Source organism: Hemibagrus wyckioides, linkage group LG15 (genome assembly GCF_019097595.1).
Source record: "Hemibagrus wyckioides isolate EC202008001 linkage group LG15, SWU_Hwy_1.0, whole genome shotgun sequence".
Classification (NCBI taxonomy): Eukaryota; Metazoa; Chordata; class Actinopteri; order Siluriformes; family Bagridae; genus Hemibagrus; species Hemibagrus wyckioides.
In genome coordinates, this window is record NC_080724.1 from 23,574,622 (window position 1) to 23,646,710 (window position 72,089).

Below are 72,089 nucleotides of genomic sequence, written 5' to 3' on the forward strand. Positions count from 1 at the left end.
ATATGTCTGATGTGTGTGATATGTCTGATGTGTCTGATGTGTCTGATATGTCTGATGTGTGTGATATGTCTGATGTGTGTGATATGTCTGATGTGTGTGATATGTCTGATGTGTCTGATATGTCTGATGTGTGTGATATGTCTGATGTGTGTGATATGTCTGATGTGTGTGATATGTCTGATGTGTGTGATATGTCTGGTGTGTCTGATGTGTGTGATATGTCTGATGTGTGTGATATGTCTGATGTGTGTGATATGTCTGATGTGTCTGATATGTCTGATGTGTCTGATATGTCTGATGTGTGTGATATGTCTGGTGTGTCTGATGTGTGTGATGTGTCTGATATGTCTGATGTGTGTGATATGTCTGATGTGTGTGATATGTCTGATGTGTGTGATATGTCTGGTGTGTCTGATGTGTGTGATATGTCTGATGTGTGTGATATGTCTGATGTGTGTGATATGTCTGGTGTGTCTGATGTGTGTGATATGTCTGATATGTGTGATATGTCTGATGTGTCTGATATGTCTGATGTGTGTGATATGTCTGATGTGTGTGATATGTCTGATGTGTCTGATATGTCTGATGTGTGTGATATGTCTGATATGTGTGATATGTCTGATGTGTGTGATATGTCTGATGTGTCTGATATGTCTGATGTGTGTGATATGTCTGATGTGTGTGATATGTCTGATGTGTCTGATATGTCTGATGTGTGTGATATGTCTGATGTGTCTGATGTGTCTGATGTGTCTGATGTGTGTGATATGTCTGATGTGTCTGATGTGTCTGATGTGTGTGATATGTCTGATATGTGTGATATGTCTGATGTGTCTGATATGTCTGATGTGTCTGATGTGTCTGATGTGTGTGATATGTCTGGTGTGTCTGATCTGTGTGATATGTCTGATGTGTGTGATATGTCTGATGTGTCTGATATGTCTGATGTGTCTGATATGTCTGATGTGTCTGATGTGTCTGATGTGTGTGATATGTGTGATGTGTCTGATATGTCTGATATGTCTGATATGTCTGATGTGTCTGATGTGTCTGATATGTCTGATGTGTCTGATGTGTCTGATATGTCTGATATGTCTGATGTGTCTGATGTGTGTGATATGTCTGGTGTGTCTGATATGTGTGATATGTCTGATGTGTGTGATATGTCTGATGTGTCTGATATGTCTGATGTGTGTGATATGTCTGATGTGTCTGATGTGTGTGATATGTCTGATGTGTGTGATATGTCTGATGTGTCTGATGTGTGTGATATGTCTGATGTGTCTGATATGTCTGATGTGTCTGATATGTCTGATGTGTGTGATATGTCTGGTGTGTCTGATGTGTGTGATATGTCTGATATGTGTGATATGTCTGATGTGTCTGATGTGTGTGATATGTCTGATGTGTCTGATATGTGTGATATGTCTGATGTGTCTGATGTGTCTGATATGTCTGATGTGTGTGATATGTCTGATGTGTGTGATATGTCTGATGTATCTGATGTGTGTGATATGTCTGATGTGTGTGATATGTCTGGTGTGTCTGATGTGTGTGATGTGTCTGATATGTCTGATGTGTGTGATATGTCTGATGTGTGTGATATGTCTGATGTGTCTGATATGTCTGATGTGTGTGATATGTCTGATATGTGTGACATGTCTGATGTGTGTGATATGTCTGATGTGTCTGATATGTCTGATATGTCTGATGTGTCTGATATGTCTGATGTGTGTGATATGTCTGGTGTGTCTGATGTGTGTGATATGTCTGATATGTGTGATATGTCTGATGTGTGTGATATGTCTGATGTGTGTGATATGTCTGATGTGTGTGATATGTCTGATGTATCTGATGTGTGTGATATGTCTGACATGTCTGATGTGTCTGATATGTCTGATATGTCTGATGTGTCTGATATGTCTGATGTGTGTGATATGTCTGATGTGTCTGATGTGTCTGATGTGTCTGATATGTCTGATGTGTGTGATATGTCTGATGTGTTTGATATGTATGATATGTCTGATGTGTGTGATATGTCTGGTGTGTCTGATGTGTGTGATATGTCTGATGTATCTGATGTGTCTGATGTGTGTGATATGCCTGATGTGTGTGATATGTCTGATGTATCTGATGTGTCTGATGTGTGTGATATGTCTGATGTGTGTGATATGTCTGATGTGTGTGATATGTCTGATGTGTGTGATATGTCTGGTGTGTCTGATGTGTGTGATATGTCTGATGTGTGTGATATGTCTGATGTGTCTGATATGTCTGATGTGTGTGATATGTCTGGTGTGTCTGATAGGTGTGATATGTCTGATGTGTGTGATATGTCTGATGTGTCTGATGTGTGTGATATGTCTGGTGTGTCTGATAGGTGTGATATGTCTGATGTGTGTGATATGTCTGATGTGTCTGATATGTCTGATGTGTCTGATGTGTCTGATATGTCTGATATGTCTGATGTGTCTGATGTGTCTGATGTGTGTGATATGTCTGATATGTGTGATATGTCTGACGTGTCTGATGTGTGTGATATGTCTGGTGTGTCTGATATGTGTGATATGTCTGATGTGTGTGATATGTCTGATGTGTCTGATGTGTGTGATATGTCTGATGTGTCTGATGTGTGTGATATGTCTGATGTGTCTGATGTGTGTGATATGTCTGATGTGTCTGATAGGTGTGATATGTCTGATGTGTGTGATATGTCTGATGTGTCTGATGTGTGTGATATGTCTGGTGTGTCTGATGTGTGTGATATGTCTGATATGTGTGATATGTCTGACGTGTCTGATGTGTCTGATATGTCTGATATGTCTGATGTGTCTGATGTGTGTGATATGCCTGATATGTGTGATATGTCTGACGTGTCTGATGTGTGTGATATGTCTGATGTGTCTGATGTGTGTGATATGTCTGATATGTGTGATATGTCTGACGTGTCTGATGTGTCTGATATGTCTGATATGTCTGATGTGTCTGATGTGTGTGATATGCCTGATATGTGTGATATGTCTGACGTGTCTGATGTGTGTGATATGTCTGATGTGTGTGATATGTCTGATGTGTCTGATGTGTGTGATATGTCTGGTGTGTCTGATAGGTGTGATATGTCTGATGTGTCTGATATGTCTGATGTGTGTGATATGTCTGATATGTGTGATATGTCTGACGTGTCTGATGTGTGTGATATGTCTGATGTGTCTGATGTGTGTGATATGTCTGATGTGTGTGATATGTCTGATGTGTCTAATGTGTGTGATATGTCTGATATGTGTGATATGTCTGACGTGTCTGATGTGTCTGATATGTCTGATATGTCTGATGTGTCTGATATGTCTGATGTGTGTGATATGTCTGATATGTCTGATGTGTCTGATGTGTGTGATATGTCTGATGTGTGTGATATGTCTGATGTGTCTGATGTGTCTGATGTGTGTGATATGTCTGATGTGTCTGATATGTCTGATGTGTCTGATATGTCTGATGTATCTGATGTGTCTGATATGTCTGATGTGTCTGATGTGTCTGATGTGTGTGATATGTCTGATGTGTCTGATGTGTGTGATATGTCTGATGTGTCTGATATGTCTGATGTGTCTGATGTGTGTGATATGTCTGATGTGTCTGATGTGTGTGATATGTCTGATGTGTCTGATGTGTGTGATATGTCTGATGTGTGTGATATGTCTGATGTGTCTGATATGTCTGATGTGTCTGATATGTCTGATGTGTGTGATATGTCTGATGTGTCTGATGTGTGTGATATGTCTGATGTGTGTGATATGTCTGATGTGTCTGATGTGTGTGATATGTCTGATGTGTCTGATGTGTGTGATATGTCTGATGTGTGTGATATGTCTGATGTGTCTGATGTGTGTGATATGTCTGATGTGTCTGATGTGTCTGATGTGTGTGATATGTCTGATGTGTGTGATATGTCTGATGTGTCTGATGTGTGTGATATGTCTGATGTGTGTGATATGTCTGATGTGTGTGATATGTCTGGTGTGTCTGATATGTCTGATGTGTCTGATGTGTGTGATATGTCTGATATGTGTGATATGTCTGACGTGTCTGATGTGTGTGATATGTCTGATGTGTGTGATATGTCTGATGTGTCTGATGTGTGTGATATGTCTGATATGTGTGATATGTCTGACGTGTCTGATGTGTGTGATATGTCTGATGTGTGTGATATGTCTGATGTGTCTGATGTGTGTGATATGTCTGATGTGTCTGATGTGTGTGATATGTCTGATGTGTCTGATGTGTGTGATATGTCTGGTGTGTCTGATGTGTCTGATATGTCTGATGTGTGTGATATGTCTGATGTGTCTGATGTGTGTGATATGTCTGATGTGTCTGATGTGTGTGATATGTCTGATGTGTCTGATGTGTGTGATATGTCTGATGTGTCTGATATGTCTGATGTGTGTGATATGTCTGATGTGTCTGATGTGTGTGATATGTCTGATGTGTCTGATGTGTGTGATATGTCTGATGTGTCTGATGTGTGTGATATGTCTGATGTGTGTGATATGTCTGATGTGTCTGATGTGTGTGATATGTCTGATGTGTCTGATGTGTGTGATATGTCTGATGTGTCTGATGTGTGTGATATGTCTGATGTGTCTGATGTGTGTGATATGTCTGATGTGTCTGATGTGTGTGATATGTCTGATGTGTCTGATGTGTGTGATATGTCTGATGTGTCTGATATGTCTGATGTGTGTGATATGTCTGATGTGTCTGATGTGTGTGATATGTCTGATGTGTCTGATTTGTGTGATATGTCTGATGTGTCTGATGTGTGTGATATGTCTGATGTGTGTGATATGTCTGATGTGTGTGATATGTCTGATGTGTCTGATGTGTGTGATATGTCTGGTGTGTCTGATGTGTGTGATATGTCTGATGTGTGTGATATGTCTGATGTGTCTGATGTGTGTGATATGTCTGATGTGTCTGATGTGTCTGATGTGTCTGATATGTCTGATGTGTCTGATGTGTGTGATATGTCTGATGTGTCTGATATGTCTGATGTGTGTGATATGTCTGATGTGTCTGATATGTATGATGTGTCTGATGTGTGTGATATGTCTGGTGTGTCTGATGTGTGTGATATGTCTGATGTGTCTGATGTGTGTGATATGTCTGATATGTCTGATATGTGTGATATGTCTGATGTGTGTGATATGTCTGATATGTCTGATGTGTCTGATGTGTCTGATGGGTCTGATGTGTGTGATATGTCTGATGTGTCTGATATGTCTGATGTGTGTGATATGTCTGATGTGTCTGATGTGTGTGATATGTCTGATGTGTCTGATGTGTGTGATGTGTCTGATGTGTGTGATATGTCTGATGTGTGTGATATGTCTGATGTGTCTGATGTGTGTGATATGTCTGATGTGTCTGATGTGTGTGATATGTCTGATGTGTGTGATATGTCTGATGTGTCTGATGTGTGTGATGTGTCTGATGTGTGTGATATGTCTGGTGTGTCTGATGTGTGTGATATGTCTGATGTGTCTGATATGTATGATGTGTCTGATGTGTGTGATATGTCTGGTGTGTCTGATGTGTGTGATATGTCTGATGTGTCTGATATGTCTGATGTGTGTGATATGTCTGATGTGTCTGATGTGTGTGATATGTCTGATGTGTGTGATATGTCTGTGTGTGATATGTCTGATATGTCTGATGTGTCTGATGTGTGTGATATGTCTGATGTGTCTGATGTGTCTGATATGTCTGATGTGTGTGATATGTCTGATGTGTCTGATGTGTCTGATATGTCTGATGTGTGTGATATGTCTGGTGTGTCTGATGTGTGTGATGTGTCTGATGTGTGTGATATGTCTGATGTGTCTGATATGTCTGATGTGTGTGATATGTCTGATGTGTCTGATGTGTGTTTTATGTCTGATGTGTCTGATGTGTGTGATATGTCTGGTGTGTCTGATGTGTGTGATGTGTCTGATGTGTGTGATATGTCTGATGTGTGTGATATGTCTGGTGTGTCTGATGTGTGTGATATGTCTGATGTATCTGATGTGTCTGATGTGTGTGATATGTCTGATGTGTGTGATATGTCTGATGTATCTGATGTGTCTGATGTGTGTGATATGTCTGATGTGTGTGATATGTCTGATGTATCTGATGTGTCTGATGTGTGTGATATGTCTGATGTATCTGATGTTTCTGATGTGTGTGATATGTCTGGTATGTCTGATGTGTGTGATATGTCTGATGTGTGTGATATGTCTGATGTATCTGATGTGTCTGGTGTGTCTGATGTATCTGATGTGTCTGGTGTGTCTGATGTGTATGATGTGTCTGATGTGTGTGATATGTCTGATGTGTGTGATATGTTTGATGTGTCTGATATGTATGATGTGTCTGATGTGTGTGATATGTCTGATGTATCTGATATGTCTGATGTGTGATATGTTTGATGTGTCTGATGTGTGTGATATGTCTGATGTATCTGATGTGTGTGATATGTCTGATGTATCTGATATGTCTGATGTGTCTGATATGTGTGATGTGTATGATGTGTCTGATGTGTGTGATATGTCTGATGTATCTGATGTGTTTGATGTGTGTGATATGTCTGATGTATCTGATGTGTGTGATATGTCTGATGTGTCTGATTAACACTCCTCTATCCTCAGGCAGTGGGACGGTGGATTTTGAGGAGTTCCTGGTGATGATGGTGAGATGTATGAGAGACGACAGTAAAGGGAAGTCAGAGGAGGAGCTGGCTGAACTCTTCCGCATGTTCGACAGGTTGGACTGGACCGGGTCAGAGACTGATACAGGACCTCATCTAAACAGCTTTAACACTCACTGTGTGTGTGTGTGTGTGTGTGTGTGTGTGTGTATTATGTGCAGGAATGAGGATGGTTATATAGACCTGGAGGAGCTGAAGATGATGCTGGAGGAAACAGGAGAGAGCATCACTGAGGATGACATCGAGGAGCTGATGAACGACGGAGACAAGAACAACGACGGGAAAATCGACTATGACGGTAAGAGTGTGTGTGTGTGTGTGAGAGTCATTAACTCAACCCTCAATGACATCACAGATAAATTATTTGCATAAATGAAAATAGTGTATAAAATATAAAAGCACAATAATATGTGTAATCTGTTTATATTTATTTGTTTGTTTGTTTGTTTATTTCTTCCTTCCTCTGGGTTTCAGAGTTTATGGACTTCATGAAAGGTGTGGAATAGGAGCCTCTGGATTTCATCCTGCGTCACTCAAAAAAATCGAATCATGTGGCTTTTGTTCCTAGTGAAATTTCATGTCTGTAAATAAAATGATTGAATCCTCTGAGCGTGTGTGTGAGTGTGAAATGCTCTGTGTGCATTCACGTCAGTGTGTGTTCAGGTCAGTGTGTGTTCAGGTCAGTGTGTGTTCAGGTCAGTGTACTTGAACACACACTGTAAGGAGTCTCCAATGTCATTGCTGAGTTTTAGTGTGTGTGTGTGTGAAGAGAGAAAGAATAAAGAGAGACTGCTGAGGGGATAAGTGTTTATAGCTGATAGAGAGAAAGAATAAAGAGAGACTGCTGAGGGGACGAGTGTTTATAGCTGATAGAGAGAAAATAAAGAGAGACTGCTGAGGGGACGAGTGTTTATAGCTGATAGAGAGAGAGAATAAAGAGAGACTGCTGAGGGGATGAGTGTTCATAGCTGAAGAGAGATAGAATAAAGAGAGACTTCTGAGGGGATGAGTGTTTATAGCTGAAGAGACAGAGAATAAAGAGAGACTGCTGAGGGGATGAGTGTTTATAGCTGATAGAGAGAGAGAATAAAGAGAGACTGCTGAGGGGACGAGTGTTTATAGCTGATAGAGAGAGAGAATAAAGAGAGACTGCTGAGGGGATGAGTGCTTATAGCTGATAGGGAGAATAAAGAGAGACTGCTGAGGGGATGAGTGTTTATAGCTGATAGAGAGAGAGAATAAAGAGAGACTGCTGAGGGGATGAGTGTTTATAGCCAAAAAAGAGAGAGAATAAAGAGAGACTTTTGAAGGGGTGAGTGTTTATAGCTGATAGAGAGAGAGAATAAAGAGAGACTGCTGAGGGGACAAGTGTTTATAGCTGAAGAGAGAAAGAGAATAAAGAGAGACTGCTGAGGGGACAAGTGTTTATAGCTGAAGAGAGAGAGAATAAAGAGAGACTGCTGAGGGGATGAGTGTTTATAGCTGAAGAGAGAGAATAATGAGAGACTGCTAAGCGGACAAGTGTTTATAGCTGAAGAGAGAGAAGAAAGAGAGACTGCTGAGGGGATGAGTGTTTATAGCTGAAGAGACAGAGAATAAAGAGAGACTGCTGAGGGGATGAGTGTTTATAGCTGATAGAGAGAGAGAATAAAGAGAGACTGCTGAAGGGATGAGTGTTTATAGCTGAAGAGAGAGAGAATAAAGAGAGACTGCTGAGGGGATGAGTGTTTATAGCTGATAGAGAGAGAGAATAAAGAGAGAGACTGCTGAGGGGACGAGTGTTTATAGCTGAAGAGAGAGAATAAAGAGAGACTGCTAAGCGGACAAGTGTTTATAGCTGAAGAGAGTGAAGAAAGAGAGACTGCTGAGGGGATGAGTGTTTATAGCTGATAGAGAGAGAGAATAAAGAGAGACTGCTGAAGGGACGAGTGTTTATAACTGATAGAGAGAGAATAAAGAGAGACTGCTGAGGGGACAAGTGTTTATAGCTGAAGAGAGAGATAATAAAGAGAGACTGCTGAGGGGACAAGTGTTTATAGCTGAAGAGAGAGAGAATAAAGAGAGACTGCTGAGGGGATGAGTGTTTATAGCTGGAGAGAGAGAGAATAAAGAGAGACTGCTGAGGGGACGAGTGTTTATAGCTGATAGAGAGAGAGAATAAAGAGAGACTGCTGAGGGGACGAGTGTTTATAGCTGGAGAGAGAGAGAGTAACGAGAGACTGCTGAGGGGACGAGTGTTTATAGCTGGAGAGAGAGAGAATAAAGAGAGACTGCTGAGGGGATGAGTGTTTATAGCTGGAGAGAGAGAGAGTAAAGAGAGACTGCTGAGGGGATGAGTGTTTATAGCTGATAGAACATAGGAGACTTTATAACATGCACAAAACAAAAAGCCCATTGCTAGTGTGTGTGTGTGTGTGTGTAGTTACACAACACACAGATTCAGTAGTTATTTACGTCTAATCTCCCGCCTCCTGTTTGATGGCTAATCTGATGACGGACACGTGGATGTTCTCCTCGTCTCATGAAACTCCACATGCTCACGTCCTGAAAGTCCGATCTGGTTAGACTCAGACCACACTTTACACGTCACACACATTAACGTCAAAATCAAACTCTTCAGGCCCCGTGTCCACACCATGACCCACACGAGGACAAAGGCATGTTTATTTCCTCTACGACCCACACTGTGACAGATCAGGATTAAAAACCTAATGACTTCATTAAAACACAGGTACACACACACACACACACACACACACACACACACACACACACACTAAAATCTAAATCTAAACGCCACCTGCGAGGATTTCTGAAGCCCCTCAGGGATGATGAAGCCACACTGCAGGTATTATATGAAGTTATTGGGATTATTTCTGCTGCATTGGATAAAAATAAAAGTCCTCAGTCCTTCAGCTCTGGGTCTCTTCACCCACTCACATCATCTCTCAAACTTCTCATCCTGCTCTTACTTCTCACTAAACTACAGCAGAGGATTACTGCACTGAGCTAAAGTTTACATCCCCCATCTTTCTGGAGGGAGAAACAGGAAACTGCAGTTCTATTTTAGCTCTGTTTTATTTATTATTTTAAAATCTACAAAAAATACCAATAAATGTGAAACCCTGACCCTGATCTGACTAAATAAAATTACTAAACAAAACAACACAAAAACAGAACTTTTAGTATTTAGTTTTAAGGGCGTCAAAACTTTTGCACCTGAACTCATGAGATGTGACGGGGTTTAGAGAAGAGAATCACGGGACAGGGGGAAGATAATCAGAGGGCAGGGGAGAGAATCAGGGGGCAGGGGGGAGAGAATCAGAGGGCAGGGGAGAGAGAATCAGGGGGCAGGGGGGAGAGAATCAGAGGGCAGGGGAGAGAGAATCAGAGGGCAGGGGAGAGAGAATCAGGGGGCAGAGGGGAGAGAATCAGAGGGCAGGGGAGAGAGAATCAGGGGGCAGGGGAGAGAATCAGGGGGCAGGGGGGAGAGAATCAGAGGGCAGGGGAGAGACAATCAGGGGGCAGAGGGGAGAGAATCAGGGGGCAGGGGTGAGAGACTCAGGGGGCAGGGAAGAGAGAATCGGGGGGCAGGGGAGAGAGAATCAGGGGGCAGGGGAGAGAGAATCAGGGGGCAGAGGGGAGAGAATCAGAGGGCAGGGGAGAGAGGATCAGGGGGCAGAGGGGAGAGAATCAGGGGGCAGAGGGGAGAGAATCAGAGGGCAGGGGAGAGAGAATCAGGGGGCAGAGGGGAGAGAATCAGGGGGCAGGGGAGAGAGAATCAGGGGGCAGAGGGGAGAGAATCAGAGGGCGGGGGGGAGAGAATCAGAGGGCAGGGGGGAGAGAATCAGAGGGCAGGGGGGTTGGTTATGTAAGCTTGGCTGTGTGATTCATTTCACTCTGCAGCCTCATTCTTTTCTCAAACTGCTTTGCATCTGAAGCCTGCATGTGACCTGCTTTAAATAAAAACCCTAACACTCAGATGTGACCTTGACTGAAGCTTCTCCCTCACACACACACACAAAATAAGAACAGAAGGAAAAGAGCTCTGTAAGAGCATTCTGGGGGTTCCTGGTGTGTGTTAGTGTGTGATGGTGTTTTGTGGTATGTGTTGTGTGGTGTGTGATAGTGTGTGTGTTGGTGGTGTGTGATAGTGTGTGTGATGGTGTTGTGTGGTGTGTGTAGGTAGTGTCTGTATTTGGATTGTAATGGTGAGCTGATGATGAAGATCTGATTAAGCTGATAATCTCTACAGTGTTCCTGGTTATCCAGACAATAAAATCACACTGAATAAACACTGACCACTCTCCACCCAATAAACTGCTCATATCTCCAGAGTGCTCCAGGAATCAGGTTAGAGATCAGATGCACACAGAGCGAAGAAGAAGAAGAAGAAAATTATTATTATTACTTTCCTCCTGGTCTTTCTTTGTCCTTATCTGTCCAGTTGAAGTGAGATTGTCTCCACTGTGTCCACAGATTCCTGTTCCTGTTCTGATTCATGTCTATCAGGAGAGGAACCTGAGGTGTTCGGAAGATTTTCTGCTCCTCTCGGTCATACAGAATAGTTATTTGAGTTACTATCGACTTGCGGTCAGCTCAGAGCAGCCTGCTCATCCTCCTGTCATCTACAAGACGTTTCAAAATCCCTGGAGATCATCTGTTTCTAAAGTCCTCAAAGCAGCAGCCGTGCCATACTCATGGGTCATGGAGATGCATGAGTTTATACTGACACCTGATTGGACGAGCAAGGTGTTCCTAATAAAGTGAACAGTTACACACTCACACAGTAACATGAAATCAGCAGAACCTTTCAGAAGCTTTGGTGAACAGTGAAACCGTCTGGATGATCATCACACTGTACTTTTATTCCACGGTTATTAGCTCATGTGCTTCTCATGTTTCTGTTGGTGAATGTCTCTGGAGTTTGGTGACTCTTCCTCGTCTTATTTCTCCTCCACTTCTTGCTCGTGTTTTTGTGCCTGTGTCACTAAACACTCTTCATTTCCATCTCCAGCTCTGGGATGTTCTCAGCTTTAGATGTCGAGAGAGCTGTTCTCATGCTGCTCAGGATCTTCAGTGTTTTAGTGACCAGTTTTATACGCTTCAATGAGACGCAAATCTAAACCAACTAGAGCTGGTCAAAGGGGGTGTAAACCTTTGAGTGTGTTTATAACAGAGACTCTCATATTTAAACTGTAGCTAAATCAGGAAGAAATACAAGACAAGAATTAACACAAATTTCTGTTGTGTAGATAAACCCAGAGCAGATCTGAGGGGGCACAAACTTTTGCACTACACTCAGTCTGGGTATGAATTATTAAACTGACTTCAATTCTTTTATTTTCTTTCAGCTGTTTTCTGAATGAGTGTCACGTCCTCACTGTGTTCACTCTCCAATCACACGTTAAACACGTGAGACACCAACACATCGTCTGATTGGCTGATGGTTCCTTAGCGACCGGAGAGAGAGAGAGAGAGAGAGAGAGAGAGAAAGGGAGAGAGAGACACGACACCTGTATTCATTCTCAGCTACAGAATTACAAAAATGTGTGTAAAAATTATTTACAAATATTATTATTAATTAATATTATATATTATTTTAAAGTTATTTTAATTATTTTTGTCATAAATTTGTTTTTAATTTTTTTTAAGAAGAAAACATTTTTATGAATATTTTAGCAACTGCTTCAGAAATCAAACCCAGACTTTGTGTGTTTTATATAGATTTATTTCACACTGTAAAGATTCACAACCCCGACTTTAGTGTTATTTTATTCACCAATCTTTCCTGCAGATCACACACACTCCACACTCAGGTGAAATGTACCTTCCTGACCACAATCACTGACCTGCCTTTAATACAAACCTCCTTTATATCTCACATTACATTAATAATGAAATGAGATGAAGAAAAAAAAAAGATTCACAGCAAAAATGTTGATGTAAATAAATAAAGTCTAAAGTTTGTCCCTTTAATGCCACCGTGATGACGAGGGTGAATCCACACATTTCTTTTTGACATTAAGATGTAGATCAGTTCAATTCCCCGAGTGATTACAGCTTAAACAACACAAAATATCTTCAATCCTGTTAATACACACTCCACAAAAATCAACAACAACACACTCATGCTACAAATAAATAAGTTCATCTAGCTCTACTCGACTGCACTCACTTTATCTTATTATATACACCTTTATTCTAAACCACCTGCTTAAATTTCCAATTAAATAAATATCACCATCTTGAGGAAAATGATGAGTATCTTAGAGTCAGGACACTGATCAATGAAGTGACAGAAGCTTTTTTCCTCTTTTCAGTCATTTATCATGTGTAGGAATATATTTCAATCAGATCTGACCTCTAGTGGCAGAACCTGGAATTACCTCTGTGTTTTACTAGTTATTCTCTATACACACAAACGTCTGACACCAAACACGCCTGAACACATCACGGCTGATGACATTTGGGGAAAAAGGGACACAAACCTCATGAGTCCCTTCACTTTAACTTCAGCCACTAACACTGAAATAAAATTCATATCAGATAACACACACACACACATTTTGTTGAGAGCAGAACAAATAGGTGGAATGATTTACTCATATTGCACTGATGAAGACAAAGTCTGTGGCAAGAGGAAGGGCGGAGTTTGTTACTGTGGGATTGAGGGGGGAAAGGCTTGTTACTTTGCCTGGGAGATGGAGAGGGGCAGGGCTTTTTTCACTGCCTGGAAGATGGAGAGGGGCGGGGTTTGTTAGTGTGGGACTGAGGGGGAAGGGCTTGTCACTTGGTCTGTGGGACTGAGGAAGCGGGGCTTGTTACTTTGCCTGGGAGACAGAAAGGGGCGTGGCTTTTTACACTGCCTGGAAGATGGAGAGGGGCGGGGTTTGTTAGTGTGGGACTGAGGGGGAAGGGCTTGTCACTTGGTCTGTGGGACTGAGGAAGCGGGGCTTGTTACTTTGCCTGGGAGACAGAAAGGGGCGTGGCTTGTTACACTGCCTGGAAGATGCAGAGGGGCAGGGTTTGTCACTTTTTCTGTGGGATTGAGGGTGGCGGGGCTTTTTACTTTGCCTGAGAGATGGTGAGGGGTGGGGCTTGTCAATTTGTCTGGGTAAGGAGAGGGGCAGGGCTTTTCACTTGGTCTGGGAGATGGAGAGGGGCGGGGCTTGTTACTCAGTCTGTGGGACGGAGATGGCGTGGCCTTTGGGGTCGTCGAAGCGGTCCATGGTGTGCAGCTGCATGATCATGTGCAGGCCGTAGGTCAGGAGCAGAACCATGAGAGCTGAGGTCACCAGCCCCATCCAGATCCCGGGGGTGAAGAACCCGGCGCAGTCGCTGGCGTAAGAGAACTCCTTCCCGGTCACGTTAAAGCCCTGGATCTGTCCGGAAAACAAAACATGGAAGAGATGAGCAACTGACCTTAATCTGCAGATCTTCATCACTTTAACATCACTGCAGCCTCCGAGTTCAGGACATCATTAGAGAAAATGCTAATTAACAAGGTGTGTCTTCATTCTGTAAAAACTGACTGTTATAAAGAGGATGTGAGCAGTGACAAAAAACAATGACAGAATTTTTAATCTTTCTGTGTGTAAACTCTGTGTGTGTGTAAACTCTGTGTGTAAACTGTGAGTGTGTGTAAACTGTGAGTGTGTGTAAACTGTGTGTGTGTGTAAACTGTGTGTGTAAACACTGTGTGTGTGTGTGTAAACTCTATGTGTGTAAACTGTGTGTGTGTGTAAACTCTGTGTGTAAACACTGTGTAAACTGTGTGTGTGTGTAAACTCTGCGTGTGTGTAAACTGTGTGTGTAAACTGTGTGTGTGTGTAAACTCTGTGTGTAAACACTGTGTGTGTGTAAACTGTGTGTGTGTGTAAACTCTGTGTGTAAACACTGTGTGTGTGTAAACTCTGCGTGTGTGTAAACTGTGTGTGTAAACTGTGTGTGTGTGTAAACTCTGTGTGTAAACACTGTGTGTGTGTAAACTGTGTGTGTGTGTAAACTCTGTGTGTAAACACTGTGTGTGTAAACTGTGTGTGTAAACACTGTGTGCGTGTGTAAACTGTGTGCGTGTGTAAACTGTGTGTGTAAACTGTGTGTGTTTGTAAACTGTGTGTGTGTGTAAACTCTGTGTGTAAACACTGTGTGTAAACACTGTGTGTGTAAACTGTGTGTGTAAACACTGTGTGCGTGTGTAAACTGTGTGTGCGTGTGTAAACTGTGTGTGTAAACTGTGTGTGTTTGTAAACTGTGTGTGTGTGTAAACTCTGTGTGTAAACACTGTGTGTGTGTAAACTCTGTGTGTGTAAACTGTGAGTGTGTGTAAACTGTGAGTGTGTGTAAACTGTGTGTGTGTGTAAACTGTGTGTGTAAACACTGTGTGTGTGTGTAAACTCTGTGTGTAAACACTGTGTGTAAACTCTGTGTGTGTGTAAACTCTGCGTGTGTGTAAACTGTGTGTGTAAACTGTGTGTGTGTGTAAACTCTGTGTGTAAACACTGTGTGTGTGTAAACTGTGTGTGTAAACTCTGTGTGCGTGTGTAAACTGTGTGTGTGTGTAAACTCTGTGTGTAAACTGTGTGTGTTTGTAAACTGTGTGTGTGTGTAAACTCTGTGTGTAAACACTGTGTGTGTGTGTGTGTGTGTAAACTGTGTGTGCGTAAACTGTGTGTGCATAAACTGTGTGTGTGTGCATAAACTGTGTGTGTGTGTGTAAACTGTGTGCGTGTGTGTGTAAACTGTGTGCGTGTGTAAACTGTGTGCGTGTGTAAACAGTGTGTGTGTGTGTAAACTGTGTGTGTGTGTGTGTAAACTGTGTAAACTGTGTAAACTGTGTGTGTGTAAACACTGTGTGAGTGTAAACTGTGTGTGTAAACTCTGTGTGCGTGTGTAAACTGTGTGTGCGTGTGTAAACTGTGTGTGTAAACTGTGTGTGTGTGTAAACTGTGTGTGTGTAAACTTCATATGTAAACTCTGTGTGTGTGTAAACATTGTGTGTGTAAACTGTGTGTGTGTGTGTGTGTAAACTGTGTGTGTAAACTGTGTGCGTGTGTGTGTAAACTGTGTGCGTGTGTAAACTGTGTGCGTGTGTGTAAACTGTGTGTGTGTGTGTGTGTGTAAACTGTGTAAACTGTGTAAACTGTGTGTGTGTAAACACTGTGTGAGTGTAAACTGTGTGTGTAAACTGTGTAAACTCTGTGTAAACTGTGTGTGTGTAAACTCTGTAAACTGTGTGTGTGTAAACACTATGTGAGTGTAAACTGTGTGTGTAAACTGTGTATGTGTGTAAACTCTGTGTAAACACTGTGTGTAAACACTGTGTGAGTGTAAACTGTGTGTGTAAACTGTGTGTGTAAACTGTGTGTGTGTGTAAACTCTGTGTAAACTGTATGTGTGTAAACTGTGTGTGTGTGTAAACACTGTGCGTGTGTAAACTCTGTGTGTGTAAACTGTGTGTAAACTCTGTGTGTGTAAACTGTGTGTAAACTCTGTGTGTGTAAACTGTGTGTAAACACTGTGTGTGTGTAAACTCTGTGTGAGTGTAAAGTGTGTGTGTGTGTAAACTCTGTGTGTGTGTGTGTAAACTCTGTGTGTGTGTAAACTCTGTGTAAACTGTGTGTGTGTGTGTGTAAACTCTGTGTGTGTAAACTCTGTGTAAACTGTATGTGTGTAAACACTGTGAGTGTAAAATGTGTGTGTGTGTAAACTCTGTGTGTAAACTCTGTGTGTGTAAACTCTGTGTAAACTGTATGTGTGTAAACTCTGTGTGTGTGTGTAAACTGTGTGTGTAATCTCTGTGTGTGTGTAAAGTGTGTAAACTCTGTGTGTGTGTGTGTAAACTTCATATGTAAACTCTGTGTGTAAACTCTGTGTGTAAACACTGTGTGTGTGTAAACATTGTGTGTGTAAACTGTGTGTGTGTAAACTTCATATGTAAACTCTGTGTGTGTAAACATTGTGTGTGTAAACTGTGTGTGTGTGTGTGTGTAAACTGTGTGTGCGTAAACTGTGTGTGCATAAACTGTGTGTGTGTGTGTAAACTGTGTGTGTAAACTGTGTGTGTGTGTGTAAACTGTGTGTGTAAACTGTGTGTGTGTGTGTAAACTGTGTGCGTGTGTAAACAGTGTGTGTGTGTGTAAACTGTGTGTGTGTGTGTGTGTAAACTGTGTGTGTGTAAACTGTGTGTGTGTAAACTCTGTGTAAACTGTGTGTGTGTGTAAACTCTGTGTAAACTGTATGTGTGTAAACTGTGTGTGTGTGTAAACACTGTGCGTGTGTAAACTCTGTGTGTGTAAACTGTGTGTAAACACTGTGTGTGTGTGTAAACTCTGTGTGAGTGTAAAGTGTGTGTGTGTGTAAACTCTGTGTGTGTGTGTAAACTCTGTGTGTGTGTGTGTAAACTCTGTGTGTGTGTAAACTCTGTGTAAACTGTGTGTGTGTGTGTGTAAACTCTGTGTGTGTAAACTCTGTGTAAACTGTATGTGTGTAAACACTGTGTGTGTGTAAACACTGTGTGAGTGTAAAATGTGTGTGTGTGTAAACTCTGTGTGTAAACTCTGTGTGTGTAAACTCTGTGTAAACTGTATGTGTGTAAACTCTGTGTGTGTGTGTAAACTGTGTGTGTAATCTCTGTGTGTGTGTAAAGTGTGTAAACTCTGTGTGTGTGTGTAAACTTCATATGTAAACTCTGTGTGTAAACTCTGTGTGTAAACACTGTGTGTGTAAACATTGTGTGTGTAAACTGTGTGTGTGTAAACTGTGTGTGTGTAAACTTCATATGTAAACTCTGTGTGTGTAAACATTGTGTGTGTAAACTGTGTGTGTGTGTGTGTGTAAACTGTGTGTGCGTAAACTGTGTGTGTGTGTGTAAACTGTGTGTGTAAACTGTGTGTGTGTGTGTAAACTGTGTGCGTGTGTGTGTAAACTGTGTGCGTGTGTAAACTGTGTGCGTGTGTAAACTGTGTGTGTGTGTGTGTGTAAACTGTGTGTGTGTAAACTGTGTGTGCCTTGTGATTTGCCTTTTACAGAAAAAGAGACAGATTAAAGATCCATTCTTTATGATAATTAATAAAAAGAGAAAAGAAGAGAAAATTAATTAAATCTCAAGATGTGCTGAAAGCTGAGATTCATTAGAAAAAAGAAAAATAAATCATAATAACATTTATATAATAACCAACATCTCAAATTTCATAAAAGTATATTTTTAACATAATTTATCAAGTTGTTACAAAGACTAATTTTAAAAATGAATGAAAATTTAATTTAAAAAAAGCTTTATACAATGTATTTTCAAAAGTTTTGGGACACCCCTCCAAATCATTGAGTTCAGGTGTTGTTTTTCAGGGGTCGGGCTCCGCCCCTTAGTTCCAGTGAAAGGAACTCTTAATGCTTCAGCTTCATACCAAGACATTTTGGACAATTTCATGCTCTTTGTGGGAACAGTTTGGGGATGACCCCTTCCTGTTCCAACATGACTGCACACCGGTGACCAAAGCAACGTCCATAAAGACATGGATGAGTGAGTTTGGTGTGGAGGAACTTGACTGGCCTGCACAGAGTCCTGACCTCAACCCCATAGAACACCTTTGGGATGAATTAGAGCGGAGACTGTGAGCCAGGCCAAAAGTATTGGGGCATCTGCCTTTCCATGCACATGGAATTTCACTGGAACTAAGGAGCCGAGCCCAACCCCTGAAAAACAACACCTGAACTCAATGATTTGGAGGCGTGTCCCAAAACCTTTGGCAATATAGTGTATAAATTTTTTTTTTACATGAAATTAAAATTGAAACCTGCTTTATTTTTTTTGTTAATAGTAATGTTTGACCTTAAAGCAGGTTAAAAGCGTGGCAGCCATGTTGACTGTACCTGAAAGTCGTCGAAGGCGATCCTCCAATCGTTGGCATTGTCCTTGGCTGAATGAGGTGTAAGCTGAGGGTAGCGAAAGCTGGTGACAGAGTGGCAGCGGTACGAGTACTCGGCCGGAGCGTAGATACCGCGGCTGGCGTTAAACAAAGCAGTTTTCCCGTCGTACTCTAGCTGAACTCGATCCATGGTGAACCAGCGGCGTGCTGAAACCTTATAGTGCCTCTGAACCATTACAAAGCTGCAGAAAACACCACAAAATCATCAGCTATATTATTTAATAAGTAAGTTAAATTAAATCAAGTATTCCAATGTTCTCATATCATGTTCTTAAATATTCAGAACTGTTTTAGTTCTTAGGCAACCATTAATATATTATCATAATTTGGGCACCAATGCTGATGATGAATCCTGCTCTCTGATTGGTGATCAGGTGGTGATCAATTCTTATTGGTGGATCAGGTGGTGATTAATTCTGATTGGTGGATCAGGTGGTGATTAATTCTGATTGGTGGATCAGGTGGTGATTAATTCTGATTGGTGGATCAGGTGGTGATTAATTCTGATTGGTGGATCAGGTGGTGATTAATTCTAACAGCAGCTCTGACTGTAGCGCAGCTTTATATTAATGCACTCACTCTGATACCTTATCGTTTCCATAGCAACCGATCATTCACAGCAATATGCTCCACATCAAATGATTAAATAGGAAAGTAATCATGGTGGTAAAAGTAACTTTTAGAATTGACCAGGTGTAGTGTGTCCATCTAGGGAGCCACTTCTTTAGGGAATTTTCATGATCAGTACTTACATGAGTTTAAAAGAGCGGTAGCTTAAGACATTTTCGTAACTGAGGACCAGCCTGTAAACAAAACAAGCACATGTTTTGGATCAGGATTGAAATTTTGTTAAATCGGTGAGTAACTATGCATTTCCTGATGTGACTCTATTAGGTCCAATCTTGACCTCCTCCTCTGGAGCTCACCTGGAGTGTGTGGCATTACAGGAGGATCCCTCCAGTTTAGGAGAAACCCCCTCTCCAAAGGTTTTAGGGTTGAGGTTGTGTCTCTCCCACTTTCCCGAGCGATATTCACTCACGGTCAGGTTCTTGGCCCACAGCAGGATGCAGGTAGAACCACGCTCCTTAAACTCCACAGGGGCGTAGGGGGCAGGAGAACCCTCACGTCTGGACTGCAGCAGAGAGCGTGCTCCAACAGAACGCACCTCCGGAAACACCTCCTCCAACACCTTACCAGGAAAGAAGGGAAAATCTCACTCTGTGCTCAGAACACACTCATCAAAGGATTATTTTACTTTTTAAACTTGAAATAAACGACATATTACTAAATTACTACAATCAAATCTAAAATATAAAACTAAATGTTACAATTAGTGAAGAGGTTTTAAAAAACAGATGAGAAAAAACACTGAAAAGCTGAAAAATGAATAATCAGATTTCTTTAACGATATTCACCATTTAAAACAATAAATAATGGAATAAAAACATTCATACTCATTATAAATAAAATATATAAGAAATATTTTGCATCAATAATACTAATCTAAATATTACTAACTGATTAGAAATTGATATTAATAACAGTTTTGTTATTCTAAAATAATGTTTAATGTTAAACAACATTACTGTGTGAGATGATGGAAGATCCATCTCTCGTTCTTACCCGTGAGGGATGAAGAGCGGTGTAGATGGCTGTGTAAGGGACAGACTGACTACCCATAATTCTCAGCACCTGACCAATCACTTCATCTGAAACACATCAAATAACTATATGAGCTTTATATTTCACTCCTCACTGCTATGTGTAGAAGTGTGTGTGTGAGTGAGTGAGACTCACCATTACCACTGAGTACCTCTTTAACAGACATCATATCAGCCCTGAGAGAGAGAGAGAGTTGTTATGATTTTTCATGGAGATCTTGATTGTGCAGTACAGTATGTAGTAAAGTGTGATGTGTAGTATTACCGTATTGTTCCAAATATAAGACAATATTTTTTTCATGGAAATGCATCTCAGTAAACGATGTCGTCCTATATTCGAGCTCTAGACTTTTACACGTCAATACACCCGCAAAAATAGGACCGTCATGCTAGCGTGTCTCACTGACGGGACCAAACTTCCCCCGTATGTGATTTTAAAGCGCAAGACGGTACCCAAAGAGGCAATACCCGCTGAAATTTTCGTTTGTGCTCAGAAAAAAAGGCTGGATGGAGACTGAGCTTGTGGAATAGACTGACTGACAGGAATGACGTGATGATTTGAGGAGCCAAGTTTGGCAAGATAAAACAGTTCACTGCACTTCTGATTATTGCTGTACTGTTTGTTGCAGTATTTTTATTGCACTATTATTAATTACATTTTGTTATCCAATCACGCCTGTTATTTTTCTCTCTGAGGCAGACTGCTACTGTTAATGAAATATTGGTAGGCTCTGTATTTTTTCACAATGAGATGCACAGCCTAACTGTTATTAAATCCAGATGGACTGCAGGTTATATGTTATGCCAGATGAAAATTATTTTCAAATTAAAGAAATTAAAAATTAAAAATTAGAAATTAAATTTTCTTTAGAAAAGACAAGAGTTGGTCTTCAAAATGCATTTTTCCAAAAGGTACACTTTGAAAAGTGAGGGTCGTCTTATAATCAGGGACGTCTTATATTCGGGACAATACGGTAGTTAGTATATGTAGTAGTGTTAGGTATACTGTGGAGTATAGGATGCAGCATGGTGTGGAGTCGAGCTATATTTAAAGTGTAGTGTCTAATGTGGTGTTATGTATGTAGTATAGTGCTTTATAAACTGTTGTCTGGTTTGGAGTATAGGGTAGTACATTGCAGGTTTTACGCCGTGAGGAGAATAGTGTCAGGGAGTATAGTGTTAGGGAGTATAGTGTCAGGGAGTATAGTGTTAGGGAGTATAGTGAGGAGTATAGTGTCAGGGAGTATAGTGAGGAGTACAGTGTCAGGGGGTACAGTGTCAGGGAGTATAGTGTTAGGGAGTATAGTGAGGAGTATAGTGTCAGGGAGTATAGTGAGGAGTATAGTGTCAGGGAGTATAGTGTCAGGGAGTATAGTGTCAGGGAGTATAGTGAGGAGTATAGTGTCAGGGAGTATAGTGAGGAGTATAGTGTCAGGGAGTATAGTGTTAGGGAGTATAGTGAGGAGTATAGTGTCAGGGAGTATAGTGTCAGGGAGTATAGTGAGGAGTATAGTGTCAGGGAGTATAGTGAGGAGTATAGTGTCAGGGAGTATAGTGTCAGGGAGTATAGTGAGGTGTATAGTGTCAGGGAGTATAGTGAGGAGTATAGTGTCAGGGAGTATAGTGAGGAGTATAGTGTCAGGGAGTATAGTGTCAGGGAGTATAGTGTCAGGGAGTATAGTGAGGTGTATAGTGTCAGGGAGTATAGTGAGGAGTATAGTGTCAGGGAGTATAGTGAGGAGTATAGTGTCAGGGAGTATAGTGTTAGGGAGTATAGTGAGGAGTATAGTGTCAGGGAGTATAGTGTCAGGGAGTATAGTGAGGAGTATAGTGTCAGGGAGTATAGTGTCAGGGAGTATAGTGTCAGGGAGTATAGTGTCAGGGAGTATAGTGAGGAGTATAGTGTCAGGGAGTATAGTGTTAGGGAGTATAGTGTCAGGGAGTATAGTGTCAGGGAGTATAGTGTTAGGGAGTATAGTGAGGAGTATAGTGTCAGGGAGTATAGTGTTAGGGAGTATAGTGAGGAGTATAGTGTCAGGGAGTATAGTGTTAGGGAGTATAGTGAGGAGTATAGTGTCAGGGAGTATAGTGTCAGGGAGTATAGTGTCAGGGAGTATAGTGTTAGGGAGTATAGTGAGGAGTATAGTGTCAGGGAGTATAGTGTTAGGGAGTATAGTGTCAGGGAGTATAGTGTCAGGGAGTATAGTGTTAGGGAGTATAGTGAGGAGTATAGTGTCAGGGAGTATAGTGAGGAGTATAGTGTCAGGGAGTATAGTGTCAGGGAGTATAGTGTCAGGGAGTATAGTGAGGTGTATAGTGTCAGGGAGTATAGTGAGGAGTATAGTGTCAGGGAGTATAGTGTCAGGGAGTATAGTGAGGAGTATAGTGAGGTGTATAGTGTCAGGGAGTATAGTGAGGAGTATAGTGTCAGGGAGTATAGTGTCAGGGAGTATAGTGAGGTGTATAGTGTCAGGGAGTACAGGGAGGAGTATAGTGTCAGGGAGTATAGTGTCAGGGAGTATAGTGAGGTGTATAGTGTCAGGGAGTACAGGGAGGAGTATAGTGTCAGGGAGTATAGTGTCAGGGAGTATAGTGAGGTGTATAGTGTCAGGGAGTACAGGGAGGAGTATAGTGTCAGGGAGTATAGTGAGGAGTATAGTGTCAGGGAGTATAGTGAGGTGTATAGTGTCAGGGAGTACAGGGAGGAGTATAGTGTCAGGGAGTATAGTGTCAGGGAGTATAGTGAGGAGTATAGTGTCAGGGAGTACAGGGAGGAGTATAGTGAGGAGTATAGTGAGGTGTTTACCCAGAGGAGCTGTAGGGAAGGCTGAAGATGAGCAGAGCCGGAACAGAGGCATTGAGTCGCAGCTGAGCCAGCGTGTCCGGGTCCATGTAGAGTGGCGCCGTGTTCAGCTCGTCCTGCAGCAGCGTGGGGAGAGATGCACTGGCCCCAGACAACACTGATGGAAGGAGCAGAGACGAGGAGGACTGCAGAGACGTCTAGAAAACACACAAAGAACCAGACTGACCACATAGGCAGAGAACTGTAATTAGGGCTGCATAATTAATGGATTTTCTAATGGCGATTACGATTACAGATGCCACATAATCGTTCAAAGCTGCGATTACAAAAAAATCTACTTCCATTATTCTGTGTGTTTAAGGGGTGTTTACTGCATGTTACGTTGTGAGGGGTGAATAAAGACTTTTAACTGGCCTAATAGTCTGTAGGCGTGTCCTTACCAACGCCCCGATTATCCACTTGCACATGTCTATCTCGTCATGTTAATTTCGCAAGCATGTGCGCTGATAAAGGAACATCAGATAGTTTGCAAAGTGTTGCTGAGAAGAATGAAGAATTAGAACTGAAAAGAAATGATTTTATCTGTGGTGTGGAATTATTTTGGATTCACTAGCGATGATGTGGAGCGGTGTGTTATAGTGTGTTTCTGCACCATCAGGCAACACCACAAATTAATTCAGACATTTAAAACTCAGACACAGAGTGCAGTACCACCAATGTTTTAGCGTGAAAAGAGCAACAAGCCATGTGAGAACTGTAACACACACTCCCATCACGACCTTGGGGTTCTGTACATCTCCGTATCTGGCAGCTTCTCCATGACTAATGACATTTCGTTGTAAAAGACATGGTGCAGATTAATACATTTTCCAGCACAGGGTTTAAAATACTCATAAACACACTGGATAAGCGATATGCCCCCCCCATGACTTAGCCTAGATTCATAAATTAATTTTATTTTTTAGTATAACATTATTATACCATGCATATTTCTCCATTTTTTTTTACATTTATTTAAAGAAATCCAAAGCAATGCAAAGCAGTGTATAGTTAACATGTGAGTCTTAAGTAATAGAAGTTTTTCAGGAAGAATGTTTTCAGCTCTTAATTTTTATATAAAATATGGCATGCAGTTGCTTCAGACAATGATATAAAGCTATTCAAAACACCATTTAATGTAAATTGTGATAATCGTAATTAATAATCACAATTACAATTTCAAGGTAATCATCAACATTTATGACTTTTGTCATAATTGTGCAGCCCTAACTGTAATGAGCTTTACTGTGATCCTGACAGTTACACCTGCACTGTCTACTGAAACTGGAGCTTCAGAGAAAACTTAGAAAGGAGTTTAAGATTTTATATCTGTGGAGTGGAGTGGAGTGACTCTAATGGAGTGACCCCACAGAATGACCAAATCATCCTGTGGACAATGATTCAACTGAAGAACTGGGGAAATGTTAGTCTCTGTTATTCCACTAGGGGGAGAAATAGAGCCATAATCTCACATAAAACCATGCGAGTCACACACCTGATGTAGACTATAGGTTAAGAAAGTGTGTGTGTGTGCATGTGTGTGTGTGTGTGAAGAGAGGACACTGATGATAACTTACCTCCAGATGAGGAAAGGCACTGCCCTGTTTGCTCCCGAACACACCAGCATACTTGGTGAAGTCATCAACACTCAACTAAGAAAGAAAGAAGTACAGTTATCATCTAATCTAATCTAATCTAGTCCAATACATTCTAATCTATAGGACTGAAAGAGAAGAAAAGCACAACAGTGTTACTGTAACATTAAGAATCTGTCACTTGTGATCAGGTGTTACAAATTAATTCCTAATTCATGAACTTTCAGTGTAATGTTCTCTGAAGGTGGAGTTTCTTCTAAGAATGTCTTTTCTTTAAAACTGGACTTTACTGCTCCACCTACAACTTTTCTCCACAGCACAAACATCTAAGCTGCTCCTACTTCTGTGAAAAAAAAACCCTCCTGTCCTCGCTTCTCAGAAGCGGATATCTACTCATTCACCAAGTCCTTTGGGAATGTTTTAGGAAGTTAAAGATGTCCATCAATTTCTGGGTCACAAGCTGAAGGACACAGGAGACATCAGGAGTTTTGAGGATCACCTCAGAGCTTTAGTAGACTATCGATGTGAAATGTAGAACCTTGCTCTTCACACCCAAGTGACACAATCCTCACCAGCATGAGCATGCACTCAACTTCTTTCTCTCATCGGCTGTACTCGTGAGTGAGACGTGACTACAACACTGACCTTGTCCTGAAAGAACAGCAGGACGTTGTGAGGTGCAGATCTGAACGCTGTGTTCAGGTAGGACTGGAGCTCGCGTCCAGTTACGGTGTGACCTGCAGCCAGGTCGCTCTGGGGTGGCAATAAAAATCTGGAGAAAAAAACTTTTTTAAAATCATATTACATGTATATGATTATTGTTATTATTACCTATGTTAACATTAAGGTCATATATTTTCAGTAAAATAGCTTGCTGGAGTTAGAATTATCAATAATATCGTGAAACCGTGATATTTTTTCGACTTCGATACAATTAAACCGTATCGGATGAGAAGAGGGACGCTGCAGCACTGGACAGCGACCACAGAGCAGCGCGCGCACTGCATCACCGATTATTCTCCACAAACTCGTTAAAATGATGAAAAGTAAAGAGATCTAGTGTCCACTGCGATAATGGTGAAATTTAAACTGTATAAAAAGCGGGGATAAATGACCACAGAGCAAACATTTCACAGCTACATACCGAGCTCCCTGAGATAAGTGGCTAAGCTAGCTTCAACACGAAAAATAATTCATTTGAGCAAAGGTAATAATTTACCCATTACTGGTCCACATCAGCAGAGGAACTTGTTCTGAGCATTTTCCAGTCGTGAAAACACCGAGCAGGACAGCCACAAGCATCACAGCGGAGCGGTCAGCGGAGCGGTCAGCGAGCATCCTCACGGACGCCATGTTCAGCTTCACCGTCGGCAACAAGTGACGTCACGATATCAACTGTCACGATCAACTAATAAAATGTGTATCCCCGGATATCCGGTCACTTCTGTTTCAGTTGGCGCAACTGTCAAACCGAATAAAATACTATGTATAATAATAACAATGTTTAAGAAAAACGTCCGTACAAATATTCGTAAACAATTACAGAGCTCTAAGAAGAACGACGTTTTCAAAAGATCTTATCCTTAAAATTGGAAACACATTAACGTTCTAATATTTAGAAAAATCTCTGATTTAATTCCTCAAATTCTCATCCAAGTGCAATGCAAACGTATTAGCATCTGGTATTGTTTAAATATTATATTAGATGACCCTTATTTGTAAACGTCACGAGGGTATGCATCGGCCCGAATTTGAATCAGGCGAGCACGGCGGTTACCTAAGGGTCCTAAGGGTACAGTCTGTGCAACGGTGCGTATAAGACACTTCCGTCCACGTGACCATCAACCCTGCTGGTGTATTAATGTCATCTCTCTAATGAAGTGTGTAGAGTTCATGTTTCTAACAGGATTTCTACATAAACTCAACTCACAGAGATGATTATACACTTTTATTACACATGTAGCGTGCGGAAACATTATTACAGTGGCTATAAACTCTAATAATTAATCAGGTGCTGGTGTGTTAGAAAAGAGGGGGGGGTGGGGGGTGGAGAGGGATAGAGATAGAGAGAAGGGGGAGGGAGAGAGAGAGAGAGAGAGAGAGAGTTGTAATCCTCTATATAATTAAATATTTATATTTTTTATGATTTATAAACTTTTATCATGAAATTGTTCTTATCTGATTTTTAAAAAAAATCGATACAAAAAGCTGAAAATCTATAAAACTCTTTTCCCTGTGACTCCAGCATTTTAATTTTACTGAAACAAACCAACCCTCAAACTTAGACACATGGAACCTTCAGAACCCTTTAAGGTTCTCCAGTCATTCCTCTGAGGAACCTCCTGAAGGTTCAAGTTTGACTCACACACTGTTTCTCTTTCAGAACGTTTCAGACCCTTTCAGAAGGCTGTATATGATTTTACTGACCCAAAGAACCCGGAAAGAACCCTTTTATCAAGAACCATGAAGCTGAAAATTAAACTCCTCACAGGTTCTAGATATGAAGAAAAGAATAATGAGGATCTGTAGCACATGTTCCTTCAGGTTCCTTTTTACCAAGTAAGGGATTTTCCTTTCTCAGAGGGTTCTGCTTGGAACCATCTCTGATCTGGAACACTCAGTTTCACTGGATTCTTTGTCCTTCAGTCTCCAAAACAGGGGGTTCTATTTGGAACCATTTCTGATAAAAGGTTCTAGATACTTTACAGCTTCCTTGTAATAAGCTGTCTGTTGTTGTTCTCTACAAAACCCTTTCTGCAGGGGAAAAAGAGAGCTCTGTGATATTTACGGTCACTGGGTGTTTAAGCTTCCAGTTGCACAGTTACTGGGTTCTACATTATTTCTGGATAATTTCAGGTTCTTTGCATCTCTGACTGGAGAACATTCAGCTCTGCACATTCCTCCAGCTGTCTCTGATGATTAAGGGTTCTCTTTAGGCCTAGTCCACACATACACGGGAGTTTTTCCTCCTTCGCTTTTAAAAGAAATCTCGTCCACTTGAAAACGCAAAACCGAGGTCTGAAGTGCTGTCAAGAGCATGCAAAACTAACAGGTGGCGATATAATCTCAACTGTTAAGCCATTTTCCACCAGATCACCATGTACCAAAATGAGAAGCCTTGGATGAACAAAGAGGTTCGCCTCTTACTGAAGGCCCTGACACTGCCTTTAGATCTGGTGATGCACAGGCCTACAGTACAGCCAGGGCCAATCTGAAGCGGGGCATTAAGATGGCCAAGTATTGCTACAAGCTGAGTATTGAAGAACGCTTCTCCAACTCCAATCCCCAGCAGATGTGGCAGGGCATTCAGGCCATTAGCAACTACAGGCCCATCAACCCTTCACCCCCGTCTACTGATATCTCCTTTCTCAATGAGCTAAACAACTTCTATGCTCGTTTTGAAAGGGATAATCTGGAGCCAGCAACCAAAATCGAGCTCCCAGCAGACTTCCAGCCACTCACATTCTCCACTAATGACGTCAGTGCAGTACTAAGCAGGATCAATGCAAGGAAAGCAGCAGGGCCTGATGGTATCCCCGGGCGCGTCCTCAGAGCATGTGCTGGGGAGCTGGCGGGGGTCCTAACAGACTTATTCAACTTGTCTTTAGCCCAAGCTATTGTGCCCACCTGCCTTAAAGACCACCTCCATTGTGCCTGTACCAAAAAACTCCACTGCATCCTGCTTTAATGACTACCGCCCAGTAGCGCTCACCCCCATCATCACTAAGTGCTTTGAGCGGCTGGTCCTGGCACACCTCAAAACCTGTCTTCCTGCCACCCTTGACCCTCATCAATTTGCTTACCGTCAGAACAGAAGCACGGAGGACGCAGTTTCCACAGCGCTGCACTCAGTCCTCTCCCACGTGGACAATAAAGACACCTATGTCAGAATGCTTTTCCTGGACTTTAGTTCAGCGTTTAACACGGTCATCCCTTCCAAGTTAGTCACCAAAATTGGAGACCTGGGCATCAATGCATCACTTTGCAACTGGCTCATGGACTTTCTGACCAACAGGCCCCAGGATGTTCGGATAGATCGCCAGTGCTCTTCCACCCTCATCCTTGGCACCGGAGTACCACAAGGCTGTGTGCTGAGTCCCTTCCTCTACTCTCTCTTCACCTATGACTGCAAGCCTGTACATAGTTCCAACACAATTATCAAGTTTGCAGATGACACCACGGTGATTGGACTCATCAAAGACAACGATGAGTCAGCTTATAAAGAGGAGGTGGACCGTCTTGCTGCGTGGTGCGCTGGCAACAACCTGCTGCTCAACACTAAGAAGACCAAGGAGCTCATAGTGGACTTCAGGAAGGAGAGAGGTGACACACACGCACCTATTCATATAAAAGGAGAGGTGGTGGACCGTGTCACTAGCTTCAAATTCCTGGGTATCCACATCTCTGAGGATCTCTCCTGGTCTGCCAACAGCTCCAGTCTGGTCAAGAAGGCTCACCAGCGCCTCTTCTTCCTGAGGGCTCTGAGGAAGAACCATCTCTCCTCAGACATCCTGGTGAACTTCTACCGTTGCACCATCGAGAGCATCCTGATCGGCTGTATCACTGTCTGGTATGGGAACTGCACTGTGTCAGCCCAGAAAGCGCTGCAGAGGGTGGTGAAAACTGCACAACACATCGTAGGAGTTCCACTTCCTAAGATCGAGGACATTTACAGGAAGCGCTGTCTCACCAGAGCACACAAAATCATAAAGGACTTTTATCACCCTGCCAATAGACGCTTTGCCCTCCTGCCTTCTGGGAGGCGCTACAGGAGCCTCCGGACCAAGACTAGCAGGTTAAGGAACAGCTTTTTCCCCACAGCTGTTTCTTTGCTGAACTCTGCCTCCACCGATCACACACACATTGACTGAACACATTATTATCAGTGTATATAACCTTTTTCTGTATATAACCCTTTCTGTGTACAGTTTACATATACAAATTATTTATCATGGTATACAATATCTTCCTCATTGCACACATCTAAATCATTGCACTCATTGTACATAACTCCTTCTCTAAATACTGTTTACATTTAATCACAATACCTTCTTTATTGCACCACTATAATCATTTGCTCATTTGCACTCATTGTATTTACCTCCCTCTGTATACTGTTTATATATGCTAATTATTTGCACTGCGAAATGCACTTCTGGTTAGATGCTAACTGTATTTCGTTGCTTTGTACCCACATGTGCAGTGACAATAAAGTTGAATCTAATCTAATCTAATATAATTTTGGCCAATCAGAAGCCTGAGACGCCGACTTCACAAGCAGTGTTGCCAGATTGGGCGGGTTTCCTCCCAGTTGGGCTTCTTTTGGTCACGTCTCACTGAGAAAAAGTGCATTGGGCGGGATGATAAAATCTGGGCTCGTTTTTGATGCAACTGGCGGGTTTTTATTTTTGACTATAAACATGATATTTTATTAATTTTCTATTCAAATGAATAAATAAAGTATAATATGTAATGTTGATGTTTTAATTATATGGTTCAGTTTAGCCAATAAGGTACAGGAGAGTCCTGTCCAGTCAGACTTCAGTCTTGATTAGCGGGTTGTTGTAATCGTTCTACTCGTTAAGCCGATATCACAAAGTTATTAACTGTTATAACTGTTTGTTATTGTATCAGTTATAACAGTGTGCATTTTGGGCTGGTATTTTTTATTTAAATGGGCAGGTTTAAGCTGTAGTTGGGCTGGAAATCTTCAGTCCAATCTGGCAACCCTGTTCACAAGCCAAAAATCTCCGGTTTCTCGGTCTACATGATAACACTGAAACCGGAGTTTTTAAAAAACTTCACCCTGGCAGGAGTTTTCAAAAATGATTGGTTTCAGTGACCGGATGCTGCGTTTGCGTGTGGACTAATGGACAAACAGCATAAAAAAGCTGCGGTTTTAAAAATACCCGCATTCATGTGGACAGGGCCTGGGTTAAATGGTTCTCTTTGCAACCTCCTCAGTAACAGTAACAGGTTCTGACTTAGAACCCGTCATGAATAAACACTATTGTAGATTTCTACACAGAACCTTTAAATGTTCCCCAAACCCCTTACAGGAGAACCGCTCTGACAGAACCTGCCTCTGGTGAGAGGTGTGAAATGATTATTAATGAAATAATTACAGATTAGAAATTAATTTAATCAGCAGTGTAGAAATGATAGTCCATGCCTCGAATAACCGCATTAAAAATTTAAAACTGAATAAAATTCGTCTCTGTCATGGACAGGAACGTGAGCTCCGTGTTCCGCATGAACGGAGAACGTCTAGTCCGTGAGGTTCGACAAGGAGCAGTGTGAACATTTTACACTCAACCTTCACCTCGTTCAGTCTCCAGTCTGATCAGTGTGTGTGTGTGTGTGTGTCCAGCCGGTTCTCAAGCTGTGTGTGTGTATCACCGGCTGGTCTGAAATCTCTGATGAAGAGCTTCAGCTTGTGATTTTAAAGTACGAAACTCAGCCTGGATGAAGTCGGTCAGCGTTTTCCTCATTTCCACCTGCAGAAACACACACACACACACACACACACAGAGTGTTCTCAGAAGATAAATGTGTATGTGCGTGTGTGAGAAAGAGAGACGTCTCACTTTCCACAAGGTTTAGGAGTGTGTTTAGGGGAATTTTTGACAATTTCTCTAGAAGCATTTGTGAGGTCAGGCACTTCTGTGCACTATGCTCCTCAGCATGTTCTGACCCTGCTCTGTGATTGTACCTGGTCTACAACTTTCTGGAGTTTCTGTTGTTCCCAGTTGCTTCCACTTTGTTATAACACCACTAACAGTTGAGTGTGGAATATTTAGTAGTGAGGAAATGTCAGGAATGGACTTATTGCCCAGGAGGAACCCTATCACAGTACCACACTGGAATTCACTGATCTCCTGAGAGAGACCCATTCTTTCACAGATGTGTGTAGAAACAGTCTGCATGTCTAGGTGCTGGATTTTATACACCTGTGGCCATGGGAGGGATTGGAACACCTGAATTCAATGATTTGGAGGAACGTCCCAAAACTATTGGTAATATAGTGTATCATTACTGACAGTACAGTGCTGCTCATAAGTATTCACTCCCCCCCGACCCCCACCCCCGTGAACCTGATGGGCCATTTTTAACGATTTAATGATTAAACCCACACCCCTAAAACTTAGGGCTCTGATTGGACAGTGACTGCATTTCAGTGTGACACGATCACAAACACAGTGATGAAGGTGATGATGATGATGATGATGATAATAGTGGTGGTGGTGATGTTGGTGGTGATAGTGGTGGTGGTGATGATTATGATGGTGATGGTGATAATAGTGATGGTGATGATGGTGGTGATAATGGTGATGATGGTGGTGATGGTGATGACGATGATGGTGGTGATGGTGATGATGGTGGTGATGGTGATGATGGTGGTGGTGATAATGGTGATGATGACGATGATGGTGGTGATGGTGATGATGACGATGATGGTGGTGATGGTGGTGATGATGGTGATAATGGTGATGATGACGATGATGGTGGTGATGGTGATGATGACGATGATGGTGGTGATGGTGGTGATGATGGTGATAATGGTGATGATGACGATGATGGTGGTGATGGTGATGATGACGATGATGGTGGTGATGACGATGATGGTGGTGATGATGATTATGATGATGATGGTGGTGATGAAGGTGATGATGATAATAATGGTGGTGGTGATGATGGTGACGATGATGATGATGGTGATGATGATGGTGGTGATGATAAGGATGATAATGAAAATAGTGGCGGTGATGATGATGATAATGAAAATAGTGGTGTTGGTGATGATGATGATGATGATGTTGATGATGATGGTGGTGGTGGTGATGGTGATGATGATGGTGATTATGATGATGAAGATCTTACCGGACTTTTATCCTCTGCTCTCAGGGCTTCTACTATGTGTTTGACTGTAAAAGGTTTTCCAACTAACACGGTGATCCTCTATAAATAAACCACAGATACGCACTGACTGAGTGTTTTATTAATCAGAGGGATTAGGGATTAGTGTTAGCTCAGTCTCACCTTTCCTGCTCGAGGGATATATGGAGCTGTGTTAGGAAGAACATCATTCAGACCTGGGGAAAGAAAACCATCATTAAAATATCCCATAAAATATCATAATAACATCTATAATAACACAAAAGAGAGAAACAGCCTATTCAATGTTTTAGCTGCAACTTGTGGAAGTTCTCCACATCTTCAGGAGTTTACACTGAGATTTTTTATCAACCTGAAGAGAGAGAGAATAAAGAGAGACTGCTGAAGGGATGAGTGTTTATAGAACACAATAGACTAAAGGAAGTACCTTGGATACAAAGTCTGTTGTGTTCTTTGATAAATAAATCAATAAACAGTGAGCCTCACCCACGTGCCACAGAGGTAAGATAACAGGATGAAGTGAACATTCAGCTATTAAACGTCCGACTCCTGCAGAACATCAAACAGAATCACTTTATCTGAACAGACTCCATGAGGAGAAACACCTGAAACAAAGACATGAAACACGACTCACCCCATTTCAACCTGATAAAGTCCCCCGTCATGTTCACCTTCCCTGAAAAACACAAAGCATACGTGTGTATGTGTGTGTATGTGTGTGTGTTTGTTTCTTCACACACACTGTGTCTATTATAAGGTGAAGCTCTGAATCATCTCACCTTCTGGGAATATGTGCACCCAGTCGCCCTGATTGAGTTTCTCTACCAGGAAGTCCATTCCTCTCTGATAAACTCCATCACCTAAACATCACGTCAGAGCCAGATGAGAGCTTCAGCATTAAAGCGGCCGTCTGTAACGTTTAGCCGCTAATGCTGCTAGAAATATTATAAGCACTTCACCACATACAATAACCCCAAAAACCTCAATAGCCCCGCACTGTGCAGTCACTTTTTAAAGCTTTGAGCAGTGATATTGTAGCTGGGGGTGGAGCTAATTTCAGCGCTGGAAAATATAAACATAGGTCTAGAATAAAGAGACCAGTGAGATCCACTGTAGTGAAAATCTTTCTACAGAAACTATTTCTAAACTAAATCTATTTCTACAGAAACACCTTCAGACATTACACACTGGCCCTTTAAAGGAGTATATAAGTATAGAAATATTGCATACTGCAGCTTTAAACAAGCTCAATTCAATTCAGTTTATTTTGTATAGCGCCTTTTACAATAAACATTGTCTCAAAGCAGCTTTACAAAAGAATAAAAACAGAGAAAGGGGAGGGGAAAAATTAAAATAAAAAATAAAAAATAACAAAATAACTAAAAATAAAAATAAATTATTAAATTTAATTATTAAACTATTTTATCCCTAATGAGAAGCCTGTGGTGACGGTGGCAAGGAAAAACTCCCTGGGATGGAATAAGGAAGAAACCTTGAGAGGATCCAGGCTCAGAAGGGAACCCATCCTCATTTGGGTGACACTAAACAGTAAATAATGTAACTATAGCTGATTATTATAACTAATATATTTAGGGAATATTTAAGGAATATATTATTAGGACATATACCTCGAACCACCGGGACACACTTCCCTCTGCTGAAAAAGTGAGAGTGTAACTCCTTGGTGAAGCAGATATCTGACGCCGTCGGGGTCCTGAGCAGGAAAATACACCGCCTTTAATATTTCAGTTTACAAACTAACTAAATTCTAAATCTTATAAAATTTAATGCATTCTACTGCTGATTATTATTAGCATTAATCTTCTTGTTGATGTTTCCCAGACTCTCACCATCTCATTCTCTTCCAGTTCCACAGCTGCCGAAGCTTCAGCACCCCTGTAAGAACACACTGTGTTTAAGTTTCATGTCAGTAACTTGCGTGATGTTTCCAGTGTGTCTATTCAAAATCAACATCATCTTTAGCTATTATTAAAACACATTGAAAGTATTTGTCCATCCTTACCCTCTGACCTCACTGCTCCAGCCTGATCTGACTTGACTCCCTCCACATGACTCTTTTGACCTGACTCATCCACATGACTCCTCCGACCTGACTCTCTCCACATGACTCTTTCGACCTGACTCCCTCCACATGACTCCTCCACATCTCTCTCTACATGACTCCTCAGACCTGACTCCCTCCACATGACTCCTCAGACCTGACTCCCTCCACATGACTCCTCTGACCTGACTCCCTCCACATGACTCCTCAGACCTGACTCCCTCCACATGACTCCTCTGACCTGACTCCCTCCACATGACTCCTCTGACCTGACTCCCTCCACATGACTCCTCTGACCTGACTCCCTCCACATGACTCCTCCGACTTGACTCCTGACTCATCAAACTGACCCTTCTACCCAGCAAATCTAGATGACTTTTTAATCAACTCACTAACCGACTCATCTAGATGATTACACATACCCCAGATGTGCGGGTCATCCATGCAGGACTGGTGATTGGACACAGTGATGAGGGGCGTGTCCTGAGGCCGATCATTCAGCAGGTCCAGCAGAACTTCCTGGTTGTGCACTGACAAACAGTTCATATACTCTGAGGAGCAGAAGGTGATGTGATCAAAGAGAGATTTAAACAGAACAGCAGCCAGTCAGAGTGAATGTGGAGAGGAGGAAGTGGAGCTCACTGGTCCACAGGTAGCTGTATGATCCCACCATGCCCATCACAAACGAGCTGGAGATCCTCCAGCCCAGACGTGGGCACTGTGGGAATGGCCAGGTCACCTGCAGGGGCATGAGGAGGGGAGAGAAGTGCAGCACCAGAACACACTACACCACCCAGGGAGACAGAAAAACATCACAAGTAATCTTTATCAAACATGAAGGAAATGTTCAAGGCTGAAAGTCAAATGTCTTACAGAATTTATTTAAAGCACAGTTACTGTTCCCACTGTGACACAGTGGTGGACCATCAGGGTCAGCAAGTCCTTCTGTGCTGACCTAAACAGCAGTGATCTGAATCACTGACTTGCATTTTAATATATTTAATATATTTTTCCATGAATGTGTATTAAATTATTCCCAATAGTCTATTCTCTACATTTCATAGCTTTTCTCCCGGTTGTGCTGCTTCCAGTAGTGTATATTTATGATAAGAGTATTTATCCAATCATATTTCAGACAGTGGATGACATCATGTGTTTCCAGGATGAAAGAAATCTGCCTTAGGGCCTTCAGAATCAATAGTGCAGGCGCCCGGAGCTTAAAATATAGATAGATAGATCGATCGATAGATAGATAGATCGATAGATCGATAGATAGATAGATAGATAGATAGATAGATAAATAGATAGATAGATAGATAGAACTTACAATGGCTGACAGAGGAGAAGAAATTGATTTGGTGAAGGCCAGTGAAGGCCTAGGTGTGAAATGCACGGCCCGCCACTGCCATGACGTGATTATTTTCCTCCAACAGCATGTCCCTGAGTGTTTTGTTCCTCTCACATCACAGCAACTTACCAATGATTAAAATCTCAATTGTAGTGAAGATGTCTGTCCTGAAGAGGTCAGAAATCCCACAGTTTCAGCTTCACCTCTGACTGCTACAAGTCTCTGACACTGGAGACTCCTTCACACATCTTCGATAAATTACAGGAAACAATTTTCTCAGTGGAGTGTGTGCTGTTCACGTTCCTGCGAATGATCTGTTGCTATGGAAAAGATAAGGTATCAGCACGAGTGAATTAATATAAAGCTGCGCTATAGTCAGAGCTGCTGTTAGAGAGAATTAATCACCACCTGAGCCACCAATCAGAATTAATCACCACCTGATCCACCAATCAGAATTAATCACCACCTGAGCCACCAATCAGAATTAATCACCACCTGATCCACCAATCAGAATTAATCACCACCTGAGCCACCAATCAGAATTAATCACCACCTGAGCCACCAATCAGAATTAATCACCACCTGAGCCACCAATCAGAATTAATCACCACCTGAGCCACCAATCAGAATTAATCACCACCTGAGCCACCAATCAGAATTAATCACCACCTGAGCCACCAATCAGAATTAATCACCACCTGAGCCACCAATCAGAATTAATCACCACCTGAGCCACCAATCAGAATTAATCACCACCTGAGCCACCAATCAGAATTAATCACCACCTGAGCCACCAATCAGAATTAATCACCACCTGAGCCACCAATCAGAATTAATCACCACCTGAGCCACCAATCAGAGAGCAGAACTCAACAGCTCTGAGGAATAAGTGACAATAATTTGTCTTTATTTGGGTTTAAACTAAACCATTCTTATATCTCTAAGGGATTTAGTTTACAGGAATTTACAGATATTTTTCTGAGGTACATAAACACATATGAATGAAAGTGTCTGAAACCGGAAGTGGCTCCTACCATTAAATTTCAGAACACTAGTGAAGTATTGCGGGTTTAATCTCACAGAGGACGGAATGATGTTTGTGTTTTGAGTACACTCTCCTCGTTAAACCCAACAGTTGTGACTTTGCGTCATTTACAGCGCAATATAATGTTATATAAGAGTAAAAACTCTCTCACCTTCTTTGTCCCGTTGGTTGGTGGGTCAGTCAGTTATCACCGATCAACCGGAAGTGAACCCGGAAGCAAGGAATTATGGGAGGTGTAGTTTAGGATCTGACGAGTCCCGAAAAAACACAAAAAACAAGACAATTTTTGCCAAGACGTTTTAAAAGTTCTACTTAAAAAAATATATCCCAAATTATTTACATTTTCTACTAAGAACTGTTAAATTAAAAACACAATTTATAGCTTACATGATATTGTAATTATTATTATTATTATTATTATTATTATTATTATTATTATTATTATTATTAATTCTTTCAGATTTATATGAAATCGACAATTTAAAGCGGTTTTTAGAACAGTTTTTAGCTTTAATAAAATAATATAAGAATATTTCTGCCTAGTTCTGTTGTGCGCGTAAATCATCCAGCGCATGCGCACTCGTTATGTTGTCTGTCCTCCTCTTCTAGGCCCAACGCCTCGGATTAGATTAGAAGCTGTATCCGCCGTGGAGCCGTCGGGATGGAGGTCGTGGAAACGGACATGGAGCTGAAGCTGATTCAGAAATATAGCTGCATGAGGACGAGAGATAAAGACTCTTTAATCCCCGAGCTCCAGAGACTGCTGCGGTTCCGCTGGAGGGGCTTTTTAATAGATATGATTAACTAGTAAACAATTAGCATTAGCTAAGCTAACAAATCAGCCTAGCATGCTAGCTAATACAGGTAGTAGCACTCGCTATAATGCTATTTGCTAAAACATATTCAAAATGAAATAGTCGCGTTTAGAAATGTAAACGTCACAGGGCTTATCTAGATAGATAGATAGATAGATAGATAGATAGATAGATAGATAGATAGATAGATAGATAGATAGATACTTTATTCATCCCAAAGGGAAATTCACAGTTTCCAGCAGGATCCACAAACAGGTAATAGATAAAATAGGAAGGAATATAACAAAAATACTAAAATACCCAAATTAGGGTACAAAATAGAACAAAAAATATATATCAAATAACAAAAATATAAAATATTACCAAATATAGCAGAATATAACAAAATATAGCAGAAAAATACTAAAATACCCAAATTAGGGTACAAAAATCTGATTTATTTATTATTTTTATTTTTGTGTCTAAATAAACTGAATAAACTCGACCTGGGGTATTTTTGTAGATTTTTAAAAATATATTTTAAATGTAAGTTTTTGGTCATTTATTTATTTATATATATATATATTTCGCTCCGTAAATCCACCATTACTGTGAGCGGTTTATCAGAAATAAATAAAAGCCGTGTCTCAGCTCCAGCTTTCAACAGTTCATCTCTGACCTCCAGCAGGGGGCAGTGTCACTGTTACTGTCCTGACCCTGATTATTTTCCTCTAAAAGCACGACCCGGTGTGTTTTATTCCTGTCACACCACAGCAATTTACCAAAGATCACAATTTTATACTCATTAAACTACGACATGACCATAAAGTCTTCCAAACTTCCTGTAGTCTCTTGTGTTCTTTCAGCTATAAACACTCGTCCCCTCAGCAGTCTCTCTTTATTCTCTCTCTCTTCAGCTATAAACACTCGTCCCCTCAGCAGTCTCTCTTTATTCTCTCTCTCTTCAGCTATAAACACTCGTCCCCTCAGCAGTCTCTCTTTATTCTCTCTCTCTTCAGCTATAAACACTCGTCCCCTCAGCAGTCTCTCTTTATTCTCTCTCTTCAGGTTAATAAGAGAATAATCTCAGCTGATCATGTTACTGAGAAACACAAAGAAGTGTAAACTCCTCTGTCCTGAAGATGTGGAAAAAGCTCCAGCTTCATCTCTGACTGATACACACACATGCACACACACACACGCACACATCAACATTTTTCTCTTTGTTCTCTAAAATGTAAATATTATCAGTCTCTGTATGTCGAAACTGTCAGATGTTCAACAATTAACTCTTATTCAGTTCTTTAATGGTTCATTAAACAGTTATTAGCTTCTTAAGAAGGTTCTCCCCTGTGTTGGAACCACAGAAGAACATATGAGGACACCTTCAGTAAAAGACACTTTCAGTAATTTAGATTTCCATCACAATTTGACTGAATAATTATTTTATTTTTAAATGTTTGTATAAATTCTTTATGAATTCTGTTATTTATGGAGTGATGTTTGAAGCCTCGTCCTTTCACCTCGTTATCGTGTGTAAACTGTGGTATCAGTGCTTCAGGAGATTTTCTCCTACAGACACACACCTGAGTCCTTACTGCTGAGTAAATCCATTAACCCTCAAACTCTCAGCATGAGAATTTTTATAAAAAGCCTCCATCAGTTAACGAATGTAAAACAAACAGATCCTGACTCTAATGAGGCGGCGTGGCTGACTCCGTTTCCTCCAGGTGACTGAGTTCTCTGTGAAATGTGATTAAAGGTGAAGTTTATGAGTACAGTAAGTTCACAGTTGTGTGAGACTTCACCTGAAGGAACGCTGTTTAAACATCACTGACCAAACGGAGGAGAAGATTAATGGAGCTCTGCACTGCCCCGCTCTCTGCTAGTGTTTACTTTAAACACCTTCAAAGCCTTTCAGATTTCCACCTGCGTCAAGAACAAGTCTTTCATCTGAGGAACGACAGAAACAGAGCGTGTGAAGAGAGAGGGTCAGGGGTCATTTTAGGACCAGTACAGTGTTTATCCAAAATACACAGGGGTAATAATCTATAATCTGTTCACACACAGGGGTAATAATCTATAATCTGTTCACACACAGGGGTAATAATCTATAATCTATAGACACACAGGGGTAATAATCTATAATCTGTTTACACACAGGGGTAATAATCTATAATCTATAGACACACAGGGGTAATAATCTATAATCTGTTCACACACAGGGGTAATAATCTATAATCTATAGACACACAGGGGTAATAATCTATAATCTGTTCACACACAGGGGTAATAATCTATAATCTATACACACACAGGGGTAATAATCTATAATCTATACACACACAGGGGTAATAATCTATAATCTGTTCACACACAGGGGTAATAATCTATAATCTGTTCACACACAGGGGTAATAATCTATAATCTATAGACACACAGGGGTAATAATCTATAATCTATACACACACAGGGGTAATAATCTATAATCTGTTCACACACAGGGGTAATAATCTATAATCTGTTCACACACAGGTAATAATCTATAATCTATAGACACACAGGGGTAATAATCTATAATCTGTTCACACACAGGGGTAATAATCTATAATCTGTTCACACACAGGGGTAATAATCTATAATCTGTTCACACACAGGGGTAATAATCTATAATCTATAGACACACAGGGGTAATAATCTATAATCTACAGACACACAGGGGTAATAATCTATAATCTGTTCACACACAGGGGTAATAATCTATAATCTATAGACACACAGGGGTAATAATCTATAATCTGTTCACACACAGGGGTAATAATCTATAATCTGTTCACACACAGGGGTAATACTGTATAATCTATACACACACAGGGGTAATAATCTATAATCTGTTCACACACAGGGGTAATAATCTATAATCTGTTCACACACGGGTAATAATCTATAATCTATAGACACACAGGGGTAATAATCTATAATCTATAGACACACAGGGGTAATAATCTATAATCTATAGACACACAGGGGTAATAATCTATAATCTGTTCACACACAGGGGTAATAATCTATAATCTGTTCACACACAGGGGTAATAATCTATAATCTATAGACACACAGGGGTAATAATCTATAATCTGTTCACACACAGGGGTAATAATCTATAATCTGTTCACACACAGGGGTAATACTGTATAATCTATACAAACACAGGGGTAATAATCTATAATCTGTTCACACACAGGGGTAATAATCTATAATCTGTTCACACACGGGTAATAATCTATAATCTATAGACACACAGGGGTAATAATCTATAATCTATAGACACACAGGGGTAATAATCTATAATCTATAGACACACAGGGGTAATAATCTATAATCTATAGACACACAGGGGTAATAATCTATAATCTGTTCACACACAGGGGTAATAATCTATAATCTGTTCACACACAGGGGTAATAATCTATAATCTGTTCACACACGGGTAATAATCTATAATCTATAGACACACAGGGGTAATAATCTATAATCTATAGACACACAGGGGTAATAATCTATAATCTATAGACACACAGGGGTAATAATCTATAATCTATAGACACACAGGGGTAATAATATATAATCTGTTCACACACAGGGGTAATAATCTATAATCTGTTTACACACGGGTAATAATCTATAATCTATAGACACACACAGGGGTAATAATCTATAATCTATAGACACACACAGGGGTAATAATCTATAATCTATAGACACACAGGGGTAATAATCTATAATCTATAGACACACAGGGGTAATAATCTATAATCTATAGACACACACAGGGGTAATAATCTATAATCTATAGACACACAGGGGTAATAATCTATAATCTATAGACACACACAGGGGTAATAATCTATAATCTGTTCACACACAGGGGTAATAATCTATAATCTATAGACACACACAGGGGTAATAATCTATAATCTATAGACACACAGGGGTAATAATCTATAATCTATAGACACACAGGGGTAATAATCTATAATCTATAGACACACAGGGGTAATAATCTATAATCTATAGACACACAGGGGTAATAATCTATAATCTATAGACACACAGGGGTAATAATCTATAATCTGTTCACACACGGGTAATAATCTATAATCTATAGACACACAGGGGTAATAATCTATAATCTATAGACACACAGGGGTAATAATCTATAATCTGTTCACACACAGGGGTAATAATCTATAATCTATAGACACACGGGGTAATAATCTATAATCTGTTCACACACGGGTAATAATCTATAATCTATAGACACACACAGGGGTAATAATCTATAATCTATAGACACACAGGGGTAATAATCTATAATCTATAGACACACGGGGTAATAATCTATAATCTATAGACACACACAGGGGTAATAATCTATAATCTATAGACACACACAGGGGTAATAATCTATAATCTATAGACACACAGGGGTAATAATCTATAATCTATAGACACACACAAGGGTAATAATCTATAATCTATAGACACACAGGGGTAATAATCTATAATCTATAGACACACAGGGGTAATAATCTATAATCTATAGACACACACAGGGGTAATAATCTATAGTCTATAGACACACACAGGGGTAATAATCTATAATCTATAGACACACACAGGGGTAATAATCTATAATCTATAGACAAACAGGGGTAATAATCTATAATCTATAGACACACAGGGGTAATAATCTATAATCTACAGACACACAGGGGTAATAATCTATAATCTATACACACACAGGGGTAATAATCTATAATCTATACACACACAGGGGTAATAATCTATAATCTATACACACACAGGGGTAATAATCTATAATCTACAGACACACAGGGGTAATAATCTATAATCTATACACACACAGGGGTAATAATCTATAATCTACAGACACACAGGGGTAATAATCTATAATCTATACACACACAGGGGTAATAATCTATAATCTATACACACACAGGGGTAATAATCTATAATCTATACACACACAGGGGTAATAATCTATAATCTACACACACACAGGGGTAATAATCTATAATCTACACACACACAGGGGTAATAATCTATAATCTATAGACAAACAGGGGTAATAATCTATAATCTATACACACACAGGGGTAATAATCTATAATCTATAGACAAACAGGGGTAATAATCTATAATCTATACACACACAGGGGTAATAATCTATAATCTACACACACACAGGGGTAATAATCTATAATCTATACACACACAGGGGTAATAATCTATAATCTATACACACACAGGGGTAATAATCTATAATCTATACACACACAGGGGTAATAATCTATAATCTATACACACACAGGGGTAATAATCTATAATCTACAGACACACAGGGGTAATAATCTATAATCTATACACACACAGGGGTAATAATCTATAATCTACAGACACACAGGGGTAATAATCTATAATCTATACACACACAGGGGTAATAATCTATAATCTATACACACACAGGGGTAATAATCTATAATCTATACACACACAGGGGTAATAATCTATAATCTACACACACACAGGGGTAATAATCTATAATCTACAGACACACAGGGGTAATAATCTATAATCTATACACACACAGGGGTAATAATCTATAATCTACAGACACACAGGGGTAATAATCTATAATCTATACACACACAGGGGTAATAATCTATAATCTACAGACACACAGGGGTAATAATCTATAATCTATACACACACAGGGGTAATAATCTATAATCTACAGACACACAGGGGTAATAATCTATAATCTATACACACACAGGGGTAATAATCTATAATCTATACACACACAGGGGTAATAATCTATAATCTACACACACACAGGGGTAATAATTCATATTTGTTCATGATTTTTGTTGAAGATAAGAAGAAGCTGCAGTTCCTCCTCTTCCTCTGCTTTGATCATTAGTTGTAAATTGTGTCCAGATCTCCATCTTATCAGTGTTTATGGAACATTAACTAAACGGAGACGTTACATTCAGTGACATTACAGTTTATTAACTAGACTCGTCTGAAACATCTGATCTGTGGATTCAGCTGTAACGACGCTCTCTTAATAAAATCTGATCTTAAATCAACACGCCAGCACTGGGAGTCTTCGCTCCAGGTGAAAGAGGCGTAGCTGGAACTGTACAAACAGCAGAACTGGGCCATGCTGAGTCAATATTTGCAGCTGTAAATATTCATGTTTCACCACTTTGCCTCAGAGACAGTGAGCTTCTCCCTCAGGTGACTGCAGAAGAATCGCTCAGGAGACAAGATGGAGCTCCAGGAGAAGAGAGCTTCAGAACCTTCCAGTTTTATCAGCACAGGGAGGAACAGAAAAGGGTTTCAGAGTTTAGATTGTTGTTGTACTTTAAAATGAAGAGAAGTGTGAATATGAGCTCTTACTGATCTTCATGTACAGAAACCCAACAGCATGTGGAATTAAATAGCAGCGTAAATTCTCCAGAATTTTGAACACAACAACTCACAGTCTTAAAACATTAACCTCCAGTTAACGATTAATTACTGACGAGTTACTGACGAGTCAATGATTAATTACTGATGAGTTAATGATTATTTACTGATGAGTTACTGATGAGTTAACAATCAGTTACTGCACGTTACTGATGCATGCGTCTTCTCACTCAGTTATGACTGAATAAAAAATGCTAAGAAAAAACTCCTCCTCATCCTCGGCCTCCTCCTACTCTGCCTCCTCCTCCTCATCCTCCTCCTCATCCTCTTTAACCTCCTCCTCCTTCTCCTTCTCCTCCTCTTCATCCTGCACTATGAGTGTGATGATCAGGGTGATACAGTGATATAGTGATACAGCCAAAAAAACAGATACAGCCAAAAGTATGTGCATCTGACCATCACACCCATAGGCTCAGCTGAACATCTCATTCCAGACTGATTCCCTTCACTGTTATTAAGAGCTCCACTGAAACCCAGCTCTCTCTCTCTCTCTCTCTGCTGTCTGTCTCTCTGCTGTCTGTTTCTCTGCTGTCTGTCTCTCAGCTCTTTCTCTGCTGTCTGTCTCTCAGTTCTCTCTTTCTGCTGTATGTCTCCCAGCTGTCTCTCTCTCTTCCTTCCTGTGTACTAATAATAAACAGTAAACATTATTTATAGAGTACTGTTGAAACATGTAGCAGCTCAAAGTGTCAAAAAATCCATTAGTAAATGCTAAAAACAAGCATAATGAATAAAACGTATGGAAATATTTATGAAAAAGAATAAGAGTTGAATATTTCATAAATATGTAGAATATAATAAAATAAAAATCTGATAAGTCTATAAACACAAGAGCAGAGGAACAACTTTCAATTAAATGCCAAAAAATCAGTCATCTGTCTAACAAACATGACCACTGGACATACATGAAATGAATTTAAACTGAAACTGGTGTACAGTGAAAGAGAATCCTTACATTTCCTTCTGTAATAAAATTAAATCCCACCAAAACCAGTCAGTTAATGAAGGACCTCCGAGAGGAAGTGATGGACATGTTGGATTCATCAGATGACCGAGTGCCCTGAAGGTAAACTGTCAGAATATACAGGATAGGCTTCATGTGAACTGAAGTGCCTGAGAGGTGTGGTGCTTTCAGACATCTTCAACAGCAAGGTCAGAGCTACAGGCCTGGTGGTCACTGACTGGCTCCGTTCTACCTCTGCTCTCAGGTCAGCATCAGATAATGCGCACGCTTTGCATAACTGCACTGGGACTGAGAAGGTCTGAGGGTGAGAGACAGCAGAGAGACAGACAGCTGATAGAGAGAGAGACAGCAGAGAGACATACAGCTGATAGAGAGAGAGACAGCAGAGAGACATACAGCTGAGAGACATACAGCTGAGAGAGCTGAGAGACACACAGCAGAGAGACAGACAGCTGAGAGACAGACAGCTGAGAGAGCTGAGAGACACACAGCAGAGAGACAGACAGCTGAGAGACAGACAGCTGAGAGAGCTGAGAGACAGACAGCAGAGAGACAGACAGCAGAGAGACATACAGCTGAGAGAGCTGAGAGACAGACAGCAGAGAGACAGACAGCTGAGAGACATACAGCTGAGAGAGCTGAGAGACAGACAGCAGAGAGACAGACAGCTGAGAGACATACAGCTGAGAGAGCTGAGAGACAGACTGCAGAGAGACAGACAGCTGAGAGACATACAGCTGAGAGACATACAGCTGAGAGACAGCAGAGAGACAGACATCAGAGAGACATATAGTTGAGAGAGTAAAGAGGCAGATGGCAGAGAGACAGACAGCTGAGACATCAGAGAGAGAGACAGATAGGTGAGAGCTAAGACAGCTGAGAGACAGATAGCAGGTAGAAAGCAGGAAGACCTGAAGTACACATGAGGACGAGAACCTCGTCACTAACCCAAAGAGAAGGAGTGTAGAGACAATGGAGTGGGGAGGTCGAGTGAATATCTGTGCACCATGAAGCACCTGAAGCAGAGTAAAGAGAGACGGAGAGATAAAAACGAAAACCGGTTTCTCAGGTTAATTAAAAAGAGAGATAGAGATCAATCACTCAGATGAAAGAATATACAGTGTGTGTAAACCATCATAACCTCCTCATCCAAAAATCTGGCACTGAATCTCTCTCTCTCTCTCTCTCTCTCTCCCTGCTGTTTGCCTCTCTGCTATCTGTCTCTCCACTCTCTCTCTCTCTCTCTCTCTCTCTCTCTCTCTCCCTGCTGTCTGCCTCTCTGCTATCTGTCTCTCCACTCTCTCTCTCTCTCTCTCTCTCTCTCCCTGCTGTCTGCCTCTCTGCTATCTGTCTCTCCACTCTCTCTCTCTCTCTCTCCCTGCTGTCTGCCTCTCTGCTATCTGTCTCTCCACTCTCTCTCTCTCTCTCTCTCTCTCTCTCCCTGCTGTCTGCCTCTCTGCTATCTGTCTCTCCACTCTCTCTCTCTCTCTCTCTCTCTCCCTGCTGTCTGCCTCTCTGCTATCTGTCTCTCCACTCTCTCTCTCTCTCTCTCTCTCCCTGCTGTCTGCCTCTCTGCTATCTGTCTCTCCACTCTCTCTCTCTCTCTCTCCCTGCTGTCTGCCTCTCTGCTATCTGTCTCTCCACTCTCTCTCTCTCTCTCTCTCTCTCCCTGCTGTCTGCCTCTCTGCTATCTGTCTCTCCACTCTCTCTCTCTCTCTCTCTCTCCCTGCTGTCTGCCTCTCTGCTATCTGTCTCTCCACTCTCTCTCTCTCTCTCTCTCTCTCTCTCTCTCTCTCTCTCTCTCTCTTTCTCTCTCTCCCTGCTGTCTGCCTCTCTGCTATCTGTCTCTCCACTCTCTCTCTCTCTCTCTCCCTGCTGTCTGCCTCTCTGCTATCTGTCTCTCCACTCTCTCTCTCTCTCTCTCTCCCTGCTGTCTGCCTCTCTGCTATCTGTCTCTCCACTCTCTCTCTCTCTCTCTCTCTCTCTCTCTCTCTCTCCCTGCTGTCTGCCTCTCTGCTATCTGTCTCTCCACTCTCTCTCTCTCTCTCTCTCTCTCTCTCTCTCTCTCTCCCTGCTGTCTGCCTCTCTGCTATCTGTCTCTCCACTCTCTCTCTCTCTCTCTCTCTCTCTCTCTCTCTCTCTCTCTCTCTCTCCCTGCTGTCTGCCTCTCTGCTATCTGTCTCTCCACTCTCTCTCTCTCTCTCTCTCTCCCTGCTGTCTGCCTCTCTGCTATCTGTCTCTCCACTCTCTCTCTCTCTCTCTCTCTCTCTCTCTCTCTCTCTCTCTCTCTCTCTCTCCCTGCTGTCTGCCTCTCTGCTATCTGTCTCTCCACTCTCTCTCTCTCTCTCTCTCTCTCTCTCTCTCCCTGCTGTCTGCCTCTCTGCTATCTGTCTCTCCACTCTCTCTCTCTCTCTCTCTCTCTCTCTCTCTCTCTCTCTCTCTCCCTGCTGTCTGCCTCTCTGCTATCTGTCTCTCCACTCTCTCTCTCTCTCTCTCTCTCTCTCCCTGCTGTCTGCCTCTCTGCTATCTGTCTCTCCACTCTCTCTCTCTCTCTCTCTCTCTCTCTCTCCCTGCTGTCTGCCTCTCTGCTATCTCTCTCTCTGTCTGTCTCTGTCTCTTTTTCTGGAACACATGTTGAGATGTCACATTAACGTTAAGATCAATTACACAGTAAACCATCAGCTCTTTGAACGGTTTGAATCTGATTGTCATAACCATAAACATTCAGTATCTGGAATACACCTGTGATTAAATTAATATCTTGTGTTATAAATGAATATGAGATTATTTTATAGAGTGCGGCGTGACCACAGGCTACAGTTAGTTGTCCACTGTCTGTTTTTCCAAAACTTATAGAGAAGAGCTAAGTTCATGAGAGATCATGTTCTTCAGCATGTCCAGAGCTTTTCTGTGTTAAGATACCAGGTCAGAAATGATACAGTCTGTTCCAGGTGATGTGGACAGCAGATCAGAGATGTGTGTGTATCAGAGGGACACAGTTTCAGCAGCGTGGCAAGATATCATCTGTCAGGTCTATAAGGGCTATATCAGGACGGTCACCCTCAGTGTGGGCAGCACTTTGTCCCCTGCAGCACAGTCCAGCACCTGCACTCACAGCCCTCACTCGCACGGGTCAGTTTACGCTTTCACTTTCTCATTTGCATATTTGTTGCTCCTTCAGGATGAGGAATAAAGCAGTTTGATAAAAATCTTCTCCTACCCTTTTTTTTCACACACCCTCCAACATTTCCTATTTGAATGGAGGTCAAGGGTCAGAGCTCTAAAGGCTAATAACGTGAAATTAACTGACAAGTAAACATTTTCATCCCTCAGGACATAACTCTAACAAACAGCGACGCTTCCAAATAAAAACACTCCTCCGTGACGATGACATCAGAGCGTTTTCTGACAAGGTGTGTGGAAGGAGTCTCCAGCGTCAGAGCTGGAACTTTAGTCTTCAGGACAGAGACGTTTACACTGCTTTACAGTTTAAAAAAGTATAAACTTTAGAGTCCAAAAAAATAAAAATGATATGAAAAAGAATATGAAATTTGTAAGCATTTCTAATTTATTGGTTAGAATTTGTAAGAATATGTAACTAATATGTAATATATTTATTATAGTCACGGATAATAATTAATAACACATCTGTTTGATATCCAGCTGCTTTTTTTTTAAATAAATAAATTAAATAAAAGCATTAAATAAACCAGATTTAGAGAGATAAAACTCTGCTGCTTCAAACTGAAGTGTTAAAGTGGTGAACTGACTTCTGAGGACTCGAGAGTCACATCTGACTCGGGGAAAATCCCCACAGCCGAGTCGCTGAAAAACTGCCACTGCCTCGATCTAGAAAAGAGGCTCATCAAGAAAAACTGTGTCTTTGAACAGAAATGTTTTTTTTCTGCTTTTCTTTTTCAACCATGTCGTGGTTGTAGCTGATGTGATGTAGATAAGAGGAAAAAACTCATGTGGTTTCATCTGTTTCGTTTTCCAAGAGGAAATAAAGAAAGCAAAAAGAAAAAGAAAAAAAACAAGGAAACAGCTTTTGCTTTTATTTTTCTTTTCTTTAACCGATGCTAAAATCGGAAGTTCATTTGGAAGTAAATTTTTGAAATTCTTCATGTTTCTACAGTCCAGAAATTCATGCATTTAAATATGAGGAAGCTGAAGTGAAGAACATCTTAGTGTGAGCTCAGATATTCTACACACACAGTTTAGGAGTGTATGGATCTTTGGAATTCTGTTTTATTCCAGTTACTGCAGACATCCAGTCAGCTTCATCCATCCAGTCTGATCTGCTCTGCTTTCTCTCTCATCATCAAGATGTTTCTCTCCACAGAGCCCACGCTTACTACATCTGGAGAAAGACTGTTGATCAGGATCTAAAACACACAACCAACAGACATGCAGCAAATTCACTGAGATCTTTCAGCTACAAGAGCATTAGTGAGATCAGACTCAGAGTGAGGAGGTCTGGGGGTCAGTGGGTGGTCAGTGAGGTTGAGTCAGAGTCAGGGATCTGTGCAGGACACTCCAGTTCTTCACTCCAAAATTCTCCTCCACACCATGTCTTCATGGAGCTGTTTTGATCATGCTGGAGCAGGGTTTGGACTCCAGTCAAACTGTAAAGCTCCACACCCAGAGACCTTCTGGACAACTGTGTGAGGAAGAGTAACAGAATGGGAACAGTTTGAGGAAAGAAATACATTTGGGTCTGATGGTCACTTTTGGCCTCAGTGTAAGTCGTGTTATTGACATGTGACTAAATGAATAAGCAGGGGTTCAGGTGTTCCTAATAAAGTGGCCAGTGTTGTAATTTCATGTAATGTTTTTGTAATTTAGTAAAACAAACCTTAAAGTCTACAAAGAGCCTGAGTGTAACTGTGTGTACTAAAATAAAATGAAATAAGCTCCTGAAGTTTAAAAGGAGGAGCTTAAAGGTCTGACTATAAATAATGGTGCTGGATAATAATCTGGTGTTTATGTGACAGTTCTGTCATATTCTCCACACACACACACACACTCACACACACACACTCACTCAGCGTGGCCTGCTGCCAGCTCAGGATCACACACCTTCACACACACACACACACACACTCAAACACCTTCACACACATACACACACACACACACTGATACACACGCATACACACAGACAGTAAACAAGATTAGCATCTGACTACAACGCCTGGACGGAAAAGGGGAAAAAAACGCTTCTTAGCCTCAGGGTTTTTTCGTCTTGTGTCTGTGAAGAAATTTTCATTAAGTTTTTATTCAAACTTCCCCTGCAGGGCCAGAACACTGAAAACAGGAAGTTCCTTGTGCTATTTCCTCGTGTATTAACTTTACTGTTATTAGCACATGTAAATATCTGAAGCAGTAAACAGCAGTGTGTGTGTGTGAAGATGTGTGTGAAGGTGTGTGTGTGTGTGTGTGTGTGAAGGTGTGTGTGAAGATGTGTGTGAAGGTGTGTGTGTGTGTGTGTGTGAAGGTGTGTGTGAAGATGTGTGTGAAGGTGTGTGTGTGTGTGTGTGTGTGAAGGTGTGTGTGAAGGTGTGTGTGTGTGTGTGAAGGTGTGTGTGTGTGTGTGAAGGTGTGTGTGAAGGTGTGTGTGTGTGTGTGTGAAGATGTGTGTGAAGGTGTGTGTGTGAAGGTGTGTGTGAAGGTGTGTGTGTGTGTGTGAAGGTGTGTGTGAAGGTGTGTGTGTGAAGGTGTGTGTGAAGGTGTGTGTGAAGGTGTGTGTGTGTGTGTGTGTGAAGGTGTGTGTGTGTGTGTGTGTGAAGGTGTGTGTGAAGATGTGTGTGAAGGTGTGTGTGTGTGTGTGAAGGTGTGTGTGAAGATGTGTGTGTGTGAAGGTGTGTGTGAAGATGTGTGTGAAGGTGTGTGTGTGTGTGAAGGTGTGTGTGAAGATGTGTGTGAAGGTGTGTGTGTGTGTGTGTGTGTGAAGGTGTGTGTGTGTGAAGGTGTGTGTGAAGATGTGTGTGAAGGTGTGTGTGTGTGTGTGAAGGTGTGTGTGTGTGAAGGTGTGTGTGAAGATGTGTGTGAAGGTGTGTGTGTGTGTGTGAAGGTGTGTGTGTGTGAAGGTGTGTGTGATGTGTGTGAAGATGTGTGTGAAGGTGTGTGTGTGTGTGTGTGTGAAGGTGTGTGTGAAGATGTGTGTGAAGGTGTGTGTGTGTGTGAAGGTGTGTGTGAAGATGTGTGTGAAGGTGTGTGTGTGTTTGTGTGTGTGTGTGTGAAGATGTGTGTGAAGGTGTGTGTGTGTTTGTGTTTGTGTGTGTGTGTGTGTGTGAAGATGTGTGTGAAGGTGTGTGTGTGTTTGTGTGTGTGTATGTGTGTGTTTCAGGTCTTTTTTGTGTTTTTTTGTGCTGGAATTCATCAGAATCCTGGAGGAAACTCTGTGTAATGATACGATCTGGTGAGTAAACACAGCTGCTGGAAGGACAGAATTAAAGATGTTTAAAGAGACTCAGAGCTGAGGACTGCTGTCGAGTCCAAATGCAGAAAATTTACACTGAAACCTGCAGCATGTGGGATGAGTGGAGGTCTTCTGTCTGACCACACGCTGTGATTCACTGAGCCGCTGAGCCACCGGGCCGAGTCCACAGCCACTGTGTTGTTGTGTTTTTGTGTCATTGTGTTACAGAAATAGTGTGTGAGTTCCTGTGATGTGTGGGGTGTGATGTGTGGGGTGTGATGTGTGGGGTGTGGGGTGTGATGTGTGGGGTGTGGGGTGTGATGTGTGATGTGTGGGGTGTGATGTGTGGGGTGTGGGGTGTGGGGTGTGTTGTGTGTGGTGTGATGTGTGATGTGTGGGGTGTGGGGTGTGATGTGTGATGTGTGGGGTGTGGGGTGTGATGTGTGGGGTGTGGGGTGTGGGGTGTGATGTGGGGGGTGTGATGTGTGGGGTGTGGGGGGTGGGGTGTGATGTGTGGGGTGTGGGGTGTGATGTGTGGGGTGTGGGGTGTGATGTGTGGGGTGTGATGTGTGGGGTGTGATGTGTGGGGTGTGGGGTGTGGGGTGTGATGTGTGGGGTGTGATGTGTGGGGTGTGATGTGTGGGGTGGGGGGTGTGGTGTGTGGGGTGTGGGGTGTGATGTGTGGGGTGTGATGTGTGGGGTGTGGGGTGTGGGGTGTGATGTGTGGGGTGTGGGGTGTGATGTGTGATGTGTGGGGTGTGATGTGTGGGGTGTGATGTGTGGGGTGTGATGTGTGGGGTGTGATGTGTGGGGTGTGGGGTGTGATGTGTGATGTGTGGGGTGTGATGTGTGGGGTGTGGGGTGTGATGTGTGGGGTGTGGGGTGTGGGGTGTGGGGTGTGATGTGTGATGTGTGGGGTGTGATGTGTGGGGTGTGGGGTGTGATGTGTGGGGTGTGGGGTGTGGGGGGTGATGTGTGATGTGTGGGGTGTGATGTGTGGGGTGTGGGGTGTGGGGTGTGATGTGTGGGGTGTGGGGTGTGGGGTGTGATGTGTGGGGTGTGATGTGTGGGGTGTGATGTGTGGGGTGTGATGTGTGGGGTGTGGGGTGTGGGGTGTGATGTGTGGGGTGTGGGGTGTGGGGTGTGTTTTGTAGCTTGCGGAAAGGAAGTTCTTTATGGAACTCTTACTGGTGGTGTTCTTTTAATCTGTTTAGACTTACATTTAATCTTCATCATTCAGGTGACTTCCTCTCGTGTTCCATGAGCTATAAACACTCATCCCCTCAGCAATCTCTCTCTATTCTCTCTCTCTTCAGCTATAAACACTCATCCCCTCAGCAGTCTCTCTCTATTCTCTCTCTCTCTATCAGCTATAAACACTCATCCCCTCAGCAGTCTCTCTCTATTCTCTCTCTCTCTTCAGCTATAAACACTCGTCCCCTCAGCAGTCTCTCTTTATTCTCTCTCTCTATCAGCTATAAACACTCGTCCCCTCAGCAGTCTCTCTTTATTCTCTCTCTCTATCAGCTATAAACACTCGTCCCCTCAGCAGTCTCTCTTTATTCTCTCTCTCTATCAGCTATAAACACTCGTCCCCTCAGCAGTCTCTCTTTATTCTCTCTCTCTATCAGCTATAAACACTCGTCCCCTCAGCAGTCTCTCTTTATTCTCTCTCTCTATCAGCTATAAACACTCGTCCCCTCAGCAGTCTCTCTTTATTCTCTCTCTCTATCAGCTATAAACACTCGTCCCCTCAGCAGTCTCTCTTTATTCTCTCTCTCTATCAGCTATAAACACTCGTCCCCTCAGCAGTCTCTCTTTATTCTCTCTCTCTATCAGCTATAAACTCTCGTCCCCTCAGCAGTCTCTCTTTATTCTCTCTCTCTTCAGCTATAAACACTCATCCCCTCAGCAGTCTCTCTCTATTCTCTCTCTCTTCAGCTATAAACACTCATCCCCTCAGCAGTCTCTCTTTATTCTCTCTCTATTCAGCTATAAACACTCGTCCCCTCAGCAGTCTCTCTTTATTCTCTCTCTATTCAGCTATAAACACTCGTCCCCTCAGCAGTCTCTCTTTATTCTCTCTCTCTTCAGCTATAAACACTCGTCCCCTCAGCAGTCTCTCTTTATTCTCTCTCTCTTCAGCTATAAACACTCGTCCCCTCAGCAGTCTCTCTTTATTCTCCCTCTCTTCAGCTATAAACACTCATCCCTTCAGCAGTCTCTCTTTATTCTCTCTCTCTTCAGCTATAAACACTCGTCCCCTCAGCAGTCTCTCTTTATTCTCTCTCTCTTCAGCTATAAACACTCATCCCCTCAGCAGTCTCTCTTTATTCTCTCTCTCTTCAGCTATAAACACTCGTCCCCTCAGCAGTCTCTCTTTATTCTCTCTCTCTTCAGCTATAAGCACTCATCCCCTCAGCAGTCTCTCTTTATTCTCTCTCTCTTCAGCTATAAACACTCATCCCCTCAGCAGTCTCTCTTTATTCTCTCTCTCTTCAGCTATAAACACTCGTCCCCTCAGCAGTCTCTCTTTATTCTCTCTCTCTATCAGCTATAAACACTCATCCCCTCAGCAGTCTCTCTCTATTCTCTCTCTCTATCAGCTATAAACACTCATCCCCTCAGCAGTCTCTCTCTATTCTCTCTCTCTATCAGCTATAAACACTCATCCCCTCAGCAGTCTCTCTTTATTCTCTCTCTCTATCAGCTATAAACACTCATCCCCTCAGCAGTCTCTCTTTATTCTCTCTCTCTTCAGCTATAAACACTCATCCCCTCAGCAGTCTCTCTTTATTCTCTCTCTCTTCAGCTATAAACACTCGTCCCCTCAGCAGTCTCTCTTTATTCTCTCTCTCTATCAGCTATAAACACTCATCCCCTCAGCAGTCTCTCTCTATTCTCTCTCTCTATCAGCTATAAACACTCATCCCCTCAGCAGTCTCTCTCTATTCTCTCTCTCTATCAGCTATAAACACTCATCCCCTCAGCAATCTCTCTCTATTCTCTCTCTCTATCAGCTATAAACACTCATCCCCTCAGCAGTCTCTCTCTATTCTCTCTCTCTCTATCAGCTATAAACACTCATCCCCTCAGCAGTCTCTCTCTATTCTCTCTCTCTCTTCAGCTATAAACACTCGTCCCCTCAGCAGTCTCTCTTTATTCTCTCTCTCTATCAGCTATAAACACTCGTCCCCTCAGCAGTCTCTCTCTATTCTCTCTCTCTATCAGCTATAAACACTCATCCCCTCAGCAGTCTCTCTTTATTCTCTCTCTCTATCAGCTATAAACACTCGTCCCCTCAGCAGTCTCTCTTTATTCTCTCTCTCTATCAGCTATAAACACTCGTCCCCTCAGCAGTCTCTCTTTATTCTCTCTCTCTATCAGCTATAAACTCTCGTCCCCTCAGCAGTCTCTCTTTATTCTCTCTCTCTTCAGCTATAAACACTCATCCCCTCAGCAGTCTCTCTCTATTCTCTCTCTCTTCAGCTATAAACACTCATCCCCTCAGCAGTCTCTCTTTATTCTCTCTCTCTTCAGCTATAAACACTCGTCCCCTCAGCAGTCTCTCTTTATTCTCTCTCTATTCAGCTATAAACACTCGTCCCCTCAGCAGTCTCTCTTTATTCTCTCTCTCTTCAGCTATAAACACTCGTCCCCTCAGCAGTCTCTCTTTATTCTCTCTCTCTTCAGCTATAAACACTCGTCCCCTCAGCAGTCTCTCTTTATTCTCCCTCTCTTCAGCTATAAATACTCATCCCTTCAGCAGTCTCTCTTTATTCTCTCTCTCTTCAGCTATAAGCACTCATCCCCTCAGCAGTCTCTCTTTATTCTCTCTCTCTTCAGCTATAAACACTCATCCCCTCAGCAGTCTCTCTTTATTCTCTCTCTCTATCAGCTATAAACACTCATCCCCTCAGCAGTCTCTCTCTATTCTCTCTCTCTATCAGCTATAAACACTCATCCCCTCAGCAGTCTCTCTCTATTCTCTCTCTCTATCAGCTATAAACACTCATCCCCTCAGCAGTCTCTCTTTATTCTCTCTCTCTATCAGCTATAAACACTCATCCCCTCAGCAGTCTCTCTCTATTCTCTCTCTCTCTTCAGCTATAAACACTCGTCCCCTCAGCAGTCTCTCTTTATTCTCTCTCTCTATCAGCTATAAACACTCATCCCCTCAGCAGTCTCTCTCTATTCTCTCTCTCTATCAGCTATAAACACTCATCCCCTCAGCAGTCTCTCTCTATTCTCTCTCTCTATCAGCTATAAACACTCATCCCCTCAGCAGTCTCTCTTTATTCTCTCTCTCTATCAGCTATAAACACTCATCCCCTCAGCAGTCTCTCTCTATTCTCTCTCTCTCTTTAGCTATAAACACTCGTCCCCTCAGCAGTCTCTCTTTATTCTCTCTCTCTATCAGCTATAAACACTCGTCCCCTCAGCAGTCTCTCTTTATTCTCTCTCTCTATCAGCTATAACCTCTCGTCCCCTCAGCAGTCTCTCTTTATTCTCTCTCTCTATCAGCTATAAACTCTCGTCCCCTCAGCAGTCTCTCTTTATTCTCTCTCTCTATCAGCTATAAACACTCATCCCCTCAGCAGTCTCTCTCTATTCTCTCTCTCTTCAGCTATAAACACTCATCCCCTCAGCAGTCTCTCTTTATTCTCTCTCTCTTCAGCTATAAACACTCGTCCCCTCAGCAGTCTCTCTTTATTCTCTCTCTATTCAGCTATAAACACTCGTCCCCTCAGCAGTCTCTCTTTATTCTCTCTCTCTTCAGCTATAAACACTCGTCCCCTCAGCAGTCTCTCTTTATTCTCTCTCTCTTCAGCTATAAACACTCGTCCCCTCAGCAGTCTCTCTTTATTCTCCCTCTCTTCAGCTATAAACACTCATCCCTTCAGCAGTCTCTCTATATTCTCTCTCTCTTCAGCTATAAGCACTCATCCCCTCAGCAGTCTCTCTTTATTCTCTCTCTCTATCAGCTATAAACACTCATCCCCTCAGCAGTCTCTCTCTATTCTCTCTCTCTTCAGCTATAAACACTCATCCCCTCAGCAGTCTCTCTTTATTCTCTCTCTCTTCAGCTATAAACACTCGTCCCCTCAGCAGTCTCTCTTTATTCTCTCTCTATTCAGCTATAAACACTCGTCCCCTCAGCAGTCTCTCTTTATTCTCTCTCTCTTCAGCTATAAACACTCGTCCCCTCAGCAGTCTCTCTTTATTCTCTCTCTCTTCAGCTATAAACACTCGTCCCCTCAGCAGTCTCTCTTTATTCTCCCTCTCTTCAGCTATAAACACTCATCCCTTCAGCAGTCTCTCTTTATTCTCTCTCTCTTCAGCTATAAGCACTCATCCCCTCAGCAGTCTCTCTTTATTCTCTCTCTCTTCAGCTATAAACACTCATCCCCTCAGCAGTCTCTCTTTATTCTCTCTCTCTTCAGCTATAAACACTCGTCCCCTCAGCAGTCTCTCTTTATTCTCTCTCTCTATCAGCTATAAACACTCATCCCCTCAGCAGTCTCTCTCTATTCTCTCTCTCTATCAGCTATAAACACTCATCCCCTCAGCAGTCTCTCTCTATTCTCTCTCTCTATCAGCTATAAACACTCATCCCCTCAGCAGTCTCTCTTTATTCTCTCTCTCTATCAGCTATAAACACTCATCCCCTCAGCAGTCTCTCTTTATTCTCTCTCTCTTCAGCTATAAGCACTCATCCCCTCAGCAGTCTCTCTTTATTCTCTCTCTCTATCAGCTATAAACTCTCGTCCCCTCAGCAGTCTCTCTTTATTCTCTCTCTCTTCAGCTATAAACACTCGTCCCCTCAGCAGTCTCTCTTTATTCTCCCTCTCTTCAGCTATAAGCACTCATCCCCTCAGCAGTCTCTCTTTATTCTCTCTCTCTTCAGCTATAAGCACTCATCCCCTCAGCAGTCTCTCTTTATTCTCTCTCTCTTCAGCTATAAACACTCATCCCCTCAGCAGTCTCTCTTTATTCTCTCTCTCTTCAGCTATAAACACTCGTCCCCTCAGCAGTCTCTCTTTATTCTCTCTCTCTTCAGCTATAAACACTCGTCCCCTCAGCAGTCTCTCTTTATTCTCTCTCTCTTCAGCTATAAACACTCATCCCCTCAGCAGTCTCTCTTTATTCTCTCTCTCTTCAGCTATAAACACTCGTCCCCTCAGCAGTCTCTCTTTATTCTCTCTTTTCAGGTTAATAAGAGAATAATCTCAGCTGCTGAGAAACACAAAGAAGTGTAAAATCCTCTGTCCTGAAGATGTGGAGAAAGTTCCAGCTTCATCTCTGACTGATACACACAAACACAAACACACACACAAACACACACACACACACACACATTTCTCTCTATCACTGATTTTAATTCAGTTTATTATCAGTGAAGTTTTTACAGTTATGGTCCCTGTGAAGCCGTTACTATAGAAACCATAACCAGAGCGCTCTAAACGTAAAATGGTTAGAAATTTTAAAAACATATATGCCTTTTACACAGAGCTACACACACACACACACACACAGACACACACAGACACAGACACACACACACAGACACACACATACACACACACACACACACACACACACACACAGACACACACACACACACACAGACACACACCCCTTAGGTGTGTTGACTGGTAAAGTTTGACACACCTCATTTGTGCCCTGAGGCTTTTTAACTTTAACTCTCGAGTGCTGCGTGACTCACGTTTAAAGTCCTGCAGCATCACCAGAACTTAGGAGGACACACACACACACACACACACACACACACCTTCAGATGCTGAAGACTCATGGCACACAGGTGAGCCCCTCAGAACAGCGTCGTCTCCAACTGACATCATCGTCTCATCACAGCTCAGGTGAGTCTCTCACTTATTCACTACAGCTCTAAAGTTATAAAGTTCTACAGGTTTAGTAAGCTTCTGAAGTTCTCCTGAGGTTCTAAGGTTCTGCTGCAGCTGTTACACATCTGTTAGACTGTTAGATGTGAGTCAGAGATAAACTGAACTGAAAGTTCCTCAGAAGCTGGTCGAGAAGTTCTAGGATTCTACTCAGGGTTCTTTAAAGGTTCTTCCAGTGAAAGAGTGATGCATCACATGCACACACTGGAGACCTGCTGCAGTTTCAGCTCCTGGTGGAAATTATCTGATTAAGCTGCATGAAGTTAGAGTATTACTGATTTCAAGCACTTTTCATTTACTAATCTTTTGTTCTGAAAGTGATGGAAATGTGGGAGAGAAGAAAGAAAAGAAAAAGAAGAAGTTTGTTTAATGTCAGTTTTATTAAATAGACATTTATTTTGCTCGGTGTTGAACTCTTCATCTCTGTGGAAGCTTTATGTCTTTATTGTTTTATTTTATGCTTGTTTTACTGTCTGCACCATTTTATTAACGAACAGCAGATTTCTTTTACATGTAATTCTTCATCATCATCATCATCATCATCATCATCATCATCATCATCATCATCATTATTATTATCTCCAGCATTAGATGTGTTTTGTATTAAATGTATGTTGTTGATGTATTTACCGTGAGTCATTCTGCTGCTGAAGAATATTTTGATTATTTATTTATTTTATTTTGTTTTATTTTTGAGAATCTGATTTATTTTTGTCCTTTTTTGTTGCGGTGTTTGTTGGAGTGTAACGCTGTAAGCCCTGGTGTTGGGTTTATGTGGATTTTGTCATCTGGTTCTTCAGGTTTCGATATTGTACAGCCTGGTGGCCACAGTATCTCTGTAATAAGGATTGAATTTCTTTTCTAGCTTCATCGCCGGTGTTGGTTCAGTCCTCAGTGCTGAAGATCCTTAACGTCGTCCAGAAGGAAGAAAAAACACAGACTTTTAACTTCCTCCAGGACGAGCCACACTCCAGTAAGTGCCAGATTTTAATCTGCTGAAACAGCAGAACTGAACAGAGATAAGAACATCAGGAGGAAAATAACATCTCTCAACACACACACACAACGGACAGAAAAAATACTTTTACTTCCTCATCAGGCAGAGGAATATCCGTCAGAACTCCGAACACATCCGAACGGAGCTTCACTCGCTCCGAGGCTTCAGGTGAAGAGAACAAATAGAAAAAATGGAAAAATAATAAAAAGGTGACGGAGCTGAGTGATGATTTAGTGATTTTTAAGTGTGTGAAAGATCATTTGTCATCAATTACAATCCAACACTACCTGAACACACACACACACACACACACGCTCCTCGTTACACAGTCACACCTTCCTCTACAAACACTTAATCAGCGCAGATGAAACTCTTTTCTTTTCCTCTCCGTCTTTACGTCACGGATCGTTTATTCTGGCAGATTCAGAAAACCTTCTTCATCCGACAGCAAACACGCTGAAGTGTCTAAGATTACATTAAAGCAGTCTCATGCACTGTGGAGTAAATTCTGTCAGATATCTTCATTAATCAACTGATTTATTTATTTAAAGATGCACCACAGAAGGGAAATATATTAATATTTAAATACAATATCTCACTAAATGTTTTCTAAAAAAATTGTAAAAATCTATTTATAAAATTTCATTTTATTTATTTAATTATTATTTATATTTTTATTTATTTAATTTCAGTGCATTTTATTTTTATTTAATTACATTAATTTTTTTTATTTAAAGTAATTTCTTTATGATCTTAATTAAATCCAGTAAAGTGAAGTGAAGATGCTAAAAATATAATCCATCTCTCACTAGGTAATATTTTGAGAAATTCCTCTATAATCTCTCTCACACACACACACACAGGTGTGTAAAGGAGCTGGCTGAGTATCGTAACGACTCTGACAGGTAATCAGGACACAATCTTTACAGAGAGACAGGACAGGAGGACTCTGGGAAGTGGGCAGAGCTTAGAGACTTCTTTACAGTTACAAAAGCAACAACAGCAAATCATATTTAACTGAAAAAAAAAACTTTTAATAAAATGTTTTATAACAAAGAGTTTCTTCACTTCCTCAACAGCTTCCACACTGAACCTTCACTCAAGCTGGAACTGGTTTCCATTCCTCAGAGAGGAAGCTTTTTCTTCACCTGGTTCACATCCACAGCTTTCTGACCAATCGAGTCTCTGCTCTAATCCTGGTCTTCTGTTTCAGCCTCCAGGTGACAGACGCTGTGATCCCTCCCAAATTCCACTCTTTGTTTGGACGATGGCTTTTCTGCCAAAAATGTAATCAGTGAAGCGCAAAAAAGTCGTTCAGCAGCAAAAAAAATGACATCAACACCATTATTTTGGACACTTACAGTAACAGTCAAATTCCTCAGTCACTTTTAGTAATTTTATTATAAACACTGCAGCTACAGATATTACAGGGATCTGCTAGTTCATCCTACAGGCTAAAAGTTTTCACACCCCTCAGGTGAAGACATGAGAAGACATTTATTCACTTCCTGTGACGAGTCCATTAGAGAATCTGCTGCATTTCTTTTTTTATTTCCCAGGAAAAGCTAAGAGACAGAGACATGATGCTGCCACCACCATGCTTCTCAGCTGGGGTGATGTTCCTCAGCCTCATCTCGTTCTCCTCTGTACACAGCGCTGATCATTATGGCCAAACAGTTGGGTTTTGGTTTCATCTGACCTTCTCTAAAGGTCTGCAAGCTTCAGTCTGGAGTATTTATGTGGTTCTTTCAGGCCATGGTGATGGCTCTACATGCTTTGGTACCTGATGCTTCCATCTCCTTCACCAGTTCCTCTGGTATCTCAGGGTTCAGTGGAACCTTTCAGCATGGTACAGATGCTCATGGATCCTTCAGCTTTTTGGAAATTGTTTCTAAGGAGGAACTTGTGGAGGTTTTGGTCTGTCTCCGCTCAGTAGTGTGGATGTTCCTATGGTATCAGGGACACTGACCTGAAAGGAGGTGAAGAAGTTGAGAATGTAACTGAACTAACAAAGAAACATGAAACTCAGATCAGTATCTTTAGCCTCTGTGTGTGTGTGTGTGTGTGTGTCTACACTGTAAACTATCAACATTTCCCTTTATATATTGGATATATTATTATGTTGGTTTTCACACACACACACACGTTTTATTTGCGATTAATTATAATGTAAAATATAGGTCTGTTTTTCTTGTATATAATTTTCTGTGTTCTCCTTCGAGCCGTTTCCCCTTAACATCTTCCTTATATCCCTCCAAGATTTTTTTTATTTATTAAAAGACCCTTAGGAATGAAAATGCTGATAAAATCCTGTGCATATCTCAGTGAGCAGAGACTGACCTGATGAAACATCTTCCTGACTTTAGGCCAAAAGACGATGATGTCGAGTCCCAGCAGGACTCACGTCTACATCGACGTCCCGGCATTCTCATACACCCACCTCGTGCCCTACTCTGCCGAGGAACATTCCAAGACGTTCCAGGTTTTTCCCAGCATGCCAGAGTACCTGTCCTGCTTCGACACGTCACTGTCCGAGGACACGCCCAGGATGGCAAGGAAGACCGGCGTGTACGCATCCGTGGACAGGCAAGAGGAGCTGCTGGAGTGTAAGGGGGCGGGGCAAGACAGTGTGATTGACAGCACAGCAGGACAGAGTGGACAGACGGACGTGGAGGACAGGTGTCTGGAGCAGGTACAGAGTTTAGTGCTGGATGAGGTGCAGAAGGACATCGAGATGGCGTGCAAACTTCTCAACATCACTCCAGGTGAGAGAGACAATAAATGAAAGGAAATAAAGTTTAAAGTGAATTATTCTGAGGCTGAAGCAGGAAAGCACTTCATTCCTGTCACTACGCCCTTATTTATTTAAATAAATATGTTCTGAAGTATGAAACATTACAGAATTTTGACTGCTCTGTATATATCTCCTGTATATTTGTGCTGTTTCAGTTAGTGCTTATTTAATACAACATTAATAAACTAAAAAAAAAACAAAAAAACACCAGTATCTAAAGTTTCACCTGGAGGAAGACTTCGGGCAACGCACCCGTGTCGCCATGACAACAGTGAGACGTTTTTCTTTGTTAAACATTTTTAAAGAAGCGATTAGTTTTAAATTTATTAGTCTGCCGGAGGAGTCCCTGTGAACGAGCTGTTACCATGGTAACGATATTAAGCTCATTAATTATAAAAAGAGCTAAAGAGAGAAGATGTGTGTACATCAGGAAACTGACCAATGGCACGACATGGGGGCGGAGTCAAAACTACAATCACATCAACAACATGACAGACTTGATCTTTTTTTTTTTAACTGCAGACCCTGTGGAGTGGACCTCAGGACACGTGCAGAAGTGGCTGCTGTGGACGGAGCACCTGTACCGCCTCCCACAGGTGGGGAAAGCCTTCCTGCACCTGAGCGGCAGTGACCTGTGCGTGATGAGCGAGGATGACTTCAGGCAGCGCTGTTCGCCGTGTGGAGATTTGCTGTTCGCCCACCTCGACATCTGGAAGACCGGTAGCACATTTCACTCTGACTTTATTCAGACAGATGTTCACAAGGTGTTTATTAATAGTTTATAACCTCACAGGATGATATTAATGCACTTAGTAACATTCACTCCAAATTCTCTTAACATGTAATGATTTATTTTTATGGATCTGATTCTTCAGAGCTTCAGTCAGTGTTTGAGAAACTGAATTTTAAATCCTTCTTCTGAAAATCTTTATTCCAGCTGCCTGGATGAAGGACAGATGTTCTCCTCAAACCAGTGGCTTTATTGGTAACTTCACTGTTTATTTGTTTATGATTAATGGCATGCAGATTGTCCCTGCTGTCATCTTTACACTACCAGAGATAATGAAGTAAAGTAATAATAATAATAATAATAATAATAATAATAATAATAATAATAATAAAGGTGTTGAATGTCTGTGAATAGCTGGATTTCTCCTGAGTAAACGGTGATATACGGGTGTCAGCAGTTCTGTATGGTTGTGGTTCCTTGTGGTTCTGCAGGAGCAGATGATCTGTGTGCCGAAGCCGACTCGTCCTGCAGTGGGCAGCCCATCCACCTGTGGCAGTTTCTCCGAGAGTTGCTCCTCAAACCTCACAACTACGGACGCTGCATCCGCTGGATTAACAAAGAAAAAGGTGAGAACCTTCTCACAACATCTCCTCATCATACACCTTCTTCACCTTCACCTTCTTCTCCACACACTGAGTCTAGACCCCTTAATCAGAGGACCCTTAAAGAACGCTTAAGGAACACTTTTCCTCTCCTCCACAGAGGAATGGGACAGTTAGAAATGCATGAAGGTTCAAAAGTTTTATGAAAAATCATTAGGACATATTACATCCATATGAATGATTTTAATACAATTGTGCCTTGATAGCAGTGTTATAAAGCATCTCCTATTATGTCTCCTATAGCGTTCTCATGGGCGTTTTAGAAAATAGTAAGCTCATAAGCAGTGTGTTATATATTGCATTGTCCCTTCATCACTTGATCAGAATTATAAATGATTAATGGCATTAATAGCTTATGAGTGTGTTATAAGTCCCCTATGTGAGTTTCTGTAAAAGGACATCTCCTGTATTTAGTGAGCTTAAAGCTGAGCCTCAGGTTGTGTCACTGAGTCACTGAGTCACTGTGTCACTGAGTCGCTGTGTCACTGTGTCACTGAGTCACTGAGTCACTGTGTCACTGAGTCGCTGTGTCACTGTGTCACTGTGTCACTGAGTCGCTGTGTCACTGTGTCACTGAGTCGCTGTGTCACTGAGTCGCTGTGTCACTGAGTCGCTGTGTCACTGAGTCGCTGCGTCACTGAGTCACTGTGTCACTGCGTCACTGAGTCACTGCATCACTGAGTCGCTGTGTCACTGAGTCGCTGTGTCACTGAGTCGCTGTGTCACTGAGTCGCTGTGTCACTGTGTCACTGAGTCACTGCATCACTGAGTCGCTGTGTCACTGAGTCGCTGTGTCACTGAGTCGCTGTGTCACTGAGTCGCTGTGTCACTGAGTCGCTGCGTCACTGAGTCACTGTGTCACTGCGTCACTGAGTCACTGCATCACTGAGTCGCTGTGTCACTGAGTCGCTGTGTCACTGAGTCGCTGTGTCACTGTGTCACTGCGTCACTGAGTCACTGCGTCACTGAGTCACTGTGTCACTGCGTCACTGAGTCACTGCGTCACTGAGTCACTGAGTCACTGTGTCACTGAGTCACTGCGTCACTGAGTCACTGCGTCACTGCGTCACTGCGTCACTGAGTCACTGTGTCACTGCGTCACTGTGTCACTGAGTCACTGTGTCACTGAGTCACTGCGTCACTGAGTCACTGTGTCACTGCGTCACTGTGTCACTGAGTCACTGCGTCACTGTGGCACTGAGTCACTGCATCACTGAGTCGCTGTGTCACTGAGTCACTGCGTCACTGAGTCGCTGTGTCACTGAGTCCCCATGTCTCTGCCATCCTCTTTACTCTGACAGATTAATAACAGTTTGTTTTCATCTTGATCGCTCAACTTTTCATTTCTCTCTCTGCAGGAATCTTTAAAATTGAGGACTCTGCCCACGTGGCTAAACTGTGGGGCATCAGGAAAAAACGTCCTGCGATGAACTATGATAAACTGAGCCGCTCCATTCGCCAGTACTACAAGAAGGGCATCATTAAGAAGCCGGACGTGTCTCAGAGGCTGGTGTATCAGTTTGTCCATCCGGTGTGATGACCTCAGCAGTGTGACGTTTCCCCAGGACACAGAGCGCTGGAGCTCAGGTGCAGCTCAACATCTCAGTGACTCTTTAAGAGGAAATAAAACTGAAGGCGAGACGAGACATCTGAGACATTTCTGTAATTATGACTGAATCCGTTTAACTTCCTGCAGATCCTGCCTCACTTTAAACAGACTTCAGCTCATGGATTGTTCTTCCAGAGACCGTCATCGCCATTTTACTGTGTGTGTGTGTGTGTGTGTGTGTGTGTTATAGTAAAATCTTGTGTGATGAAGTGGAGTTACTGTGACCAGGCTGAAGGGTGATTATTTTCCTCTATCAGCACAACCCCTGAGTGCTCTATTGTTTTTACGTTACACTTTTTAATCCATTTATAGTTACTTTCAATCTTCATGAATCAGGTGACTTCCTGTTGTGTTCTATCAGCTATAAACACTCATCCCTGCAGCAGTCTCTCTTTATTCTCTTCTGTAAAGTCCTCTCTGACAGTAAAACATTTTTTTAATTATTCTGTTTATTATCAGTGGAGTGTGTACTGTTCATGTTCCTGTGAATGATCGGTTGCTATGGAAACGATAAGGTATCAGAGTGAGTGCATTAATATAAAGCTGCGCTCCAGTCAGAGCTGCTGTTAGAGAGAATTAATCACCACCTGATCCACCAATCAGAATTAATCACCACCTGATCCACCAATCAGAATTAATCACCACCTGATCCACCAATCAGAATTAATCACCACCTGATCCACCAATCAGAATTAATCAACACCTGATCCACCAATCAGAATTAATCACCACCTGATCCACCAATCAGAGATCAGGCTCAGTGTTTGTAATGTGATTTGTTCCATCATGGTGGGTGTGGCATGGTTATGAGAGAACCCATGGGCTCTCTGTGTCTTCTTGCTGGTGTATATTCAGAGCAGGAAGTTCTGCACTTGTCTGTTTGTTCTTGTCAGGAGTTGTGGAAGGAGTTTATAAATCCCCCCCACACACACTCATGTTTAACGGTCGAGCTTCCAGCATTTCTCTTCTTGCTGAGACACTTCACACACTCTGAGACACTTCACACACTCTGAGACACTTCACACACTCTGAGACACTTCACATACTCGGAGACACTTCACACACTCTGAGATGCTTCACACACTCTGAGACACTTCACACACTCTGAGACACTTCACATACTCTGAGATGCTTCACACACTCTGAGACACTTCACACACTCTGAGATGCTTCACACACTCTGAGACACTTCACACACTCTGAGACACTTCACACACTCTGAGACACATCACATACACGGAGACACTTCACACACTCTGAGATGCTTCACACACTCTGAGACACTTCACATACTCGGAGACACTTCACATACTCTGAGATGCTTCACACACTCTGAGACGCTTCATACATTCTGAGACACTTCACACACTCTGAGACACTTCATACACTCTGAGACACTTCAAACACTCCAAGAAGCTTCACACACTCTGAGACACTTCATACACTCCATGACGCTTCAGATACTTCACACACTCTGAGACACTTCATACACTCTGAGACACTCCATACACTCTGAGACGCTTCACACACTCTGAGACACTCCATACACTCTGAGACACTTCATACACTCTGAGACACTTCACACACTCTGAGACACTCCATACACTCTGAGACACTTCATACACTCTGAGACACTTCATACACTCTGAGACACTTCATACACTCTGAGACGCTTCACACACTCTGAGGCACTTCATACACTCTGAGACACTTCATACACTCTGAGACGCTTCACACACTCTAAGACACTTCACACACACACTGAGATGCTTCACACTCTGAGACACTCCATACACTCTGAGACACTCCATACACTCTGAGACACTCCACACACTCTGAGACACTTCACACACTCTGAGGCACTCCACACACTCTGAGACACTTCATACACTCTGAGACACTCCACACACTCGAGACGATTCACACACTCTGAGACTCTTTATACACTCTGAGACATTTCATACACTCTGAGATGCTTCACACACTCTGAGACACTTCATACACTCTGAGACACTTCACACACTCTGAGATGCTTCATACACTCTGAGACACTTCATACACTCTGAGACACTTCACACACTCTGAGACACTCCATACACTCTGAGACACTTCCCACACACTGAGACGCTTCACACACTCTGAAACGTTTCACACACACACTGAGATGCTTCACACAGTCTGAGATGCTCAAGACACTCTGAGACACTTCACACACACACTGAGACACTTCATACACTCTGAGACACTTCACACACTCCGAGACACTTCATACACTCTGAGACACATCATACACTCCGAGACACTTCATACACTCTGAGACACATCATACACTCCGAGACGCTTCACACACTCTGAGACACTTCATACACACTCTGAGACACTTCATACACTCTGAGACACTTCATACACTCTGAGACACTTTATACACATTCTGAGACACTGCATACACTCTGAGACACTTCATACACTCTGAGACACTTCACACACTCTGAGACACTTCACATACTCGGAGACACTTCACACACTCTGAGATGCTTCACACACTCTGAGACACTTCACACACTCTGAGACACTTCACACACTCTGAGACACTTCACATACTCGGAGACACTTCACACACTCTGAGACACTTCACATACTCTGAGATGCTTCACACACTCTGAGACACTTCACACACTCTGAGATGCTTCACACACTCTGAGACACTTCACACACTCTGAGACACTTCACATACTCGGAGACACTTCACACACTCTGAGATGCTTCACACACTCTGAGACACTTCACATACTCGGAGACACTTCACATACTCTGAGATGCTTCACACACTCTGAGACGCTTCATACATTCTGAGACACTTCACACACTCTGAGACGCTTCATACATTCTGAGACACTTCACACACTCTGAGACACTTCATACACTCTGAGACACTTCATACACTCCAAGAAGCTTCACACACTCTGAGACACTTCAAACACTCCAAGAAGCTTCACACACTCTGAGACACTTCATACACTCCATGACGCTTCACACATTTTGAGACACTTCAAAGACTCCAAGAAGCTTCAGATACTTCACACACTCTGAGACACTTCATACACTCTGAGACACTCCATACACTCTGAGATGCTTCACACACTCTGAGACACTCCATACACTCTGAGACACTTCATACACTCTGAGACACTTCATACACTCTGAGATGCTTCATACACTCTGAGACACTTCATACACTCTGAGACACTCCATACACTCTGAGACACTTCATACACTCTGAGACACTTCATACACTCTGAGACACTTCATACACTCTGAGACGCTTCACACACTCTGAGGCACTTCATACACTCTGAGACACTTCATACACTCTGAGACGCTTCACACACTCTGAGGCACTTCACACACTCTGAGACACTTCATACACTCTGAGACGCTTCACACACTCTAAGACACTTCACACACACACTGAGATGCTTCACACTCTGAGACACTTCATACACTCTGAGACGCTTCACACACTCTAAGACACTTCACACACACACTGAGATGCTTCACACTCTGAGACACTCCATACACTCTGAGACACTCCATACACTCTGAGACACTCCACACACTCTGAGACACTTCATACACTCTGAGACACTCCACACACTCGAGACGATTCACACACTCTGAGACTCTTTATACACTCTGAGACATTTCATACACTCTGAGATGCTTCACACACTCTGAGACACTTCATACACTCTCAGACACTTCACACACTCTGAGATGCTTCATACACTCTGAGACACTTCATACACTCTGAGACACTTCACACACTCTGAGACACTCCATACACTCTGAGACACTTCCCACACACTGAGACGCTTCACACACTCTGAAACGTTTCACACACACACTGAGATGCTTCACACAGTCTGAGATGCTCAAGACACTCTGAGACACTTCACACACACACTGAGACACTTCATACACTCTGAGACACTTCACACACTCCGAGACACTTCATACACTCTGAGACACATCATACACTCCGAGACGCTTCACACACTCTGAGACACTTCATACACACTCTGAGACACTTCATACACTCTGAGACACTGCATACACTCTGAGACACTTTATACACATTCTGAGACACTGCATACACTCTGAGACACTTCATACACTCTGAGACACTTCATACACACTCTGAGACACTTCATACACTCTGAAACACTTCACACACTCCGAGACACTTCATACACTCCGTGACGCTTCACACACTCTGAAACACTTCACACACACTCTGAGACACTTCACACACTCAGACACTTCACACTCCGAGATGCTTCACACACTCTGAGACGCTTCACACACTCTGAGACATTTCATATACTCCAAGACACTGCACACACTCTGAGACACTCCATACACTCTGAGACACTTCCCACACACTCTGAGACACTTCACACACTCTGAGACACTTCATACACTCCGAGACGCTTCACACACTCTGAGGCACTTCATACACTCCGAGACGCTTCACACACTCTGAGACACTTCATACACACTCTGAGACACTCCATACACTCTGAGACGCTTCATACACTCTGAGACGCTTCACACACTCTGAAACACTTCATACACACTCTGAGACACTCCATACACTCTGAGACGCTTCATACACTCTGAGACACTTCACACGCTCCGAGACACTTCACACACTCTGAGACACTTCACATACTCCAAGACGCTTCGCACACTCTGAGACACTCCATGAACTCTGAGACACTTCACACACTCTGAGACACTTCACATACTCCAAGACGCTTCACACACTCTGAGACACTCCATGAACTCTGAGACACTTCACACACTCTGAGACACTTCACATACTCCAAGACGCTTCACACACTCTGAGACACTCCATGAACTCTGAGACACGTCATACACTCTGAGACACTTCACACACTCTGAGACACTTCATACACTCTGAGACACTCCATGAACTCTGAGACACGTCATACACTCTGAGACACTTCACACACTCTGAGACACTTCATACACTCTGAGACACTTCATACACTCTGAGACACTCCATGAACTCTGAGACACGTCATACACTCTGAGACACTTCACACACTCTGAGACACTTCATACACTCTGAGACACTCCATGAACTCTGAGACACGTCATACACTCTGAGACACTTCACACACTCTGAGACACTTCACACACTCTGAGACACTTCATACACTCTGAGACACTCCACACACTCTGAGACACTTCACACACTCTGAGACACTCCATACACTCTGAGACACTTCCCACACACTGAGACGCTTCACACACTCTGAAAGGTTTCACACACACACTGAGATGCTTCACACAATCCGAGACACTTCATACACTCTGAGACACTTCACACACTCCGAGACACTTCATACACTCTGAGACACATCATACACACTCTGAGACACTTCATACACTCTGAGACACATCATACACACTCTGAGACACTTCATACACTCTGAGACACTTCATACACTCTGAGACACATCATACACTCCGAGACGCTTCACACACTCTGAGACACTTCATACACACTCTGAGACACTTCATACACTCTGAGACACTTCACATACTCCGAGACACTTCATACACTCTGAGACACATCATACACTCCGAGACGCTTCACACACTCTGAGACACTTCATACACAGTCTGAGACACTTCATACACTCTGAGACACTTCATACACTCTGAGACACTTCATACACTCTGAGACACTTCATACACACTCTGAGACACTTCATACACTCCGAGACACTTCATACACTCCGTGACGCTTCACACACTCTGAAACACTTCACACACACTCTGAAACACTTCACACACTCAGACACTTCACACTCCGAGATGCTTCACACACTCTGAGATGCTTCACACACTCTGAGACATTTCATATACTCCAAGACACTGCACACACTCTGAGACACTCCATACACTCTGAGACACATCAAACACTCTGAGACACTTCATACACTCCGAGACGCTTCACACACTCTGAGACACTTCATACACTCCGAGATGCTTCACACACTCTGAGACACTTCATACACTCCGAGACGCTTCACACACTCTGTAACACTACACACACACTCTGAGACGCTTCATACACTCTGAGACACTTCACACGCTCCGAGACACTTCACACACTCCGAGACACTTCACACACTCCAAGACACTTCACACACTTTGACACGCTTCACACACACACTGAGATGCTTCATACACTCTGCGACACTTCATACACTCTGAGAAGCTTCACACACTATGAGACACTTCACACACTCCGAGACACTTCAGCACTCTGAGACACTTCACACACTCTTAGATGCTTCACACACACACACTGAGATGCTTCATACAGTCTGAGACACTTCACACACTCTGCGACACTTCATACACTCTGAGACATTTCACACACACTATGAGACACTTCACACACTCCGAGACACTTCAGCA

General features: G+C 42.2%; 4 protein-coding genes across 9 annotated transcripts in view; 2 read left to right on the forward strand and 2 right to left on the reverse strand.

Moving 5' to 3' along the window:
- tnnc1a (troponin C type 1a (slow)) overlaps window positions 1–7,355 on the forward strand; it is a 24,221-nt gene extending 16,866 nt beyond the window's left edge. Inside the window, exons 4-6 of the mRNA XM_058409370.1 lie at window positions 6,687–6,801; window positions 6,907–7,043; window positions 7,220–7,355. Coding sequence (XP_058265353.1) covers window positions 6,687–6,801; window positions 6,907–7,043; window positions 7,220–7,251 — 284 coding nt within the window. The 3' untranslated portion in view covers window positions 7,252–7,355. The remainder of the gene's footprint in view (window positions 1–6,686; window positions 6,802–6,906; window positions 7,044–7,219) is intronic.
- Window positions 7,356–12,454: 5,099 nt separating this feature from the next.
- Window positions 12,455–26,722, reverse strand: atp6ap1a (ATPase H+ transporting accessory protein 1a). Its single transcript, XM_058409866.1, has 10 exons — window positions 25,993–26,722; window positions 25,419–25,545; window positions 24,756–24,830; window positions 23,143–23,336; window positions 20,473–20,513; window positions 20,299–20,384; window positions 19,602–19,864; window positions 19,428–19,478; window positions 18,620–18,857; window positions 12,455–14,130 (listed from the first exon to the last, which is right to left on the reverse strand). Exons 1-10 carry the CDS (start codon window positions 26,124–26,126, stop codon window positions 13,921–13,923), a joined length of 1,419 nt encoding a protein of 472 aa, XP_058265849.1. The 5' UTR covers window positions 26,127–26,722; the 3' UTR covers window positions 12,455–13,920.
- A 4,172-nt stretch (window positions 26,723–30,894) lies between these two features.
- tafazzin (tafazzin, phospholipid-lysophospholipid transacylase) lies at window positions 30,895–38,232 on the reverse strand. Of its 6 annotated transcripts, XM_058409867.1 has the most exons (14): window positions 38,144–38,232; window positions 37,705–37,835; window positions 37,276–37,371; window positions 36,209–36,399; window positions 35,374–35,515; window positions 35,154–35,282; window positions 34,520–34,565; window positions 34,298–34,383; window positions 33,449–33,529; window positions 33,304–33,345; window positions 33,156–33,218; window positions 32,814–32,866; window positions 32,655–32,732; window positions 30,895–31,270 (listed from the first exon to the last, which is right to left on the reverse strand). In XM_058409867.1, exons 5-14 carry the CDS (start codon window positions 35,480–35,482, stop codon window positions 31,169–31,171), a joined length of 789 nt encoding a protein of 262 aa, XP_058265850.1. In that variant the 5' UTR covers window positions 35,483–35,515; window positions 36,209–36,399; window positions 37,276–37,371; window positions 37,705–37,835; window positions 38,144–38,232; the 3' UTR covers window positions 30,895–31,168. The 6 variants fall into 6 exon arrangements, 5 of the variants coding, with proteins under 5 accessions (XP_058265850.1, XP_058265854.1, XP_058265852.1 ...); XM_058409871.1 differs by lacking the exon at window positions 38,144–38,232 and having other exon boundaries at window positions 32,655–32,760; window positions 37,705–38,062; XM_058409869.1 differs by lacking the exon at window positions 38,144–38,232 and having other exon boundaries at window positions 36,209–36,393; window positions 37,705–38,057.
- A 20,320-nt stretch (window positions 38,233–58,552) lies between these two features.
- Window positions 58,553–65,840, forward strand: LOC131365664 (SAM pointed domain-containing Ets transcription factor-like). Its single transcript, XM_058409394.1, has 7 exons — window positions 58,553–58,739; window positions 59,647–59,754; window positions 62,145–62,543; window positions 63,095–63,292; window positions 63,510–63,557; window positions 63,794–63,928; window positions 65,323–65,840. Exons 1-7 carry the CDS (start codon window positions 58,658–58,660, stop codon window positions 65,499–65,501), a joined length of 1,149 nt encoding a protein of 382 aa, XP_058265377.1. The 5' UTR covers window positions 58,553–58,657; the 3' UTR covers window positions 65,502–65,840.
- Window positions 65,841–72,089: the final 6,249 nt, after the last annotated feature.

Coding starts and splice junctions, on each gene's coding strand:
- tafazzin (XM_058409867.1), bottom strand. CDS start 35,482: ATGCCCCTGCAGGTGACCTGGCCATTCCCACAGTGCCCACGTCTGGGC. Junction 32,733..32,813: donor ATATCCCTCGAGCAGGAAAG/GTGAGACTGAGC, acceptor GTTTATTTATAG/AGGATCACCGTGTTAGTTGG. Junction 31,271..32,654: donor GAGCAGAGGATAAAAGTCCG/GTAAGATCTTCA, acceptor GTGTTTCTGCAG/GTGGAAATGAGGAAAACGCT.
- atp6ap1a (XM_058409866.1), bottom strand. CDS start 26,126: ATGGCGTCCGTGAGGATGCTCGCTGACCGCTCCGCTGACCGCTCCGCT. Junction 24,831..25,418: donor TGCTGTTCTTTCAGGACAAG/GTCAGTGTTGTA, acceptor TTTCTTTCTTAG/TTGAGTGTTGATGACTTCAC. Junction 20,514..23,142: donor CTTCCCTACAGCTCCTCTGG/GTAAACACCTCA, acceptor TCTCTCTCTCAG/GGCTGATATGATGTCTGTTA.
- LOC131365664 (XM_058409394.1), top strand. CDS start 58,658: ATGCTGAAGACTCATGGCACACAGGTGAGCCCCTCAGAACAGCGTCGT. Junction 63,558..63,793: donor TCAAACCAGTGGCTTTATTG/GTAACTTCACTG, acceptor GTGGTTCTGCAG/GAGCAGATGATCTGTGTGCC. Junction 63,929..65,322: donor CTGGATTAACAAAGAAAAAG/GTGAGAACCTTC, acceptor CTCTCTCTGCAG/GAATCTTTAAAATTGAGGAC.